The 72,089-nt window shown below is 40.6% G+C and overlaps 2 protein-coding genes across 3 annotated transcripts; one reads left to right on the top strand and one right to left on the bottom strand.

The window, feature by feature from the left end:
• Positions 1-14,617: 14,617 nt before the first annotated feature.
• Positions 14,618-16,307, top strand: LOC311203416 (tubulin polymerization-promoting protein family member 2-like; the record flags this gene model as incomplete). The annotated part of the gene is given in 6 exon segments (XM_084278100.1): positions 14,618-14,658; positions 14,660-14,689; positions 14,691-14,738; positions 15,435-15,611; positions 15,766-15,919; positions 16,053-16,307. Coding segments are annotated over 6 exon segments (639 nt in total). The 3' UTR covers positions 16,242-16,307.
• Positions 16,308-26,001: 9,694 nt separating this feature from the next.
• On the bottom strand, positions 26,002-59,215 carry SYK (spleen associated tyrosine kinase; the record flags this gene model as incomplete). Of its 2 annotated transcripts, XM_084278984.1 has the most annotated exons (13): positions 26,002-26,074; positions 27,727-27,839; positions 28,074-28,214; positions 29,539-29,728; positions 30,170-30,379; positions 31,625-31,802; positions 32,437-32,524; positions 38,835-38,903; positions 42,713-42,762; positions 43,779-43,860; positions 45,288-45,426; positions 57,302-57,462; positions 58,785-59,215. In XM_084278984.1, 13 exons carry the CDS (start codon positions 59,196-59,198, stop codon positions 26,002-26,004), a joined length of 1,908 nt encoding a protein of 635 aa, XP_084135110.1. The 2 variants fall into 2 exon arrangements, with proteins under 2 accessions (XP_084135110.1, XP_084135109.1); XM_084278983.1 differs by lacking the exon at positions 38,835-38,903 and having other exon boundaries at positions 58,785-59,198.
• Positions 59,216-72,089: the final 12,874 nt, after the last annotated feature.

The raw sequence follows: 72,089 nt of genomic DNA, 5'->3' as shown, positions 1-72,089 counted from the left end.
TCACTAAGAAGATGCTTGGAGATCACCTTCCCCAGTATACTATTTGTCAAAGATTACTTGCTTGCCCTATGTTTAAACTCTACTGCACATATTAATGGAATGCATTCTTTATTCTCTCTATGGGTTTATAAATGAATAGTTCTTGTCAGAGCTACATTATGCACACAGACTTACTTGAATTCAAAGTTAATGTGGCTTTCAGCCACCCCTCTACACCTTTGTGAAGATGTATTTCAAAAGCCATTTTCCCACCAGCTGCTGAGTTGGTGATGGATGGGATTTCATTAGTAAGGCAGATAGATACAAGCTGATATCCTGGTTGAATCGGTTATTAGAGCTGGGGGTTACAGAAAATCCTTAGGGATGCGTGTACAGGCCTGTAAAACCACCAAGGAAAGAGAAAGGAAGTCTTTGTCTTTGTTATTGCTTGGAGCTGTCATAATTGTCCCAAAGGTTAGGCTGGCTTTGGAACTGGCTGAATATAGCAGAGAAGCCCTCTTGAGCTAAATACATGCCTTTTATTTTGTTGTATCTCCTTCCTCATAACGCATGCGTTGAACCTTGCATGTTGACATAATAGATGCACAATTACATGTGGCTTGCTACAGCCTGTTGCTAAAAGTGACTAGGAGGCTGGCAGAGCTTCCTAGGGATTTGCCAATACTGGCAAGTCCCACTGAGGTTTTTGGGGTGTTCCCTCCCTGAGCTGCCAAGCCTGGTCTGGGTTCTAGTAGCACAAGATGGGGGGAGCAAAGCCTTCTGGGCATGTGCTGCTCCACACTGTTGAGGCACACATCAAGGCAGTGGGCAGAAGGACTGAGACTCCCCCTGAAGTTGTATGTGTGAGCTTCCAGCTGCCTTGAATGGTCACAGAGGCCCTGTAATGAAAGGAATTAAAAATGAATACGAGATCTTGCCCACGCTGGAGAGGGTTTGCTAGCACTTATTTCCAAGAGACCGCTGTTAAAACAACAGGGGAAATTTTTGTGTATAGTAGCTCCTTTTGTCTGTGTTGGAATTGTGACTTTTATCAAATGGATCTTGCATCTAAAACTTTTGCCATTGTAAGTGTGTCAAGGCAAGGAATGAAAAAGAAATCATAACTGTGCTGACAGTACCTTTCAACGCTGATGAGGAGTGCCTACGATCACACACAGAGATGGGAGATGAGTAAGATACTCAAGGACACGTTCTGCTCCAGCTATGCAGAGATGCTGAAGAACAATGAAGTAGAGCAGTTTGCTTAGGAAAGTCTCTTGGGGCTGTGAGATGTTGGATATGTGCCCCTATTCTTTTGGATAGTAACAGCATTAAGTCATGGAGAAGAGAAAGGAAGGCACATACTATTCTGAAAAATGGCCTATTACATTTCTGTTTTTTCCCCCACTCAGTCCACTGAAAACATTGTGCAATGCAGGTGGTGGATGTGTTGCATTTACAAATCAAAAGATGAAAAGTCAGTTCTTGTAAAACTCAAGCTTAAGATGGGTTGTGTAGGAGAACAGAGCTGTCACTGCACATGATCTGACCACGAATGCTACATTGTGCATGTGCCGCTGTGTTTCTGTGGATCAGAAGTTTGTAGCAGCTTGTGCCCTGCTCCATCAAAAGTTCACATGGTTAGTAGAGCTATGTGGTGTGAGACAATTTCTGACTGGACTCTTTGGCAAACTGAGCACCCAGCTGCTCCAGGCCTTCTAGCATGAGGCTGAATGTTTGTGACTGGCAGAATGCTGATGTACAAATTCTTAAGCGTTCAGGTTTGTGCACAGACTACATGTGCTTAGAGTTTCTCATGCCCTTTCAGAGCAAAATCTGAAAATTCTGATGCTGAAATTCTGCTTGTTATTGCCTTGCTAACACAAATATTTTTGTTTGCTCTCTAACTGCAGAAAAAGCAATTTGTCTTTTCAGAAGAGGCTTAAAAGAATTTACCTGACTTATTTTCATTTAAACCGTGATAATCAGTCTATGTCTGGATCTGGTATTTTTTCCTTCCCCATAATTAGACCAGCTTGCAGTCTTATCTTTATGCCATAGTTTAAATCTTCTGAGTAGAGTCACAATAAAAGATAAATATCATACCTTTTCATAAGCATTATTACTGTTTGTTGGAGTGGCAACGTAAGAAAGTCTGAGAAGGTTTTGCCCACTATGCTATCAAACCAATTTCTGTGGCAAAACTTACGGTATACTGAATATTTACTTGTAATAACTGTCCCACATAAATTCCAGTAATGCTATCTTAAATACAATCAATGAAGAACTACTGTGTTTGTAAAGCATAGGTTTTCTCCATTCAGTTTCTAAAACTGTCTGTTCTGTACCTACTAGCAAGTACTGAAGTGTTTATCATCAAGCTGAAGCCCTGCTTTCACAGCCATAGTATGTTCACAAACACATCCAAAAGGAGCTGAGGTCAGCCTGCATATGAAGGTTTGTCTTTCCCTTTAGTGTGTAGCCAGTGGAGAATATTTCTGTAAACACAGAAGGAAGCCAAATGTGTCTGGGGACAAGGTTCTTAATTTATGGAAATCCCTGCTGCCCAGCAGAAGCCAGTGAAGCTATGACAGCTTGTTCCCTGTGGTGGATCTGCCCTCTGGCTTCTGCAAATGCATATTTGTGTGGGCAATGTGGGACAAGCTGAATGTGGCCATCCACACTAACCTCCTTCCACGGGAACAGGACATTACTCTCAAAAACAACTGTGTGCTGCATAGTAGGAACTGGTTTCTCTCTGGCAATGATGCTGCAGCCTGCACACAGACTTTATGTCTTACTGGTTATTAAAAGCTCTCAAATGACATTGGTGGTAAAACTCTTATTGCTTGAGAGGAACTATCTGGCCAAATCGGGATACTTCTGAAAACTTCAGCATATATTCTTACAGGTAAGAATATCAAATCTGCTCCTACCTTTCTAGGCATCAGGACTGAAGACCCCAGCAGGTCTCCAGATCTTAGTGATTCAGACCTCTAATAAGGATACTATTAAATAGGTTAAGGAGAGATTTCAGTATCCCTGCTGATCTCCACATCCATGCAGGTATTTACCATTACTTGTGAGTTTTCTGCAGCAGTTCGTTTTGCCAGCAGTGTGTGCTTAGAAATGAATTTGGCCTTAAAAAAGTAAAAATAAAAAAATAATCCATAGTTCTAAGCCAGAAATTGAACATGTAAAGAAAAAACATTTGCCATTCCTTCTGCAAAACACAGTATAATTTCTCTAAATCGATTCCTACTTGTTTTCTTGTCTCTGGTTGAAATGATGTGAAGAAGCAGATGCAAAGTAAGGGAAGAAAGATTTAGGCAAGGCATCACAAGCAGAGATAGTGAAGCACTGGGACAGATTGCTGTGGAATCCACATTACTGGTGTATGTGCTAGTTTGATGCTTTCCTTATCTTGTCTAAGATAAGACAAGCATTTGAAAGGAATGACAGAGGTAGTGATTTTGCTGTTAAGAAAAAGAATGGATGGCCGCTTAAAGACTCCTCAGGTTCCTGAGATCTTCCCTCCTCCTTTCTCTGCCATTTATCCTTCCTTGAGGTTTCTGCCGGTCCTCTCTTATTTTCTTCACTGCATATTATGGAGGACTTGCACATAATTGTTGGGTATTTGAATGTAATAAGCTGTTCTTCATTTTCTTTGATTTTCCAAATACATTTTGCTTGTTAAGTATCTGAAATAGTGTATGACCTTGTTAAACCACACTTCAGCAAACCATAGTTGAGAACAAAAAATGCAGTTTTGGATTTGGAATTCAGCACAGAAGAAACCAATCTCATGCTACTGTCCTGCCAAAGAAAGACATAGCACACTTGAGGTGAAGGTCCTTGGAGGGCACTGAGAGGCCAGTGAGCCATCTCCTCAGTCATAAATACATGGGTTGTGTTTTTAATGCCGCAGATCATTTTGCCAACATGGGTTGGATCATAGGGAGGGTATTAACCATAGGATCATCTGGGTGGTCTTCACCCCTCAGCTTGGCTGATTTGCAGACTATGCAAATCCTCACGCAGCAGATGAGAAAGGGAAAAGATGGAAGAGTGCTTCTTTCCATGGTAGGCAAACCACACATTTGACTACACTTCAATCATGTTGCTTGAAGCCAAACTTCTGTTGAGTCACGAAGCCAAAGGAAACCCTGTGTTCCCATGTGATATTAAAAGGTAAGGTTTATTCTCAAAAAAATTGTTTATCTTGAAGACATCAGGATGTCTTTTCCTGAAGAATTTTACAAAACCTCCAGAGAGAGTTTGAGTGTTACACTCTCTTCAATGTGTACATGCCCAAATATATGGGAATATAGCTATGGGTAAGTAAGCCTACGTGCCAGGGCTGGGTGCCACAGCTCTTACAAAAGCAGACCCCTGACTTTGTTTGGAATATTTGCCACAAATATTCAAAGGTAAATAAAAAAGCCTTAGGAGGACTTACAAATGTTGACCACATGCTACCTTCTCATAGCCTCAAACAGCATCCCCTCTGAACACAAAATATCTGTGTATTTTATCTCACTGCAGGCATAAGTGACAACTGCTGCAAGCAGAAGAGTGATTAGACCATGCCAAGGTTTTTCTTCTCTCAGTATAGGTTGAGTGGATCAGTCTAAAAAGCTTTCTACTGTTTGACTGCCCACCCTTTGTGCCTGGAGCACCCATTGATGCTGATGGATACTGCTTTAATGGTATGGGTACCTGGGTTTAGGACAGCAATCCAATCCTAAGCATTGGATTTCATATCACAAATTACCCTTAACAATCAGTTATGGAAATACTACAAGGATTAATGTTAAAAGACCTTGGGGCCATCAAGGTCTATATTTATATCTTGTTGCCATGAAGGAACCAGTGCCTGACATTGGTGGTTGAACGGTTATATTCACTGAGTGAGCTTCAATGCGTGTGAGTGGGGGGAAGGAGGTTCTGCAAATACAGACCAGGACCAGGACTCTCCTATAATTAGAGGTGGCAGGTGGTGAGGTCCTGCCACAACCATGAGTTCACTCTGGCTTCTCACTCAAAAATAGGATTTGGGGAAGCGGGGAGGCGAGTGGGAGGATGTCATAGGTTCTTTTTGCACAAGGTGCACCTAACATGGTAACGCTGAGCATGATTGATATCAGTTTGAAGCAAGCTGTTTTGTTATGGTTTTTTTTTCTCTCTGCCCTTAACCAGACCTGAAAAGCAGTCCCAGGCTGTGGCTTCAGCAACCGGCAGTGTGAGGCCAGCTGAGTTCTGTAGACTCCCACAAAGGGTGTCTTGCTTCCGGCAGATGTCCCAGATACCAAGCTATTCAATCCTACCACAAAAATAGTTGCGTAAAATGTTGTGTGTTGGCTCTGGCCTGACAGCGATGGAACTGTTCCGCTTCACTGGGCGGGTGGAACCATCCTACTGAGGCTATGGTTTGTGTCCAGCAAGCCTTCACCCTCCGTGGGGCAATAAGGTGCTGCTGTGTGAGAATGACAAAGAGAAGGGAGATGGGGGAGCTTTCCCTTCACTTTTACCTTGGTGCTTTTGAAAACCAGCACACGTTTTTCCTAACCAACTGCTGGTGCCTAGCTTTATGGCCAGGAGGGATAGGAGAGGGAACGCAGCAGAGCTTAGGGCTTTTGACACATTTTTTGTCGTGTTGCGGTGCCTTCAGAAAAATAAGGAGCTCCAGCCAAACCCTCAGCTGGTGTAGACTGGCAGAGACAGGTGACTGTGTCACAAGGAAGCTGATTTACACCTGCTGGGGATCTGGCCCCAGAGAAGCAGCATGAAGAAAGCAGTGTTTTGAATGAAACATGAAATGGTGAGGAGCCTGCATGCTCAGGAGTGTTGTCAGTGTCAAGCCTGCTGTCGGTCTTCCTAATGCTGCTTTCTCTTCCCAGTGTCACGTGCTTCCCACCCAGGGCTCTTCCCAGCCTTGTTGGGAACAGAGCTATACTGTTGCAGAATTTGAAGCTGATGACTGCTGCGGACTGCTGCATGCATGTACTTTTCAGAAAATCATACCATAAAATCATGCCACGAATTACCCTGATTCCACAAAGTAGTGGATTGGTCAGTGAACTCATACAAGAATGCTGCTTTTGAAAACAAAATGTTCTTAGCCAGAAGAGGCCTTCTGTTTTGTTCACTGTGTCTCAGACCTGGCTGAAAACTGTTCCTGCCCTCCTTGCCCTTCCTCATAGTTTTATGGCATACATACCATCAATCTGACCTGCGAAAGCAGGGCAGGCACCACACCCAGAGAAGCATTTAGCTGGTACCGTCATCAGCAAAGTGACGTCAGTGCAGCCCAGCAGCCTCAGTACTTCTCCTGGGCCACTGCATGTGAGAAAGCCTGCGCTGCCTGACGTGCAGGTAGAGTGAACTACGCTAATCCCCCTTGGGAAATCCAAACATGCTGCAGCCGCACGTGCTGACCCAAGTCTCTGCCTCCATGGACTTGCACTGCTAGAGTAATGCAGAGCGTGCCAAACAGGTGTCAGCTCTTCTGACGCAGGCTGGAAAATGTCACTGTTGCTTAAGTCATGTGTAAAGTTTTTTACAAGCTGTAATACCGTGGAAAATAAGCAGTTGCACTCTCCTGGCTTTCATGAGCTGTCCTCTCAGATTCTGATATCCAGAACATGGGTAATCCTCTTCAGTGTAGTTGCAAATGTGAGCTGCTTTGGCTCACACCTGCAGCAGCACATGGGTTTTACAACATTCTCAGCCTAAAAGAAGGGGTGTTTTGTGGTGCAATGGCTGTTTGCTTGTTTGTTTGTTTGTTTTAGAAGAATCTCCAACTGCAGCAGATTTTCCCATTTTCTATGAGAACCAATGTAGGTCAAAAGTGGAAGAATGAGAACTGGGAGAAAAACGATGCAGGTTAATGTCTCCCTAGGTTTGGAAAACAAGAAAATGAAATTGTCAGTAGGAAAATAACTACATAGGATCAGAAGAAAAGTTCATCCACTTACATGTTCTTTCTCCAGGATGTGTTTAGACCAAAACAAGCACATGCTCCTAGAGCATCCTCCAGTATAAAACCTAGTGGCTATCAGTCAGGCTGCTCAGACACCTGCCATGCTAGAGTTTATTGCCTCAGGTTGTTGTCAGGTCCTAATTTAGCTGGGGGAGTCCCTGACTGCTAGGAAATCAGTACCACTGATCCATTTTATTGCAGAAATACCTAAAGATCCTAAATTGAAACTGATCTACGCTTTCAAGATGCTGTAAACACGGGGCGCAAAGAAACCAGCTCAGGTCCCAAGAGCTGGCCACTGACATATTTAGCAGGAGGATTCAATCAAGTGTGTACACAAGACTGTAGATAGACTTGATGACATTTTGAGATATGTGAGATGCCTGAGCTGGCACTAGACAGTGCGGGTTTTGGAAATGCCTGTCAGACCATAACCAGAAAAATGAGCAAGCTGGATTGGTTCTTGGCTCCTTATGATGCTCATAAGGACCACCCTCTGCCCTGGAACGGAGAGCAGGACTGTGTCTGACATATCCATGAAATTAATCTCTGCTCTTGATTTGCCTGGAAGGTGTTAGTTCAGTCAAAACTGAAACTCTCTTCTTGTCAACACTAGCTGCTCAGGAGAGCCACGGAAGTACGTATCTCCATGTTAGCCAATGCAGGGCTTCCCTGGGGAGGTGTCTTTGTTCTTTCCCTTCACCAAGGAGGTGTCTTCCCCACTCCCTGTCTTTGCTTTTTGCCTTCACCAAAATGCCTGAAATCTGAACTACTGCCTGACAGTGAAGAAAAAACAGCCTCTTCCTCTGTGAGCAGCAGTGTGTTTTGAAGTAGGTCCATTTTCCTTGGAAGTGATAAAAAAACCTATTTTATTTTTACCATTGATAATCAGAATAGGAACAGGTCTGTAGCTTTAAAATACAGTGTTCTAGGCTACCCTTATATCTGCTCTGGGACGTTACAATCTGCTGTTAACACAACTTCATTTACTAAACAGACGAACTAAGCAATCAAGCAAGAAGCTCTAAAACCTAAGGTAAATCTTCTTCAGTTTTTTAAGTCAGATCGTGCTCAGTGCTTTTAGCTGGGTACACTGTGTAAGCCATTTATTTACTTTTATGGAAGGCAAGGTAAAAGTGTAGTGCAAGGACAGTGCTAAGACTGCAGTTTGTGAAAATAGCTATTGAATTGCTTAGTATCTCACCAAGTAAGGCCATGTATGTGCTTTTAAATATTAGTTAAGCTATGACCTTGATAAAATACGGCACAAAAATAATTCTAGTAATCACTTTTTTTTTTCTTCTTTTGTTTGAAACTCACTGCTTTTACATCAGAAAAGGACAGAAGAGTTGAGCTATCACAAGAAAATGATGGGCCAATATCAGATATAGTATAAATGAGAATATCTCGAGAAGATCATGGAATTTATTCATAAAGGTGCTAAGGTGATGAGGAAGTCTGCTTGCCCTATTTGTACTTGATGTATGCCAGCATTTATGTTTTCTGTTGGACTAAATAACAGCACACAACTGATGGCTTGCAAATACCTTTCTGTAAGGATCTAAGTATCAAAGCAATGAGGAAGCTTAAATTACAGTAGATAGTATGTTTCTCATAAGCATCTAAAATGTGATCTGATTTTTAAAAAAAACCCCACACAATACACTTGTTTTTGTATGAGAGTATAGTAATCCTAAATGCTTTAATATAACCCCCTCCTACAGAATGCTTTGACATGTGGAAGCAGCATGAACTGTATTTGTACATTAAGTACACACAAAGGTTCCATGCCTTTTCAGATTAACATCTAGATCAGGGTTGAAGAGCTAACAAGAGACTTCTGCAGGCTGAAGGCTGTCGTTGGAATAGTGTGCAAATGGCTCAACTTGTTAAAAAAAGCCAAAATAAGATAATTTATTCCTAGATAATTGCATCAAATCAAGTTTGAGATAAATGCAATTTTGCTTGGGGAGGGAGATAACATATTGTAGCTAATATAGAATAGGAAAACAGACTTCAAGATCAAAATTAGATCCTAATATAATTTCAGTGGAATCAGTAGATGTTACACTGGCAATGAATATGACTCGAATTATCCTATAGAAATTATATATATATGTATATATAAATATGACCTTTTCAATATTTATTAAAATTACCTTTTAAATATGTTAGTATACACAATTTTAATAATGCACTTATTAAATGTCGTATCTTGAGCTAGCTAGAGTGTTATAAAAGCATTTATCTAAGACTGTTTTTGTAAGTCTTGCGAGGGGCTCAGCAAAGTGGCACACCTGCTCAGTGCTCCAGCATTTTTGTGCAATACCATGGCCCACACGCTGGTCTCGCTTATGCCAAGAAACACAATATAATAAGAAAGCAGGACTTCTGGACAAACACTTATTTGTCCTAGATGAATTAATTTGAGAGAGGATGGTTATTCTGACAATATTCTTATAGCAACCAATGGCTTCAAATTACACCTGTTTTGTCCCTAAAATTAAGTTTTAGTCTCTGTGCAGAAGACATTGACCAGGCTTAGCACTTGGTTTTCTGCTGTGGTTGACGCCCTTTCCTTTCTCCTTCTCTTCCCTTATCCTTCCTTTTCCTCTTACCCTTCTCTTTCCTCTTCCCCTCCCCCTTCCGCTCCTCTTCCTTTTTCCATTTTTTCCCCTTTTTCCTTTTTTCTTCCCCTTTCCCTTCCCTTCCTTTCCTGTCCCTTCCCAACTGACTAGAGATAATTCTTGAGAAAACCTGCCAACTGTGAGGGAAAAAATGGTCACCAATTTTCATGAAAATAAGCAAAAAACATGTAAAACTGCTCAATCTAAAGTAACAAAGTTCTTCATAGAGATCAAGAACATGGGGTGCATCACACTATCAGAAGATTTCACACTGATTTTACTGTCTAAAGAGAAAAGCAAAGGAATGAGGCATGTGAAAACCAATAATCAAGAGAGAGGGCAGTGCTGGAGGCCTCATGTGGGAATGGGGCTCAGGGAGCAAAACTTCATCTCTCCAGCTAAAGTAAGTTCCAGCCATCACAGTCATCCAAAAGGCAAACAAGGAGAGATGAAAGCTGTGGCTGAAACTTGCTGAGAGAACTGGCTTAATCTTCAATTTGTTTAGGTACTTTTTTTCGGTCCCTGTCCTCCTACACACAAGTTGAGGACACTGATGTTAAACTAGAGGATAGCATTTGTGTAATATAAAGAACTATACAAAGCTCTGAAGGGCAGTGGTGACACAGCTTGTATTTACCATATGTCTATACCAAGTGCTGTACTAAGCACATGATATTGCTTAGTGCCTCCATGAGTGGTCAGAGCTGCAGTATGACTACTAGACAGATGAGTGTGAGCCCTAAGAATAAAAGAAAAATGTTGAAGTACTCAGAATGTGAAGGAAGGGTAGTGAAAATTGGTTATTGTTTCACTTCTGCCTCTAAACATACATAAAGATGGTAGAGTGCATGTGGGGTTTCTCTTAAGGAGATAATAATGGATGTGAAGAAGTGAAAGAAATTAAGTCTGATGTTGCTGTGCACTCACTGTAATCACCCTCCCTCCCTGCACGGCTGCTCCATGGAGACCATCCTTTGGGTTTCATTTCCCTCCTCCTTAGTCTTGTTATGGCCAAAGTGGCCACAGGAACTGCAGAGCATTGCATCCAGGGCAGACAAGAAAGGCAGCGGTCATCAGTGGTAACCTTCCTGGGCACCTTCAGTGTTTGGGTCTTCAGTGCCTGCCCATCATCATCCACTCTGTCACTGACAGGGTAAACGCCAGCTCTTCTCACACCATGCTGAGAGTCTGGCTCGGATGGGGATGGGCATCTCCCATTGCAAAACATTGCTCACTGCAGACAAATTCCCATGAGAAGGACTGGCCCATGGGTGTCCACCAAAAGCACGTTTCCTGGACAGATGCAGATTCAGACAGACCAAAGGTCAAAAAAGAAATTATCAACTCTTCCTGTGTTCAGCCTCTGAAATGCAAGGCAGATGATTCCCATAGAGAGGGAACCTGTGCTTTGGTAATTATATTTACTAAGGGCATATGCTCAGTAAGGTCAGGGGTAAGGGTGAAAAATGTTTTGGTTTATTTCTGTGGGCTCACTGTGGGATCTCACCAGAGACGCCAGGGCAATGCAGAAACACAGTTTTCCACAAGCTAGACTGAGGCATACAGGAGGTTACTTCAGTGCAGGATTATTAAATTTGCCCTAATTTACTCCTTTGAACAACAGTTTGATCTACATGCCCATAAAAGGTTTCCTGATTGTGTATGTGTGTGCGCGTGTCTGACATAAATAATAGGTGCACTGAAGAACTGCAGATATAGAAAAGAAATCCCATAAAATGTTTTTACACAGAACAGCTGCATGTCTGGTCTCTTTAGCTTTAATTTCTGACAAGTAGCTTCAAATTTCTCAGTGCAAGATTCTTGTTCTTTCAGCTTTTCTATAAAACTTCTCTTTTAAGCCCAGGCACCAACATGTTGCTCTTCTTTTCTCCTCTATCCCCACACATCTACAGCAGGAAGATTAAATTCATTCAGCAAGACAGCTAAAGTCATTGCCTTTCAAACTTGTGCTATGCATTACATTTTCCTACTTGGCTGTTATTTTAAATAAAACTTTGCTGTTCAGCTACTTGGAGACCAGGAAAGGAACAATTTGGCTGAGAAAGGACATGCTCTGGGATCAAATGTGGGGGCTTGTGGAACAGGTACAGCTCCACATCTGAGTTTTCACTTCACCTTCATCCTCCATCGTCTGGGGCTTTCTGGGTCTAGCAGTAATCCGAGCAGCTCGTACGGTAATTGGAATCTCACTGCTTTAATGTCTTCATTCAAACAGTTTCTCTGATCATGGCACTGAAAGGGAAGTCTTATGCTATATGTAACTTTATGTGAAAAAAGGAGGTTTATGTGATTATGGTAATAGTTCATAAAATCTAGCAGACACAGAATAATTCAGAATTCATTTATTCATAACAGCAGAAGTTAATATTCTTCTTGTCTACAAAAGAGCTTCAGACATTAATCTTTTCTCCTGGATTTCTGCTATTCTGCAGAGCTAGTTCGGATTGCTTCAGTATTACAGATGCCCTAACTTCTCTTTTTTGCCCTTTTAGACTCTTCAAAATACTGTTTTTCCTTAAATAAATAATGCTGATTCTGTGAAGATGGTATCAAAGCTGTCTTCCAACTTTCCTGCAGATTTATGTAAGTATTTGAACAGAACACTGAATTTGGTCTCGGCTTTACAGCTAAGCATTTTACTGATACAGAGTAAATCACTTCCCTATAACTGAAGATTTAAGAAACTTAGCATATCCTTTAATAATCTGAGAATTTCTTGTTAATGGCACATTTGCTTCAGGAACAGAGGAATAGTGTGTGTGCAAGCCTGTTCATATATTTTCTTTATATTAACTCAGTAGAATATTGCATTTTACTCTTTTTTTTCTTTTCCTTTGTTTTTTTCAGAAGATCCTCTATTTCTTCAGTGTCTGTCATCTCTAAGATGCTTCAAACATCCCTAAATGTAATTTTAAACTGGGCTCATAAAATGCTGGCAACAGCTTCAAATACTTAACTAGTTACTTGGGACCAAATTGTGTACTCCTTTGTCCTGACGTTGTCGACAGCATTACAGTTGAAAGCCAGAAAAATCTGGCCTGGAGCCATGAGAAAATTGAAGAGCAAAGACCATAGGCACAGTGATTCAGATTAATCTCTGTATTAACGTCACTGAAGCAATATGTCTGGAATATATTAGAACAATTTTGCTGTGTGAGCTGTTAGTTATGTGCTATTGTTCTAGACAGTGTCTCTTTAAAGCTGGGTTAAATGGATTCAGTGAGGGTAGACTGACAGGTGCTTTTCCTTAGGGGTGGCTGTGGGGGCAATCCACAGCTTTTGGAGTTTGTACTGGGGAGCTGAAAATACAGGAAGAATTGCTGTAAATAAAATTTGAGGATGGCAACAGAAGCAGAGATCTGCTTAAGAAATCCAAATATAGAGAAGGCAGAAAATTTCAGAAGAACCACAATCTGGCCATTCTTAATAAGGGATGCTGACTAATAAGAATCCCTGCGTGAGAGAGAGAGAGTGTGTGTGAGAGAGAGAGAGAGAAGGAGAGACAGAGACAGAGAGAATATAGAACTCTTTCTTGTTAAACGTTGGTGACCTCTGGTGAGCTTCTTGCATACTCACTCCACCTGCTAAGTGCATAGCTGGAAAGGGGGCTTTGTCCTTTGAGTCAGATAGGGGTTAGATGAGACCATCCAACCACATGGTTTGGGCCATCCAGATCCACAGGTGCGTGTCACACCCTCCCTGCCAATCTGCAGTTTTAGAAACTTGGCTGGTTTATGCTGGATTTGTTTACTGTTTTTATGAGTTTATAGCTGGGAAGCATTGCCCTGAGAGCTTTAAGGAAAGTAACCTTTTGGTTTATTCATTGCCTTCATCATCACGTGCAGACTCTGAAGAGCAGAAACAGATAAGCTGTTGGCTTCAAAGAACTGATCTGAAGTGCTTTTTGTGTTATAGGTCAAAAGAAAAATAAAAAGTGAACTCCTGACTGTAATTGATGGACACTTGGCTACTTACTTGGAGAGTATTCACTTCTTTCTGGGTCCTTCAACGTCACCTAATCACCTAAAGTTAGGTATACATTTTTTAATTAAAAACACCCAAAACAACAGTAATATGCTGTAACTAAAAGGGGGAAAAAAGCTCAGATCCAAACATACACTCTGCCACAGAAAAAGTCACCCTTCCAGAACATAAGAAAAATCCCCAGCAACAAAAATGTGCACATCTGCCCTGCACATTATCATTCCTGTGATTTCTCTCTTGCATGGACCCCAGTTCCCCCATCCCTGCTCTCCAAAGCCTCTCAAGGCTGACATCTGTTCAGTGTCCTTTGCACAAGACATGCCAAGGGGCAAACAAGTTTCTCTGGGTGACAGTGTAATCACTGAAGAATTATGGCCAGTGCAAGAGGAAGACCAAAGGCCACATAGAAGTGGATGGGTGGTAAGCATGCAGGAATATCTGCAAGGTTTTCCTCCTGGAATGGGTAGATCTTGGCCAAGCTCACCCTACCTCTGTGGGTTTGCTGTGATCAACAGCAAGACTGGAAAGTACAGGCCTGTTACTTACTGGTGAGAGTAATTTTTTTCTGAAATAAGGTGTTTTATACATGGTTCCACCTTGCTAGGCAGAGCTTAAGGAAAATAAATAAATCATCCAATGAAGGCACATTAATTTAATCTTACATGGGCCACAAAGACTGGGTTTTTTTAACAGTACACAATCACAGTACCCCTACAAATGTAGTTTGACTGTCAAGGTGCAAGCTGAGCCTTACTTCTGGCTTGAACTTCCCAGATCCAGTTTCCATCTATGTTAAGTTACATTATGAGGGGAAAACTATTTCTGCAGTTTTCTGCAAATTTTTTTTCTGCAGGTGATATGCAGTATTTGGGTCTTTTGTGTCCCAGAGTGCTCTTAAAGTCCAATAACCCCACCAAGGGGTTTGGACCACCACATTTCTAGCAGCACAGGGTTGTTCCCTCTCCTCTCCTCCTTCCACACACCCCTCCCCTCCCCCGACCCTGTGGTGAGCCTTCCACAGACTATGACATACATGGGTGCTGAGGTCACAACTGGCATGAGGGGTGACTCTGGGTGCCCACTGCCTCCAGAACAGCAGAAAGTGCCGGTAGCACTGACATCAAAATCATGGCCAGCTCATGCAGGTGAGTTGGGTCCACACGTCCCAGGAAAGGAGGCCAAAGATCCTGGGAGGGCCCCTACCAAGGACACCCAGAGCCCCCTCACTGCCCCTTTATCCTTGCAGCACACAGTCTCCCTCATACAAGCCTGAGTGATTTTTGATCTAGAGGGGTGCAGACCCACACATGACTTATGTTAAATGGCAGCCTGCAGACACCCTTGAGACCCAGAGCCCCTGGGTGAAGCACAAGGCTGTAGGAGGGGCTAAGTATTTCAAAAGGGTTTGAGGATGTCTCATGTTCTAGGAGTTTTAGGCACTTATCTGGGGTCTGGAAGACAAATTTGGACTCTGTCATCAAATAACAGGCAAAGCATAAATCAGTTTACAAATTCAAGCATTTGCTATTAGGACAGGCTAAATGAAACTTGTATTTCAAAAAGGTTCAGAAGCTTTGAATGCCTTGTTCCTTCACATGCAGCTGTCATCAATTCACTCCTGAGCCCCACCTCCTTCCATTCTTTGTCCTGATTTGGGTCCCAACCCATCTTTGCCCCGATCCCAAGGATTCTGTGTTAAGACCTGTGTGGTCATCATGGCTGTACCATGATGGTGGGTTGGGACACCCATGCTGGACATGAGGTGTGTGGGACATGAGTGTGTATCCAGCAGCTGCAGATGGTTACTCAGCTCCTTCCCTTCCAACGTTTTGTCTCCACAGCAGCAACATGTCAGAAGTAGAAACTGCTTTCCGTAAATTTGCAGTATACGGTGACACATCTGCCAGTGGCAATGACATGACGGGGAAAAACTTCTCCAAGATGTGCAAAGAGTGTGGGGTGATGGATGGGAAAGCTGTGACCAGCACTGACATTGACATCATATTCAACAAAGTCAAGTGAGTGTTGCAGGTGTTGGGGCAGCACAGCAGGGTGGGAGGCAGGATGGCAGGAGGTAGGCAGGCTGTCTTGCTACAAGCAGCCCTGGGGGTGTCTCACCGCATCACCACCCAGTGGAGAGGTAACTTTCCTCTTGGTCTCCCCTCACCACAGGACCAAGGGTGCTCGCACCATCACCTTTGATGAGTTCCAGCAGGCCATGACGGAGCTCTGCCGCAAGCGCTTCAAGGGCAAATCACCAGAGGAAGCACTGCAAGCTGTGTATGACCTCATCAAGGGGAAGGAGCCTGGCAGCGTGGGTGCCACAGTGAGTATGCCACCTTGAGCTGCCATGGGATCATTCATCCCTGCTGTAGGGACATATGTTGTCCCTAGGGAAGAGCTTGTTTGTGAGCTGTTTCCTAATTTTGGCTGCCTCTTGCTTGCCTCCTTTCTTGCAGAAAGCCACCAAGGTTGGTGGAGTCGAGAGGCTCACGGACACCAGCAAATACACTGGCAGCCACAAAGAGCGTTTTGATGAGAGTGGCAAAGGGAAGGGTCTTGCTGGCCGCCAGGACCTGACAGACAACAGTGGCTATGTTGGAGCCTACAAGGGAGCTGGCACCTATGACCAGACACACAAGGACTGAAACTTCTTAACGAAACAAGGACTCTTCCCCTGTGTCATGCAAGTAGAGGCAAATAAACACCTCATGCAACCAGCCTTCTGTGTCTGTGCACCTCAAGTCTGCCAGGGTGGGAATTGATGGTGTGGGCCCTGGATAACTCCAAAGAGTGATGCAAATTCCTCATCCAACCACACTTTGACTGCTATGTGGTAGGATTAAATCCAAGCAAAGTCCATAGGCCAGCTAGTCCACTGCCAACACACTGTTTTTCATTTCCAATCAAGTGAAGAGTAGGTTAGTCTCTGAATAGTCCCTCATTTTTATTCTGCCTTACCAACATGCTACACTTTCTGCTGTGATGACTGGATTGGGAGCAGCACGTGTGCAAGGTTTTGTATAGCCACACAGGGTAACTTTTGAGTTGATGGTTTCTGGTGGCAGACAGCCCATCTGTGGTGTCTGACCACACCTTGAAGAGCACTCTTACAGAGCATAGGCTGCAATATGTACCACACTGTGGAAAGGGAAGGGGTACCAATAACCAATATCCTGGTTTTTACTTTTTTCTTCCCCAGGTTAAAGCCACTCACCTGTTACTAGCACTTGGCATTGTCACTCAGTACTATTTCCCCAGGCTTCAGAATGCTGGCAGCTGCAAAACGTTTGCGAGCCTAAGAAAAGCAAATAAAGACCTGTGGTGAAGGGGGGTCAGGAAGGAGGGAAGGCCTGTGTGAAGCATGGGAGATCCTGTGTGCTGGGGAGGATGGTTTGCTATCTCTGCCTGCACCCAAATCCTTTCCTCAACTCTTTCTCCCTGTGCCTCCCAGCCCTACTGCTGTTTTTACTTACAAGATTGCTTGTGCTGAGAGGACCTAAAATCATATGGGTACTTGTTCTTTCTCCCCCAGAATTTCAGTAGGTTGGTAGGATGAGCATGTCCATGCTTCTGGGTCTGTGGCTATGTGGCCAGTTTTGGGATGTCCAGTGTGTGCACCCACCCAGGACACACTGCTTGGCAGGAGAGGGCCATGGGGAGCTTCCTGGGTGTGTGGCTGGCTCACAGACCACCAGGGCTGTCTTCCCTGAAGAGTGCTGTCAGTCTCCTAGATCTAACTGAGATTTTAGGAATAACTGAAACTGCACCTTTGGAACAGTTTCCCCTGACATTACGGAGAATTACTTAGCTGTGCTACTACAGCACTACAAGCCTGCATCCTGGGCCAAGACATGGGTGTTCAAGGCATAACACTTGCTCAGAGCACATTGCTGTTTACCCGATAGCACTCATGAACTCACGTGCTACCTTAATGCCAGATAACTTAGCAGTTGGGTGGGTCTAGGAACGGACAAGCCTCCCTCCCTCCTTATGCTGTCCTTACATTTTGATGACCTTTTAAGCTCCTTTAAAAAATGACCCATTGTGCCTGTAGGTATCTCATGTGTGGTTCATGACTCTGGGATGTGTGGCAGTATCCTGTTTTCAGCTGGGATACTCTTCCTAGTAGCTGGTATACTGATGTGGTTTGGATTTGGTATGAAAATAATGTTGATAACACACTGATATTTTAGTTGTTGCTGGGCAGTGTTTACAATTAACGAGTTTTCAGCTTCTGAGGCCATGACAGCAAGGAGGCATGAACCTTCTGCAGGAGATACATGAGAAGCTGGGAGGGAACACAGGCAGGACAGCTGACCCAAACTGGCCAAAGGGATATTCCATACCACATGACATCACACTCAGTATATAAGCTGGGGGGGAGAGTTGGCAGGGGAGGGGCACAACTTAGGAACTAGCTGGGCTTTAGCCAGTGGTTGGTGAGAAATTGCTTGTGCAATTAAACATATCATATATAATATACTATATACATTATATAATAAACAATATAATATATTATAGTACACCATGCTATACATTAATAATATAGTAATAAGAATATTAGTATAATCTTCCTTTTCTGCCCAGTTAAACAGCTTTTTATTTCAACCCATGAGGGTTTTTTTCAGTTCTCTCCACCATCCCACTGCAGAGGTCAAAGTGAGCAAATAGCTGTGTGGTTGGGTTAGTTGCTCGCTGGGTTAAACCATGACAAGCAGAAATTCCTACGGAAAATTAAGCAGGTACATCAGGCATAACTGGCAGGTTCTTGATAGCTGGGGACTGCAGGGGTGATTAGGGAGGAAGAGGTCATAGACCACTGTGTACTGGCCCATGTCTAAGCAGGACTGGAGCAAAGAATTATCACTAGCAAGTGCTGGAGCAAAGAAGACCCCTCACAGAAGACAATGGAGGAGGTATGACTTTAGAAGGATTGTGGTCGGTGGAGAAGACCACATCAGAGCAGTGCAGTGAGAAACAAAGACCAGTGAAAGAAAGGAACAACAGTGTCTGACCCACATCTCCTGTGCTGTCCATGACCTCCTTGAAGGCATTGCGGGAATGGGAGACCAGGAAGGGGGCAGGAGAGGTGTCTGGGGGTAGCTGATGTATGTTGTTTAATTGCTTGTCTTTATTTCTTAATACTGGAATTGATAATTGAAAGTTTATTTTAGTCAACAATAAAGTCTGAAATTCAGACTAAAGACTGCTTCTTTGGCCAATACAGTAGGAACAGGAAATGGAAAGAATAGCACTGGAAAGTATGTAAAAATCAAGGGGCCTTAGGCATACTTTTAATTTTTTTTTCTAATTCAGATCTTTGAAACACATACTGAAGGTAGTTGCCCTCAGCAGTGCTGTCTTAGTACATCATGTCCTGTACAGCAATGTAAGCAAAATAACTGTAAATTAAGAGATAACAGGATGTTGTACAAAACAAAGAGAAGCTAGTGTGCTCAATAAAACAATGGTAGAACATTCTCATAGGCTCTGCTTTTGGTGGCATAGGTTTCCTTATTTAAATACTATTAGTGGGTAATTGCAACAAATGTTAAAATGTCAGAGCTATGATTGCTGCTCCTGGCATGTTCCTGGCATGTTCTACTAGTTTCTGAAGTGGCTCTACTCATCCTGTTGCACTTGAGATGCTCCTGCAAAAACACCTCCGAGTACTGAGTACTACCCAGCAGCAAACTACCATGAAATAACGCCATTTTCAAGAAAAAGATGCAGGTACTAGCAGTGCCACAGCTGTATCAGCATCCAGGTTTGGTGTGGCCCCGATACCTCCATTCTTACTACCTGCACTTCAAACACCTTGGGACCTTTTCATTTTGAGGGAAAAGAAGACAAAGACTGCCCTCGATGAAGCAAACCTTGAGTATTTGTGCAGGTTTCATCTACCTTGTAATTAAATGACTCATGAAATTGCTCATGTACAGCTCTGCAAACAAACACAGAAATGTGTTGAATTATTATTTATGTATATATACATACATATACATCTGTGTGCCTGTGTGTGTGTGTAGCTGGCATGGGAAAAGCTGTGGGACCAAACCAGGAACTTTGTACTTGTGCACTGTTAGATCTGGTTTGCATTAACATGGGTACAATGGGACACTGGAGGTTGAATTTCTGAGACATGATTCAGTCTGTTATTTCATCCTGTAATCTGACTTGTGTAGTACTCCAGCACCCACAAGCATCGCTACTTGTGCTGCTTATTCCTTATAAGTAGAAACCACAAAAAGATGAGGAATGCCATGCTCCTAAGGCAGCTACATTGTGGACAGATAAAAAGGAAATTGTGGTTGACTGAAGAATTTAAAAATAGTACCTGATTACTTTATGTCCCTGGGGAAGCTGCAATACCAGTGGACATAAGATTTTAAACCAGCCAAAGACATGCATCTCTCTACAGAGTCAACGATACACTTGTGAAAGAAAAAAAAAAAAAGTTTATGCTCCAGTGCACTGGGAGCCTGCAAAAATTGAGGTGGCTCCTCAGTTCAAGACGCAGGTAGGGTCCTGTTACACCACTGCCACCTGCACACGTATCTGTACCATTTTGCGTTTGGTCTTTCTTAAAGAGGATGTATTATCTAGAAAATCAGCCATGTGGGAAGAAAAGAGGTTAGGTGCATTCCTCTTGGTGGTGACTTGAAGTGTGTCACTTCTCTGCACTAGAAGGAGTGTGAGGGCTTTGGGAGAGGGCTGGCTACTTGTGCCCCTATTGTAACTTATGCAAAGTAGTCAGAAGAACAGGGACTATGGAAGCTGCTAGGAGATAAACATAGCTGCACACATATAAACTGCCCAGTTTAGGAGATTTTCAGCAGTAGAACTATTGCTGAAACAAAATTACATTGGCAATCCAGGTGTTTGTACCCAGCTATGTCTAACATGTCATTACTGTGGAAAAATAGGGAAGCATTGGTGCCAAATTAAACATCTGTTGGAAAAGAAACATTAAACCAAGCCAAATAGTCAATTTACAACTGCTCCAAAATAGAGTCGAAAAAATACCACTGTGTCCTGCTCTTTGGTAAGGTCAGTGAGCTTGCTTCTCTGGTACACCTCTTGATGCATCCCTGCCCCTCAAAAGCCCAGCCATTGCCTTCCGTGCAGTTTCCTTGCCATCTTTGAGAAATACAACCCCAGATCAACATAACAATTCCTCTCCACCTGGTCATTACTTCAGGTTACTGGAGGTGTGGAACCAGATACACCAGCCAGAAAAGAAACAATTTGATAACATTGATGAAATCTGCACACAAATTAGAACAAGATCTGAAGACACAGCTACAGTGGCTGTGTTGTACAGGGCATTATTAAACACAGGTACGAACGAGTGACAAAAAACTACACACACGTGTGTGCATGTGTGTAATGTTTTTAAAGCAAAGTCTTCAAACTATGCAAGAGAGAGCTACAAAAGGCCCCTGCTCAGACGTACAGTTACAGCCTTGGCACTCTTGCTGAGGGCAGCACAATCTCACTTCAGCAAAGCCAGAAGAAGGATGTTGAAGTTGCAGCCACTGGCTGTTGGCAACATGGCAGGACACACCAGTGAGGATCCATACAAAGTAATGCTTATGCTGCAGCCTGGGCTCATGCCTCACACACTATTCTCTGTGGTATTGAACCTTCTGCAACGTGGGTTGTTTTGTTTGAGGTTTTTTTTGTCATTGCTGTTGCAGGTTTCATTTTTAACATGAAAGAGACACCGTGAGCCCAGCACTCAGCTTACTGACCTGCTGTCACGTGGGCCGTGCCAGGTGGGCAGCTGTAGCTGCACCCATGTGGCAGTGAGACTTCTCCACAGGCACTTCGTTACAGCTAGGCAAGGCCTGGACCTAATGAGCTCTTACCCTGACAATTTAAGGCCTTTGTGATCCTAGGCAGATTGTGGGGAGTTAATGATCTGTGCATGTTACATTCAAAGTTATGAATTTTAATGGACAACAGTGTAATGCTTTCCCCAGCTGCCTCGTTTCCTTTGCTTCTCAGGTCAAGAAATGTGTGCATCTCCACTGCCTCAGGGAAGCAGTGGTTACACTCAGTACAGAGTTAATTATATGCCAAAGAACCCAGTGGGTATTCACCTCAATTAACACATATATGACAGAAAAGAAAAAATACCCATTTGGAGATTCATGCACAGTACTCTCGTGGCTTCGGAGAGCTCTGGGCAGTTGGAAGACTCTTGTTTTCAGTCAGGTTTGCACTATATCACTCTGACTGTTGCTCCATAGGAATCCATGGTGTAATACAAGCCTGAAGGTCTTTTTGTTCCAGCATTATTAATCAGTTTAATAGGAGACAGTTTCTTTCCCTATGCATGTTGGCTGATAGCTGCTGTATGCTCCACCGTCGTTCTCCCCCTCCCCCTTTTCCAGTCGCAAACCTCCACAGCTTATCCGCCTGCCCCTGCGAAGGTGTGCGCATCCCAGCCCCCAGCTGCCCATAGTTAAGCAGAAGACTCTTGCGGCCTCTTGAGATGCCTCTTTTCCCACCTGAGCCTGGGATTGCTTTAAGTCCAACACTGGTTTTCCTCACTGCTTTTTGTCTTCACTGTCAGTCATCAGATGGTGTATTTTATTTTAGTCCTTTTTCCTTCTTCTCCCGCGTGACTTTCAGGCTGTCGTCACAAAAATTAGGGCTGGTAATTACAACTGCTGACTTCATGATCCCCTGCACTAATTCAACCCAGATGCCACCCTCACTCCCTCCTATGCACATGGGGGGACATATCCTGCATCTTTCTGACCAACCCCCCCCCCCACCCCCCGCGCCGACCGCAGGTATCACTCTTGTGCCGTTACAAGGGGACACCGAGTCTCAGAACTCTTCGTCAGTCATCCTCAGCTAACTACTCACCGTATGAATCACTGATGGTATTTCTCCTCGCACGGAACTAAGCTTCAGCATCAAGCAGCGAAGTGACGAACGCGTTCCTGAGAACCGGGTTGGGCCGGGCCCGGCGCGTCGGTGTCCGGCCGTGCGCGTACCGCCACCTCCCGGCTGCCGCGCAGACACGGGCCGCAACCGGCCCAGCTCCCGGCAGCTCTTTGTCGAGCCCGCAGCTCTGACGGGGACGATTGTTGGGTGTGAAAATTCTGGGTATTTTTCCTTGTCTGATTAGAGGTCCCCTTTCTGCGTTGTGTTGGCAGCAGGGAGAGGTTGCGCCGGGGTTATTAAGAAGCTTTAGGGAAGAAGGCGCCCTGGAAAAGCTTGATAGATTTGAACCCCTAAATAAAGCTGTAATGCTTTCCTTCATGGGAAAAAAAGCACCCCACAAATGTTTAACATGTTCTCACTTGTCCCTTTTCCTCCGAGTTACTCACACGGGTCTTCCTTCGTCCGCGCTGCAGTTTGCTGCCCTTCGGCTCTGCCTGTGACTGTTTCTTGAGGGCTACACTGACAAATGGAATTTCTAAAGTGAGCCAGGCTAAAAATAAAGGCGACCAAATCCAGGAAACCGAAAGAGAAAAATCCCATCATTATCAGTTGATGGTGCAGTCCCACAAGCGCAGAGATAAAAGAAAGAGCCCAGATTTGCTGCGCAGGAAAAAAGACCAGAACAGCACACAGTAAGCCAGCTGGTCACTGATGGATAATCCCAAAAGCTAAGCAAGCACCTGCTTGAAGATTTGTCCACTTTTTGGCCTTTGCTGTGAATTATTCAGATTATTCAGATTCACACTCAATCCCATCAGCTTTTGCTTTCCTGAGGACTCAAGCTTTATTGCAAAAGCTAAATGAAAGTCTTAAGATGTGTCTGCTGTTATTTCAGAATGTCTGGAACAGCTGCCTGCACCTTTTGAGGGTGGTTCCACCTGGAATAATGTCACTTAAATCCAGCATAGCCGATACCTGTCTGTAATGCAGAAATCCTTGGATAGCCAATATGCTGCACCAACATCTGACACCTCTAACCTTCCCAGCACAGTGTTGTTGAAAAGCAGTATCTCCGAAAGACTTGGGTGTAATAACAACAGGCATATTTTGGGACATTTTCTCACTAGTCCTGAATAGCTCCAAAAAGCAGCCCCGGCTTCAGTGGGCTCATTTGTCATGTCTTTCAGTGTCAGTGTCAGTAGGGAAACTTCAATCTTCCACAACAATGCCAGAAATACAGACGCGCTGCACAGCATCAGCATGTTTTTTTAGATAACACTTGAAGGATTGTTGTTGAAACAACTGTCTTTAATTTCAATTTTAAAACCTAATCCATTTATTTCACAATACTTTATATTCTCATTGTAAACTTTTATTACATAATACAGAAGCTAAAAATAATCAAGTAACACCAGGAAGTGACATTCACTCAGAAGAGAAGGGAAGAAATACTCCCTCGGTTTTGTTGTATCAGATAATACTTTTTAAGAGACACATATGTGTGTGTGTGTGTGTGTGTGTGTGTGTATCTATCTATCTCAGAGAAATTGAGTACTGTCACTTGCTGGCTAGTAGGCATTTGTGCAATTCGTTTATAACTAATATCCCCATGAATGTACTAATTGCACATGTAGAGCTAACATTTTTTCTGCAGCACGATTAAAGAGACAAAACACCTACATATAACTATGGCTAAGTTCTACACATGCTGTTCTCAAAGAAAGCTGTTTCTTAAAAAACAAAACAAAAAATAAATCATCTTCAATATAAGTCACATGTGGTCACATTTGAAACATGGTCTATTGTACTCAGTGTCTTTCAGTAGTATGTGCTTTAAACTACCAAAACACATCTGACATTTTTTTAAAAAATAGACCATAAACTTAGTAAAAAGGAAAAAAAAAGACTCCTACATTTGCTATAGTCATCTCTCTTATGTAAATTATTTCACACTTTCTCACTGCAATTGCCCACACAGTTTCTTTGCTAGAGGAAAAAATATCACTGCATCTCTAAGAATACCCTGTTCACACAACAATTAAATGTGTATGTTCTAACCAGCCATATGCAATAAATATATCTAATTCTAAATTCTACTCTATATATTCTTCTAAAGTCTGCTTGTCTAGTAGATGTAATGTATCCTGAGATATATGTAAATGCCAGTAAAGTAGCTGCTTGTGAGAAATAAGTGATAGAAACTCTGATATCTATAATATTTAAAATGACATTGGGCAAAGCATAAGGGTAAAACCAGAAACAGAAGTTTTTACATTGTTTGTTATTACCATGGCTATACTTGCACACTAATGGAGATCATAGAATCATAGAATCATAGAATGGTCTGCACAGTGTATTACAAAAGTGGTATGACAAATACCTTTTCCTGAGTTGTTCACAGGGATTAGCAACGGGACAAATACTAACATTTACTAATGGACAAAAGTAAACTTGATGTCCATCTACCTGCTTTAACATGCTTGAGCTAGGGGTGAAATTTAGATTTAAAGGCCATAAGGTATGGTGAATTTTCACAAATGCTTTTCAAGTTAAGTTTTGTAAAAAGGGTATAAATGATTGCTGCTCAAAACACAACACAAGGAGCTTTGGTACGCCCAAGGAGATACATGTCTGGAGAAGGCTGAAACATAACAGAGGAAGAAAGGTGCTGCTATATCACTTTTCACTGTACAGTTGTCTTTTCAGGAACGCAATGATGAAATTTATGTTAAAACCCAGAAATCATCAACTTAAGAGCTGAGCTGATACATTTTGTTGCATGAGGAGAGAAAGCCCCTGAGTTCCCAGGTTTCACCAGGAAAAAAACAGCTCCACAAGGGACAGCCAGGCATCCACATGAAATGAGGAATGAAAGAAGTTGGTCACATTTAAAGGAGATGCTGATGATAGAAATTCACATCTGCCAGTACACCTCTGTCTGCATTACCATTTAGAAGAAATTTTTTTTTTAAAGGAACATGGAGGTAAAATAAAAAATGCTGTCAGTCAAAGCAAGTCACACACTTTCACAGTGAATTTCCTTCACAGTGAGAAATGTTTATGCTGTTCCTTTTCAGGGAAGGCTGGAACAACTCTTAATGCATTTTAGAGCTAGGAATACTAATAACAAGAATTTAAATTCCAATATGCATTCAAATACAAGAAAGGAAGAGGGATGAAAGACATTAATTAGGTTTTACATAACTACAAAAAGTGATGCAAATAAAGCTGAAAATAAAATTAAATGGAATGTAGCGAAAGTTCGAGCATCTGCTCTGATGTCCTTGCTATTCACCCTGGGGCCTCTCCTCCTGCAGCACTCTATTTTGGGGCTGGATATTGCGCAGAATGCAAGAAGAGGCAACCTTACAGACACAGGGCTGAGCCCTGAGCTTTTCAGGGTGAAAGTGGCAGTACAAAAATCAACATCACTTGGTTTCAGAAACTGAACTGCTCCTCAGAGGGTGCTGGCTGGAGGCAAGGAAGCTGCTGTTCTTCATGCTGCTAGTGGGAAATGTCGTAATAGTAGTTACGTAATCTCAGCTCCACCGCAACAAATCCTGGTCGGTCATCAACACTGTGGAAAGATGACAACTGTCACAGCAGAGAAAGGAGAAAGCTGTAATGCTGTGTGGGGACGTGTACTGCCTGGGACTCGGGACCTCAGTGATAGTTCATTTTAAGCTGCTGACCATATTTTAAGGCTACAAAAATGATGATACAACATGAATACCTAGAGGCGAATGTCACTACAGAGCATGCAGTCAGTGGATGTACTACCATGGCTGTTACTTTCTGGCTGATGAAGGTACTACAAGAATGAAATGGTAAATCAGCACCATTTTATTTTTACTTCATTTAATTCAGTAATAATCTGGGGGAAATAATATTCACAGCGTAATTATCTGTCTTACAATGGGCACTGCAGTCATACAGAGTGGCTTGGCACCACTGAGAGGAGCCTATGCACACACTGTAACGCTGTGCTGCGTGTCCTTCCTCTGCAACTGCAACTCTATTGATTTGGGAGACCACAACTAAACCGACAAGAAGCCCATACCATAATACATTGCATACTGAGATAGTTACACTGCCTGACTCAAGCCTTTTTTAAAAAATGTTTTTCATTTTCCCCAATGTTAAAGGTATTTGAGTACACAATGAAATAAAAAGCAACATGCCTATGCTTATTAATCAGAACAAAGAAAGGATCCCTTTCACTCTAGAAACATTACAGCATTCTTTGAGTCAACTCAAAAGGCAGAAATTACTTTATGGATCCTCATTCTTTCTAGAGTACTAGGTGTAATAAAACTAATGAAGAAGTGAAGTACCACAGCTTCTTAAGTGGAACCCAGAGACCTTTTTTGGATATACATATTCTCCAGGTGGTGAACTGGAAGAATAAGTGACATTATAGTAGACTTTGGGGCTTTACGGAGACATTCCTGCAGCTTAAAGTAACTTCAAAATAGCTGAAAATGATATATCATAAAAATTTTAATACATTTTTTTAAAATTCTAATATCAGGTAGTATTTATTTTTTCTCTATATTTCATAATTCTAACTTCTGAATTGTTATGGACCAGCAAAAAAGTTTCTGACATATTAGGTATGATCTGAAAAGATTCTTTGCCTCTCACTAATAGGAAGTCAATGTGGAATTCAATCTGAGTATATTCGAAAATGAGAGAAGAGGAAAACGGTTCCAAACAATTAATTATTGAGGATAGAAATGAATGATATGGTTTAGCATAGGATGGGAATGGTTGGACTTGATGATCTTAAAGGTCTTTTACAACCTTGTGATTCTGTGATTCTGTGATTTGGCAAGATGACTTTAAAATTTCAGTAAAGAAAATATCCTGGAAATTAAAATGAAACAAAATACAATTCAAAATGAAACAAAATTATTTGCTTAATTTCAAACTTTCATTTCAAACTATATCAGACTGATCTTTTTGTGGAATTACTTTGTTTTTGTGTTATGTATTTCTTGTATGTAACTGTTCCGCAGCAAAATTAACTATGTGAAATCAGCTTCTTTCAGTACACTTGATAACTCAAATAATTGCCACTTTCAAGTGCACCTGACTTCAGGAGGTTTTCTATAAGCTAAACACCAGCTGAAATGATGTATTTTGAAATATTCTCCCCCACCCCCCCAACTATTAACTAGGTAGACTAAAATACACTTCTATTAAAAAAGACAATCACATCACACTCACTTGTATGTCCAACACAATTTCATTAGATCGTAGACTTCTGTTGGACAGACTTCAGGACGTTCCATTCGTTCGCCTCTCTCAATCATCTGTGAAACTTCACCACCTTTCATTCCCTGGAACACGGTGACCAGAACAGTATGAGTTGTGAATGATTAGAGCACATATGCTACTATAAAACAAATAGAGGCCTGGAGTTGATTTTTGAACTATCCTTTGACTCATTTGTTGCAACAGATGGGGTGCTAATGCATCCTTTGGTCTGCAATAACCCTTTCTAGGTAGGAAAAGGTTCAAATTTGTTCTGAAATATTTACAGAAAAAACAAATTGCCAGGTAGAAGTACTCACCTTATATGGTTTCTGCCCATAAGAGAAAGCTTCCCACATTAAAACCCCAAAGCTCCAGACATCACTTTTGCTAGAAAATTTGTAGAAATTCATGCATTCTGGAGCATACCACTTGACTGGCCATTTTCCATGACTTTGGGCCTAAAATGAGTCACAGCAGAAAGGTAAAAAAGCATGCTAGAGACTGAGGTAAATAGTAAGCATCAGAATTCACATAACACATGTTAACTTAGATCTGCACACACTTGTACTACGCATCACAACATTTCTGATTCGGTTGGCATTAAAAACAATGGGAGGCAAATTCTTCAAAAGTATTACAAAATTGTTCCTAATCTTCCACTTGGAAAATAATGCACTGAGATGAAATTGGTAGTAAAGCAAAGCTTGGCAAAATGACCTGGAGTCATGTTTTCAGTAGTATTTCATTTCCAGGTCTTTAAAAGTAAGACTTTTCATCTAGGCTCTCCATAGAGGGTAAGAGAGGCACACCCAGCTACACTGAATCTCATTACTAGCTGAAGTTGATGTGACTGCCTTGTGGCAAACTGCAGTTTGATTAAATTATGCCATAACACTGTGTTATGACAAAGCAAGTGTCGAACTGTTCCACACAGTGAAAGATCCTGTGTCAAGTTGTAGAGGGACTGGGCCTTTGATACCAATTCTCAAACCTCTGACAAACAGCTCTGGCTAGGCTAGTGGAAGCAATTTAAGATGTTACTGCCTTTTCTGCCAGCAGTTACTATTCCCATAGGAATGTCATCAGAAGCGAGCATGTGCTTGCTCCTCCTCTGCAGCATTTCATGGTCTGGCTTATTAAACAGCTGATGAAAGGGAATAGTCAGAAGGAAGGAATAATTTGAACTGGAAGAGCAATATATCAGAAAAAAAAGATGAAGACATGATTAGAGCCTTTGTCTCCCACGTGTGTTTTTACCTTATTAAATGTGGCAGTTGTTTCAGTCCCTTAAGCTGTACAGAGTGAATTTGAAACCAAGCTAAGCAAATTTTGCTCAGATCAAAGGATTATTTATCAATGGTATTCTTTCAAAAATCCCCAAAATTCATATCTGTTAGTGAATAGTACAGTGTTTTAGCCTAAATTTTCCTAAGATATGGTGAAATCTATAAGTGCTCCAAAGTTTGTATCTACGACAAAGAATTTTTCCCCCTTTTATATAATGAGGTATCACATTTCCACCATATATTTCAACCCTCTAATGACAAGTTTACCTAAAGTAAATGAAATAAGTGAGTGAATAAAAGAAGCTTCTTCCTCCCTATACATCTCTTAATGTTGATCACACATTTTGAAAATCTGTGATCTACCACCAGGCTATAAAATAAGGGATGATACATTATATTTGTAATTTTCAATTTTTAAAACCAACTGCATTTTGACTAAAAATAACCTTGTTAAGCTATGCAACTACACTGCTTTTATGTCTTGTGCAACCCTTACCTTGTAATAATTTTCATCAGCACTAAGCGCTTTAGAAAGTCCGAAGTCACTAATTTTGGCATAATGTTGGGTGACTAACAGCACGTTCCTTGCAGCCAGATCCCTATGAACAAAGTTATTCTCCTCCAGGTATTTCATCCCCATGGAAACCTGATGTACCAGCTCTGTTATATTCTTCTCCGTGACATGTCTGAAAATGATAATTGAATTTTTAAGAGGTCAGGAGTTCATTTTCATGACTTTTCATAGAGTTCAAATAGAAATCTTTACTGTGAACTTCCCCACATCATACTAGGAACCTAGTCCACTTATGTTCAGCTAACCTTTAATTAGAATAGGCAGCATAAGAACGTCCTGAGCAAGATGATGTGGATCATATCAATAAATGAACAGCTGCAGGACATGTGAAAATTCTTTCATTTTTTCAAAATGCACTATTTTACCAGAAATATTTGACAATTAGGAGACATCTGCAAGATAATAATGTCCCAGTAAAGAATAACTACAATTATTAATTATTATACTAGCAACATGCCAGTGTAAAATTGCCCTCAAAGAAAAAAAACAAAACCCTTGCATTTTTTTTTCCACTTTGGATAAGTCCCATGAAATGGAATCAAAACCCATGTACCTGTTTTTTTGCAAAAATTTGTTCAGTGGCCCAAGTTCAGCCATTTCCATTACTAACATCCAGGCCTCAGCTTCACATATGCCTATCATCCGGACAATATAGGGGTTATCCAGTTGCTGCATTACATTTGCTTCTCTCAGCAATTCGTCCTTTATGGCTGGATCATTACTCTCATTCTTGAGAATTTTTACAGCCACTGGTTTGGCACCTCTGCAAAAAAGAATCCAGTTCTGGGATTAGCTGCTGAAAAATCAGTGTGCCAGTGCACACAATCTTCATCTGATGTTGCCTGCACACAGTACACACTGTGACAAAAGACAGAATTTACATTCAGAGGCAAAAAACCCTCACTGCTACAGGAACATCTCTCTATGAAATGATCAGAAAACAGCTAAGCAAAGAAGAGAGAATGGACAGAACCTGAGAAAATTATAAATAGTCATAAAATGCCTTTACAAGCCTACAAACAAATGTACTTGGCAAAACTTTCTTGGCCATTCAAGGCAAGAGTGCCATAAAGCTTTTCTGGCAAGAAAATTTATAAAGGCCTTTCTAAGCACTGAGATATTTTAGGGGTGAGACAAGGACAGGCAGCACTGCAGGGCCCAAGGCAGTGCTGAGAAATTAAGCCTACTTCTGCAACCATCAGCTCATATGACTAAGTGAAAGAGTGAGTGATGAGATCGACAGGGCTCATGTGTGAAACAAGATTGGGAAATCCACAGGCTGGGACCTGAGCCCTTCAAATCCCCTCAGACTGTACTGGAAACCAAAAAACCTTCCTGGCTTTGAAAACCTTGGTTAAAGTCATGCCTCTAGATTCAACTGGCAAAAGTGTATACATAATCACCACATGCACTTAAAGAACATACTAGTAACATTTTCCTATGAAAATGCATGGTCAGGTGCTTCCTCTTCTGCCAGTATAAAGAGGGTCTGTTCCTACTGTAATTACATGATAAAAGAGGTCAAAACATGTTCTGTCTTCTTGAAAATCAACATTCCATCTTCATGGAACAGGCATTTATCATACTTCATGTGAAAATTGCCTTGCTACTGGTAAGCTGTCCATGGCACTTTGTTTCTCAAAGTGAGGTTGTGCAGATGGGGAATGACTGAGTAGCATGACTGCCCATAGAAACTAGGGAGGAAGGCAGCAGACTTTCCACTGTACTATCCCTGATAGGAAAGAAAATAGTCACAGACAAAAATCATGGTAGGGAGGTGATTATGCTGGAGGCAAAGAGGTGCCAGCAAACAGATGGAAAGAAAATGAGTGTATAGAAAATGGATGTGTGAGTCTATGTACAAAGAGAGAAACCATTGAATGTTAGCTCAGGTTGCCTAGGTAGAGTCTGTGACCCCAGATGACATGCAAAAATTATTGCTTCTCTGAAAAATGAAGGCTACAGCTTTTCCATACTAGACTCCATGGAAATAGAAGGAAACACTTACTTTTTCATCTTATAGAACCCTTTCTTTACTGTACCAAAGTTGCCAGAGCCAAGTTCTCCTTCCTCCAAGGTTAACAATTTTCTGTCAAGAGTGACATTTTTTGGTTTTATTTCATCTGGATCAGCATATGGACTTTCATAGACCTCAGTATCCATGGGTAATGCCTCTCTGTGATCACCTGCAGTTCAAAAAATTAGACATTATATGAGAAATTTTTGCTGCTACAGCTACTGTATTCAACCCTTTCTATGTTCAGGATCATCAGTGTGTTTGAGTTATGAGTGTGTTATTAAGAAATCACATGGATCCCAGGTACAGGCACTTTGGAACACCTGAAAAGAGCGTGACCTCCACCTGGTGACATGTTCTAACTATTACGCATCTTTATAACATGAAACTAGGTGGTTGCTTGATAGCAGGAGGCTTAAAGATGGGCCCTTCTCCTTAGTACTTCCCATTAATTACCTCAGACAAGCCTTCATTAAGATTTCTGCCTTACACTAGTTCCTTCTAAGGCACCCATCTTTAATTTTGTTTTACAGGAAGCCTGAGCACCAACTTGGGACAGTGAATGTAACTGGGCACAATTCTTTTTATGAAGTGCAAGGATTCAGCTTTTAGAGTCAAGGAAGTAATAATCTTTTTTATCACAAATAGTGACATCTGGCAGTTTCAACTACCAGTCTTGATAGCAGCTATACCAATACACAACATGGTGTGAAATATATGCAAGAGAAAAGAAATATGGGTTGAGGAGAGAACTCTGGTGTAAAGAAAGAAATCATATGAATGGCATAAATTACTCTGCCTACCTGTTTCTGCTACTGTAAGACCTCTCTTCCTTTGCAGCACATATGGATTAAAAGGTGCTTCATCAGGTAGGTGGCCAATCGGCTGAAACTGTAGCACACAAACAGTTTTTACATTTAGCAATGGATAAGCAAGTTAAAAGCATTTTTCCCCCCAGGGTTATGGCATAATGATTGCAAGAGGCACATAGGTGAGTATTAGAAAGTAAGAAAGGGATCCAAAGTTTATTTCATTCTGGAGGTTATTGCTTGAGTAAATATGCAGGCCAAATGAAACATACACTGCTAAAGCATAAAAAGTTATTGCAAATACTTCAGAGAATTTGATCTGAAAGAATTAATAGGTCATGCACAAATCTTATTCTGCAGATGTTAAATTGATATGCCCTTTTTAAATGTACTTTGTAACACAAGTAGTCATAATGACTTGTTTTTAATCTGTCCTTCCTCCCTCTCTGATTTATTTCTCTCCGTATCTAGGACATAGAGAAATTCCTAGTACAAATGAAAACAAAAGATGCTTCCCTGCTTCTCTTGTAGATGTTACAGAGTGACTCAACTTGTAAGAAACTGGGGTAAAAAGTAATTATTTGGATAGGCTTGTGTAACATCACAGACAAACATCATGTACCAGATACTAGGCCAGTCTGCTCCGAGGAGGAAGAAAATTACCTAATTCTTACTGTATGTGAACATCTGTTTCAAATACAATCCCTCTGTTTTTGTCAGAGGAAAACTATGGAGCACATGAACCATGGCAGCAGAAACATGGTGTGTTCTAGAGTTCCTTGGCTGAAGGATGAGTCTGGCACAATAAAGTATAGATGAGAGAAACTTATATTCGCCTCTTTTCTGCCTGTGAACTGTCAGGATCAGGGAATTATAGAACTTATTTTTGAAGTTTAGTTCCTTTTGGCAGGGGGGTTAGACCCGATGATCTCTCAAGGTCCCTTCCAACCCCTATGATTCTATGATTCTATTCTATGATTTTATGATTTACTTTCTCAGTGTACAATTTTTACTCTACTCATGAGTGACTCCACCCTCCTAAGAGAGTGCTTTAAAACCAAAAATTCAAACATTAGGGTTTTTTTCAGCTTGAATGGGAAACAAAGGTATATGATTGCAAATATTTGAGTATATAATTCTTTTAGAAATTGAAGCTTTCAGTGGCATAAGCTCCTGTCTGAAACACCTGTGGTTTTCAAATGAAGAGAAACAGAGTTTGAGAAGGTATAGGAGTGAATTATTTGATGCAATGTAAGTTTTATCACTTGGAAACTGCATTTTGTAGGGTCGATGCCTGACCTGGGTGGTACAGACCTTTAAATCATAATGAAATGCTTGGCACAGTTGGGTGAAGTGGAAAAGGTTTCACTACATAGATTTTACAGCAAACCCCAAGTAGGAGGCCAACATCCGGTAAAATTCCAGCCTAATGTGATGAGCACAGTGGCATCAGCGATCGTAAGGATAATGTTTCTGACTTGCATCACTCAGTGTTGTGCAACAGTGTTGAAAAGACATTTGTTGTCAGGGCCAGCTGCAAGAGTCTGAGATGGTTCTGAGATAGGTCAGGAACAAGAACAAGGAGGCAAATGAATGGTATAAAACAAGACTCAGCTGTAGTTCTGTTTTTCTAGATTGGTACACCTTGCCAGAACTGTAAGTTAAGAGCTGTATTTCCAAGACCTGTATTACTATTTCACACACAGGCCGGTCACTAACACCCACTAGCCTGCAAAGACTGTAACTCAATCCTAAACCTCTCAAGTGATGGGCTGACCAGTTTCACTGTGGACACTCAAGCCAGTCTTTCCCTACACTATGTCAGGATGGATAGGGAAATGTTTGCATTTGGTCAAAAATATTAATAATCTTTTGCAAAGAAAAGTAAAATCAGATTAAATTATAGAGACCACAGTGATTTTTTCATATATCCTGTATTGCTTTGTTACTATGACCCATTCGGTATTACTACTAAGAAGTTATTATAGTTCCACTGGAGAGCTTCCTGGATGTACTCTTGCTTCCTATGTAAACTATAGTTTGCATTCCAAAAGGAAGATGGACTGACATCAATATCTATTGCTAGACAGATACAAATATAAAGGAAGCAGGTGGAAATTGCCACATTGCATGGATTTTATGGAAGCTTCTGATTAATACTTGTTGGCCAGGAGGTCCAAAAGTACACTGGGAAAAAAAAAAAGGATAAAAAAAGTGATTACCTAAGAAAAGGACTGAGATGCTGAGCCTTCAGTGGCAGTTTCCAGGATAGCAGAAGTTCTGATATACTTACAAGTGGTAGCCCTATAATAATGCAAAGTGCTCAGAAAATGTCACACAGAAGAAACTCTGGGACTCCTCTGATTTCTGAAAGACTTGATAGGGCTATCAATTGTCCTCTGTTCACTGAGGAGTATCTCAGGTGTGGACCAAACAGAATGGTAGGAATACCTGAACCTAAGCCTTGAAGTGTCTCACAGTACATCCCAAGCTTACAACACTGAAACCTTTTCTCTAGACACAATTAGGTAAGGTCTCATGGATAGAGCTGTAACTCCAGGCTAACCAATGAAGCATGGCGGCTCTATTTTCTTTCTTCCCACAAGCAAACAAGTGCTGGATAGAGTTTATGTAGTCATTGTTACATAAAGAAGATTGTAAATTATAAGATCAAGAATTAAAATGGACTTGAACTCATTGTTTGAAAAAATGATGCTTTTTTTGATGGCCATATAACCCTGCAGTCTGAATCAGAATGCTGGAAATCAGCAATTCCGTTGCAACATCTTGTATAGGTCTCATAAGTAAGCATCATCTGATTGTTGCTGAACAGGGCAGAAACACTGAAGTATCCAGCCAGTACTGCATAACCCCATAAATTTTAAAACACTTGGAAGGCATAAGTCTCATGTAATTAGTATTAGTTGCAGACTTCAGAGGTAGTTACATATCCCTGATCATTGATCTCAGTACACTTTGGACTGGCCAAACAAAATTCATGTACACCAGATTCATACACCTCAAGAATCCATTCACCAGTGCAGAACAGCTGGTAAAAACATACCTCTGGACATGAATGAGCTGAGTTCTCAAATAGGATGTATAGGGATGTTTATGCTCTTTGCAATTCAAGAAGAAAATAAAAGAAGGATTGGATACTCTTGTTCAGGAATTGCACTAAAAATTCCAAATAGAGTGCATCACTCCTGAGCTTGTGAATAAAACTGCAGCTTGTGAATAAAACTGTAGCTATGAATTGACACAGTGACACCAAATCTAACAAAGTAGGTTGTCCTGAGAGCTACTCATGTTTAAGATGAGCAATAATGTTTTACATATTACTGCTGTTAGTTTAGTTAACTGATATATATACATATATGTATGTATGTGTGTATGTATGTGTGGAATGATCTTTCCCATTGTTGCAGTTTGATGAAACAGCTTAAGAATGGCTTCTTCATTAATATTTCTGGTTTAACTGCAATTTGATGTTTCACAGGCACCTTTTTAGCTCATATTAGTAACTCAGAAAAACTCAAATATTTTCCTTTAGTGTTCCCAGTTATGTATTGTGGCATGTAACACCCCGTATCCCTTTGAATAGGAATTCCTAGAGAAAGGTTGGAATTTTTCTCTTGAAGTCAGGCAAGGCTGACTAGAAATGGTGCAGGAGGTACGAATCATTGCATGTACAGTGGTCTGGGTAATAGTACAATAAAATTTCCTTTTCGTTTAACTGTAATTTACATTCAGAGTCCTTTTCTGCCCTATACTTTAAAACCAGCAAATTTAATTCTGCAGATTGTTTTCTGGCAAAGGGAGATTTGTCTTTATGCAACCAAGGTATAAGGTAGGAAATTACTCCTTGTATTCTTACAAGAAACAGATAATGGGAAAAATGACTGTGGTTTTGCTCATCCAGTAAAAAGGAGCACAAGAAAATGCTACATTAGAAGGATCCTTTTCAAAATGGCACACACACTATTTCACACCTTGTGGTACATGTGCTTGTGAACTATGGGGCAGGCTGTCATTTTATACCCTTGTTCTAGAAGGCTGATGTGAGCCTGTTGAGTTTTCACATCAACATGTGTGTTTTTTTCTTACACTAGGGTATAACTTTCACTGATTAAACTTCTCAGGTACCCATAAGTAAGCTAATATAAGCTTACTAATGTTCCCCTTATAAGGACTGGCTATACCAGTATACCAGTATGGCACTTCTACAGTAATATAGCCACGTCCACAATGTGAGCAAAGCAGGAGGAAGAGAGTTTGCATTGATTCAAAGATATCATTCTAGTAAAAGGAATACCATTTTGTGCACACAGGTAAGGCCTTAGAAGGGTAACCCCTAAGCAGGTTTGATAGCATCCTGTTGATGCAATGACAACATGACCCACTTACTGCTTGCTTTAAAATATATATGAAGCAACTCTAACTACTCTAAATCTGATTTTCATAGTAGTGATTATAACTTTATATTAAAGAATATACTTATGAAGGCAATCAGCACAACAAGTGCGTCTTCTTTTCAGGTTAATATATCTGATTTGCAAAACCACAAGTATATGCAGGGCTACAAAGTCGTCTTATTTCGCTAAATCAAGCTGAACAGCAGAATACTGCATGACAAAGACCTCCTTAGGCAAATCCTCAATAAGCTTTGGGTGACACATCTTTGTTGCCACTAGGTGGCACGAGTTCGTTTAAATTGTGGTCTGAATCGCCAAATTTACATGAGAGTAAAAGAGCTTGAAAAATTTTGATCTGAGTGCCAAAACCATATAAATAAACAAGTGCTAAAATTACATAAACAAACAGTTTATGAAACAACCGCCCCACCACAAACGTAACTTCCATGATGGACTAGATATAAAAGTATAAATTTTCCATTTATTGTCCAAATGTTTTTGACCTAAGAGAAGTAACTGTCTAATTAACTAGGTCTAGTAAACTCTGCATGTTGGGGTTAATGGATGCTAAATTTTGGAAATGTCTAGAATAGGACTTTTGGTGAGTGTCTAAAATTTGGCGGCATGATGAAATTGGTGGGTTTGAGCATTCAGGGTTAAGTACACGTAAATTGTGATTGCATCCGATTTCTGAAATCACTTCCTTCAATGATTCGTCCTTCTCTGCCACTATGCTTCAGTCTGTACCCTGTGTAAGTTCCACAGAAGGCAAGAAATAGGCATTTGGCTGCAGAAAGCAACCAGGTAGAAGCCCAGGTGAGCAGGTTTTACCAGGTGACCACACAGCAGGGTGACCAACGATACTTCTAGAGAATTCAGACCCCATACTCACTTTTCTGAACAAAACCAAAACATTTCTCTTGTCTTGTATGTAAGGCAATTTTTTTTCAGATGGCTTTAGAACATGTCCTGACACTGTTTATATGTTTGTGCAATATGTCAGCACATTAAAATTGAGGTGTGGGTCCTGTACAGATGACAACAGCTACCGGTGCTTCAGTATAAAAATGAACTGAAGTTACAAAGAAAGGAAAAAAAATGTCATTTACCAGGATTATCAAATACAATATATGTCAAACAGTTTTTCACTCTGAACAGCAGCATGGGCTTTTTATGCCTGCTCATTTTTGTTGAAGAGCAACTGGAAATAAACAAACAAACAAACAAACAAACAAAAAGAGACACTTGTGTGTGGAACAAGGACACTCATGTTATTCTCAGCATGCAAACAAAGCTTATAACTACATGCTTCACAACTACATTGCTCACTGGACAGCACAATTTTCTGGCCAGATAGTAGTATTTTAATTAGTATAGGGCTGGGTTCCCCTTGACTCACAGGCATCTTACCACCTTTCCCATTCTACTTGGTCTTGGGGCATCTTACACTTGCCCAAATGCAATTAATGTCAATGCATAACAAGATTTGTGCACACAGGTTCTATAGGAATATATTTTGTGGTTGCTATTAACAAATTGGTCCCTAAATGTGCTCAGTAATAGCATTGTGTAAGCAAGCCAATTTTCAGAGTAGGAATGATAGTTCAGACTAGAACTATCATTTTGTTCTGCTGTAAATCACTGTTTTTTGAAAAGCATTTTATCACATCATGTTTGCAGACATGTTGAGGTCTGCACTAATATTTTGGGATGCAAGAAATTACTTTAAAATAAAATAGTCCCTCAGTTTTTAAAACTTTTAAACCATTGCTTTAGTTATAAAATCAAGGCCATAATTATGCAGATGATTAGGAAAGAAGCAGAAAGCTTACAAAACCTTCACAATCTGATTGTTAGTAGGCAAGACACACAGTTAGTAATAGCAGGCCAAAAGAGGTGGGGGGAAGGAAAAGTGAAATTAGTCAAGTATAAGTGCATTTAAATCAGTCAAAAACCTAAAGAGACTATACAAGGCACCTTTTTGCTGCCAGCCTTTGGAAAGGTGTACGATTTGAGTCTTGAGATAATTCCACCTCCTGCCCAACTCTAGAAACCACAAGGTCAAAGAGGAACAGTAAACGTATCAAGAAAATAGCTACAGGTATTTTACAAAACAGACATAGTATACAAGAACAAAACACTCCCAACTTGCCCCTTTCATGTGCCTGCCAGTGAACATACAATACATCAAACAAACATCGTAAAGGAAATTTAGCAGCAAATTTTCGTTCAACTATATTACTCTCAAACCATTTTGATGATACATATAAAGGTATTTTAAAATTAAACCACACTGTTCAATTCCCAGGTCTTTTACACAGTATATTTCTTCTGACTGTTATTGAACTTTAGCAATATTTAGCAATGTAAATGAGTTGCTAACTTTACTGTCTTGAAGTATGACTAAGGTATCAACCAAGATCTGAAGAACACCTTGGTCTTACAACAAGGTTGTTACTGACGCAAAAAGCACATAAACTGATATTAATTCCAAACAAAAATGAACAGGCTTTAGATTTCAGATATGCACTCATGTTCTGCATACAGATGCTTTCAAATGACATGCAAATACATTTTACAATAATGCATTGAGATTAATTAATATTTCTATGGGTCTCTGAGAGATCTACCTGCCTAATTAAAGCTGCAAAGCAGTACTTATTGACCAACCATATTTTCTGATGCTGAGGTTGAAATAACAAACTGAGCCATATTCTTAGTCACTTCAAACAGCCTTTGAACTGACTCACTTAGATGTCCTGAACTTTCAAATAACCCATTTGGATTATTTGATTTTTCCTGAATAGATAGGTTTTCTAAAGGATAGGATTGGTAATTTTCCTAGCTTTCTTTAAAAAATATAAAAAATGAAAAAAGTTTGATTTCATATAATCCAGGTATGTTTTGTTTCAAAACACCAAGGATAGCCATTCGGTCCCTATTGCTGCTGGAAGAGCAGAAACATTTTTGATGTTTGACAGTCACTATACATAAAAATTCAGTTACAGTGTACTGAACAAGCTTACTGAATCCATTATTTTTTTTTACCTCACAAAATTCTCTTTCAATATAGGGAATAAATTAATCCTAAAGTGCTAGAGTTTCGCAACAGATAAATTCTCTAAGTGTTAAACCTTAAAGTGCTCTTTTCCCTATGGTGACCATGGTCCATTATAGTTTTCTGACAAGAATCGCTCCCAGCACTTGACCAAGCAGCCACCTGTATTGCCTTGATGGTAACACTGCTTAATTCAAATGTTTGTATTAGACATACAAATGCATGCCAGTAAGGAATACTTAATCAGGGACAGCAACAGCACTAGTCTAAAATTATGCTGAACTCATAAGGTTTAGGTCTATTATTACCAGCTGATAAACTGTGGCTAAACAAATAAAATACTGAAAAGGTTACATGGATAATTTGGGAACTGGCCAGAGGTTAGCAGCTTCACTGTAATGTCAACAACTGATTTTAGGCTCATATCAAAAGCTCTCCTGTAGGTTTAAATACATATTTGGATGATGTGCAGGTATAAAAAGTAATTTATGAAGTCAAAGGGGATTAAAATCGCCTTAAATCTAGTTATGGTGCCTCTGGTGAAAGGCAAGAAAAGTCCTAGTTCGTACATGTGCCAAGAAAAGTAAGAAGACTTTCAAAAGCCCTTCCTTTTGCAAAGAAAGCATATTAGTATCACTAAAAAGGAGATGTACGTATTACAGAAAAGGGAACAAGTTGGGGAGGAACTGTTTTTTAAGGGCATATAGCAATATGACAAAGGGCAATGGCTTTAGACTAGAGAGGGCAGGTTTAGGTTGGACATTAGGAAGTTCTTCACTATCTGGAGGGTGTAACACTGGAACAGGCTGCCCAGAGAGGTGGTGGAGGCCCCATCCCTGGAGATTCAAGGTCAGGCTTGATGGGGCTCTGAGCAACCTGATCTAGTTAAAGGTGTCCCTGTTTACTGCAGGGGGGTTGCCCCTTAAAGGTCCCTTTCAACCTAACACCTTCTATGATTATATTATTCCTGGAGCATTAGCAAATACTACAGAAATCCCTTCCCTAATGTTGTGAATTTTACTCCAAGCCCTAATATACAAACAGTTTGCAGTTAAATTAGTGGACAACCTGTCTTCCATATCCATGCAGTAGATCTTTCTATAGTGATTATACACTCTCTTGGCTTCAAAGCAACTACAGATTTGGGCGTGCGCTCCAGTAAGGCCTTGGAATCTCAACAGTGTATTTCAGGCATTAATATATATACACACCAAAAAAAAAAAATTGGTCTGGATGGTCTGGATGGGAACACCAATATTAGATTGTCCCTCAGAACAGGACAACCTTCAGCTTTTAATCATGTTCTGTTCCTCTACTCTCAATCTTTTTCTTCTTTATTCTAACCAATCTTTTCTTATGAGTCAATTTCAAGGGTGGAATTAATGTCACCTAACTATGGCTACCTGAAAGCAAAGCTCTTGACTAACCACTTAGGGCCCTTTTAAGCAGAAAGACCTCTCGCTTCAGAGTTCCTCAAAAGTGAGCCTTTGTGATTAGCTGAATGACTGGCTATCCACTTGAATTCATTAATGTTAAGGAAGATTAATCATAACCTGTTAGTGTGACTCAGTCGTTCACCTATAAAGCACCATGAACACCTGGGGCAGTATTACTGCATACAGTGATGAGAAGAGAAGATATTGACCTATTTACTTTCATTGCACAGCCCTAAACATCACTCAGTCAGAAACACTTTTTATTTTTTGGTTACTACTTATTTGAAAGGTTAAATACCTAAAGTAAAATTTCTTCATACTTTCATTCATGCTTAAAATGCAATATTTTCTGTGGATTATCTAAAATGCACATAATATTCCCACACTGAATGTGCTTGTTCTATCACTATAACTCCATTTATACCATATGATATACATGTATTCTCTTGTGCTTAAACTTCATGGCTGTCCTTGTAAATGGCATAGATCCAAACCACAGGACAACATTTAAAAAAAATAGGCACAGATTTTGGTTGTGTTATATCTGATGATTTAAAAGGGCAACTGATTTTCAGAAAGTGGTGGTATGAAAATGGCTGTTCATGGACCCACAAGGACTCAACAGTACTGAAGTAAATGTAATTGCCTATTTGAACAAAAATATTTTTTCTGTCATGTGGGAATGCATTAAGATAATGACATAGATGATTAGGCTCTCCAGGGAGTGGTGAAACAAATAAATTAAACTCCCTATTTCAGATGAGATCATCTATGGCTGAATAAAGATGGTGTTACATATCACGCCTCATGTGGCTCCTCTAATCAATGGACTCCAAGAACGTAGGCAATTATAATTACTGATGGGTTTGCTCACTCTTCATGGAGTTGATGAAAGAATATCCCCTAATTTCACTGCATGAGGAATCAAACCTTTGTGCAAAGTCTGATGTTTACTGCACGCATCAAATATAAAAATAAGTTGAATATCTATTCCTGCTTCAGTCAGCGGATTCTCAAAATGGACAATGTAAAGAAAGCAGTACCTCTCCTCCAAGTGTTGATGCAGTCACTATAGAACCTGACCATCAATGCAGCATTTTGCATATGAAAAATACTGATTTTCACATACATTCTATATATAGAATTTCACAAAATTAAATGATTAATAGTTCAAGCAAAACACTGCTGAAAGTAATAACCATGCTTAGCATATTAAAATTATTCTTTTCAGCTTGCTGCTTGTATCTCTAGAAAAACAAATTCACTGTTGCAAAAATATCTAAGCATTAGGATTCCTAGAGCAGTATGTGACTGAAGCCTCCTCAGATGAATGCTACTGCTATATCACCACCTACTCTTACCTTTGACGGGGTTCCAGGAAGAGGAGGACGAGTGTTAAAGACAACATTATCTGAAAAGGAATCAAATGTAGAAGGATATTGAACAAGGTGAGAAAAGTACTGTAAGAACACAAAATTTTACATAAAGGACCAACTTTCTAGTTTTTAAATGGCATTACAGTGTTTCTCCAGGATCACTGCATTTGCCTTTGTTTCTACTGTGTATCAGGCTCTGGTGCTTGCTGCTAGTTATGTGCAGTCCCTAAATGATTCAAAGGAGTGGAAAAAGTATGGGCATATCCTCTCACAATGGCACTGATATTCACTCAGAATGATGGAAGGTGGTCTTAGAGAGAGAACACCACTTCTGGAATAGAATTAGTTAGACAAGGATTAGGCAGAAAAATCTTTTTCCCTTGGCAATCAGGGCAAGAGGGAGGAGGACAGGGTCTCAGCAATATTTAACGTGACATTACAGAGGAAATGGGCTAAAGAGCAGACTGGACTTCAGGACACTGCCCCTATCCCTTCCCCTCCTACCCCCAAAATTACCAAGGAATGCCTCACTGACCCTGTATTTCAGCATCAGATACAGGCAATCCCTTGTTCTGCTTTCACCAACGTGAGAAGTAACTCCTCTTCTACCAGCAGTACACCCACAGGGTGCACCTCTCACGGCACACAGCCTGAATGCCCACAGCAGCACTGCTGACAAGCCGACCCGAGCTTGGAGTCGGGACCTTTGGGAGAAGTACTGGGACGACCAGCTTCTTGGTGTCTGTGGGCCAAGTAACACACTACTTTGGGCAGCAAAGCACAATTTGGATCTGACCTTAATTTAGAGGCATCAGTAAATGGAGTTGGTATCATCCCTTAAGCTACAGGATCTATCTCCATCCTGCATAGTCTGGAAGATCTTATTTCATTTAAAAAGTTGGAAATTTAACATTTAATTTTTTCTTTATCCAACTTTAATATAGTGTAATCTGCACCCACCTAACCTACATGACAAGTGGAAAAAGTGCACACATTTTAATCATCATTAACATGGCTATTTATACATATCAAAGTAATAGGAACAACTCACCATTTTCTGAGCCAAGTTGTGGACAAGGAATGGTAAGAACCCTTAATAATCCATCTGGTTTGTACGAATAATGCTCAACTAACTACCAGAATGAGAGGAAAAAAAAAAGAAAAAAAAGGAAGAGGGAAGGGAAAAAAAAGATATGAAAAGGTAAGGAAGGTATAGTTAAATACATTGTCTCTTTATAATGTGTGCATATGTATCATAATTGGTATGTATTATGGCATATGAACTGGGCATACACAAGATCCTTACTGCATGTGTTCTTACCTCATCTTTACTTCTCTTTAGCAGGGTTGAATATTTCTGAAGTAACCTTGTGGATGAATCTGGAACTTGATACAGGAACTCTTTTTGTAAGACCTAGCATTCCACACCTGGTTCTACTACTATCTATATTTGTAACTCTGAGCAAATCACTTCTTTTTATACCTCTGAGTTTACATCCTTTTTTTCTTTTTCTTCCCTCTCCACAAGATGGATATAACTACACTGCAGGAAATGTCCCAGTATGCAATGCTTTCTTTGGACCTTAAAGTTGCAATGGGATGTAAGCAGGTAATAAATGTACAACACCAATAGTTGTGGCCCTTTGTGCTAATGGATTGTGCTCTCCATGCCATGTTATTACAGGTTTGTTACTGCTATTTTGGCTTTGGTTCATTTGGTTAGAAAGGAGGGCGTCTGTGAATGATGATTAAAAAAATCTTCAAGATAGCATAGGTGCTTTTAAATTTCCAGTGACTCCAGCAAAGAAATATGCAGGATATTTACTAGGAAAGACTAAGAAATTATATAGGCAAGTAAAGACTCATATTACAGATTTGTGGCTAACTTTACTCGATTTAATATAATTCTAAGAAAGAAGATGTAAGCGATTTCTTCAGGCGTTTCAATCCCCTTGGCATTTTCAGTTTATGCATTCCTTTCTGCAGTATTCAGTTTTATTATTGCCTGTGGCATAGACAGCTATGCTTTCCTTAACTGCTTAATCTTTATCGGGGTTCAGACACATTTTGTTGGTAACCCGCAGCAAACTATTCTTTTTAACCCATGGAGGTGGAGAATTTCAAAGCCAAAGAACATGGTATGTGTACAGCATCCTGAACCACTCCTTTTATGCCTCCTAGAATTCTGTTTATTACTGGCATAAGGATGTTAGTAAAAGACTGTACCTAGCATAGGTATTACTGAGTGTGGTCACTTGCAAATGGTCTTCCATTGTAGAGCTAACTGGATAATATTTACAGCAATTTTGAACTCAGCCAAGCTGCAGCATCAAGTTTGAAAATCATGAAACTCTCTACACTTAAATGATTTTCTGCATTAACATGTATTTTCTTCAGGTATAGAAACCACACAAAGTTGGAAACTTGTGACAAATAACCTGCCACAGCATGTTGCTGTTTAGCTAAAGACTGCTGTCGCACAGAAAAATAAAACAAGCTGCCTTAGTCAGTTAAATGGAAACATGATGACAGATACCCAAGTGATTCAAATTTAACAGACCTGCCAGAGGGTGTCAAATCTTTTTCCATCCGGTATGGAGAGCTTTCCTGTCTTATCTCTGTCAATACGGTAATGCAGTACTTTTCCATCATTCAGCAGACACAGGGCATAGGAACCATTGCTGTCCCTTTCTCGGATACTGTAGGAATAAGAGATATTTTCAGGGTTCCACTTTACCAGGAACAAGCATCTGGGTTGAAATTCTTTTTTAAATCACCCTTTCCTTTAAGCTTTTGAATTAAAACCAGAACAAAAACAGCACTACAACTTCTGAAGACATTTTGTTAAGCCTTTCATTTACTATTTAGTATCATTTCTTTTCAGAGAATTCCCTAAAGTTCCTTTTTTTTTTTAATTCACCCACTACCCAAATGACAACAGATGATAACAGAAAATCCACAACGTGGAGCTGTTTGCTAGGCAGCTGCAGAACACTGTGCAGTGCAGAAAGCTCTCTCTGAGCAAGGTAGTATTTGAAGTCTTGTGCACTGCAGACCTACAAAGCCCATGAAAGTCTAGGGCCAGGATCCAAAATGCACAAGCAGTTACACTTCAATATCCTCTACAGCTGACCTAAAATTAAAAACAACAGATGAGTGCCTTCATTAAAGCAAGATTTCTTACCTGTATCTTTTGTTTTGACATGAGATGATAGAGCAAAAGATAAAATACTAAAGAATATAATGTGAAATATAAAGGGAAAATCTTTGTGCCTTGAAACAGCTATTTGTTTCTCTAGGAGTGTAAATCATACATTTCTACAACCATCAGTTCTTCATAATTTCTGTAAAGACATGAATCCTTTGTTGCAGACTGTACATAAAATTCACATGAAATTTCAGACAGTATTGAGGTAAATAGCTGGTCTAAACTGTACCAGGGACAGATCACAGAATGTCATACAAAAAACATTGTCTAAAATTCATAGGTAGCCAGGATGAGCTTCTTCCAGGAAAACAACATCTGAGATCACAGACTCACAGAATCACAGGGGTTGAAGGGACCTCAAGAGATCATCGGGTCCAACCCCCCTGCCAAAGCAGCTCCCTAGCTCATATTGCACAGATAGGCATCCAGACAGGTCTTGAATATCTCCAGAGAAGGAGACTCCACCACCTCCCTGGGCAGCCTGTCCCAGGGCTCTGTCACCCTCACTGGGAAAAAGTTCTTCTGCATGTTGGTGCGGAACTTCCTGTGCTCCAACTTGCAGCCATTGCCCCTTGTCCTGTCCCCACAGACCACTGAAAAGGGGCTGGCCGTTTCCCCCTGCATTCCATACTTAAGATATTTATAAACATTAATAAGGTTTCCCCCTTAGTCTTCTTTTCTCAAGGCTGAACAGTCCCAGCTCGCTCAGCCTTTCCTCACAGGGGAGATGCTCCAGGCCCTTAATCATCTTCGTGGCCCTTCTTTGGACTCTCTCCAGGAGATCCCTGTCTGTTTTATACCAGGGAGCCTAGAACTGGACACAGTTTGCAGATGTCTGTAAAGTGTTGCAGACTTGTTTTATGTGTACTCAAGCTAGCTCACACTAAGGCCAGCATCTTCTGGCAACTGTATGGAAAGAGGAATTTGCTGCTACCTCCATCATGGCATAGCATTTCTGGGTTTAGAGAGCAGGCTTTTTCTTTTTATTTGAGCTGTCTGTGATCGTTTGCTGATAGCAGTGATACAGCAATACAGCTAGATGAAAATTTCCTTGAATAATGGAGTTTTCTTAAGTTTTCAGCAACACTGAATCACTTATTGTTCCAGTGTGTACAGAAGTCCACTCACTCTCCCTTTAACTCTTCAACACCCTTGAAAAGAAATATAGAAGGATATACTCACTAAGGTGTTGGGAAGCTTCAATGGTGCAATACTAGTACCTGCTGTTACATCTCAGTGGCAAGCATTTAATTCGGCTCCTCAACTGACTCACTCAAGGCTGAATTAAATTGTGCTTTGTCTGAACTATTATTTCAAGCAGAGTGATTCTTGTTGCCCAAGATGCGAACAGGACACTGGCTAAGGAAAAGGGAAGTAGGGTCAGGTTTTTTCTGCTGAAACAAAAGTAATTTGCCTAGTATCTCTAAAGCAACTTGAAACACATTGTGGTTTTTCATGACATGCAGGTATTTTCTCAGCATGCTGATTTCCTGTGCTGACTGCCCAGTGGAGAACAACAGATTCTGCTAAAATTAAGAATGACTTTTACTTTGTCTTCCTTTGACTTGCTCTTAGCAAAAAAGGCTTAGAAAAATATTTTCAGAACAGGTGGCACAAATGAATTGCATTTCATTGCACTTATTGCATTAGGCGAAGTTCAGGTATATAAGGCTGTAGCTTCGTTTCTGAGCTCTTCCTTCCCCCAACCCAACAGCGATGCAACTCTGAAGACATCTGCAGTTGACAGTCATGGCAACTTTTATCAGACAGCTATATCACTGCACATGCAAAAAAATCACCAGTCTAACACTTCTGATTAAGCAGGGTCCAGAGGGAGCCTCTTCTCTTGGGTGGTCCAGGTGTGGGATTTTTTTAACTGTAGCCATTCAACTTCAGCCCCATTTTGATCCCTACAAAACAGAACAGGAGGTACTGCTACCTTGCAAGACATGCCTGAACAGCAGAAGTACCAAAGGCATTGAAGCAACAGCCTTAAGTCTCAGTTTTGGCAACCTTACTGGTTCAAAAAGTGCTCTCACTGAACTTACCATCACATCTCAGACCAAAAACTCTTACTGCCTCTGGTGACAAGAACTGTCATAAAACATTTTTCAGAATTTCATTTTGGTTTTATAGACTCTGATAATCACTGTCTAGGTTAGGCTAAGCCTCCAGAACTCCATCTGGGTACACAGTATCCAGCACCCTACAGTTACTGTGAAAAACAGAGTCAAAGAAAAACACTGCTTAGACAGAAGGGTTATAAACTGAAACCTCTTCAAATAGAAAGCAAGATTTTGACATCTTCTTGAAGGTACTGCCTGTACTACTCAGGGTCACAACATCAGAAAAAAATCCAAAATTCCTGATTTAATGTGCTCTGAAATTACTCACAGTCTTTACTGTTCTTCAATACAAAATGATAACCAAAAAAATCTACATTTTAAAAAGCTGCAATTTTTCAAAAACATTTTGGCAATGGAGGAAGCCAGCAATGAAATATCACGTGGTCTTCCATTTCATGCCATTGCAATGAATTACAGATGTACAGAAAAAAACCCATAAAGATAATAAGCACCTGAAAATAAATAATACTGTCCTTTCATCCACTGAGATAAATCAAAAGCACAAACAACCTCACTGAGGGCAAAACTTAATTCATATTCAGAAGCATCTTAGAGAAGCACCAAGATATCTAGATTTTCTGTTGCATACTTTTTAAAAGTGCAATTTCAGAAGGAACTGAGAAACTCAAATTGCTACAGGATGTAATGCAAAGAATGTTTAATTATTGATTTTGATTTTCATGCAATCTATTGTTGATAATTTTTAATGTTTTAGTGACTGTAATACAAACAGCAACCAATAACTGTTTCAAGTATCATTACAGACTGTTAAATGACTATGCACACTTTCCTCTGGTAAAGTCTCTATTTTTATTTGAAAGCAAAAAGAAGAATGTCCTAATTTTTTCTCCAAGTGAAAAAACCAAATGATCCCCTCTCTTTCTAAAGGAAAAAAATCCTTGAGGGTATAAAAAAAATTGCTATTAAAACAGGTATCATTGACTGTGTAGAAAAAAGAAGTCATAGCATTCTATAGTGGAGAAAAATGAAGAAAATAAACTAGCAAAATGTTTGCTTTAGGAATGGTGTGAAATTATTCTCACTCCTGAATCCAAAGATGTGTTTAAGTTTATTCTTGGCCTTAATTTGCCTTCTCAGTGTTAACAGCTTCCTTGATGCCAAAGATACTGCCATCCCTCACTGCTCATGAAGATCATGCCTCTTCCTACTTGTCTGCCCATATGAGCGCCTTTCTCATAACGCTCTTAACAGCATGGCTACTCATTATCACTGCAAAAATCTGCAGCACATTCCAAGTTTGGGGGCAATAAGGAATGAACCACTTTCAGGTGGTGCCACGTGAAATAGGAAAAAATGGATTGACTGCAGTCTCTTCACTTACGTAATTTATTCTCCCCTGTTTGATAAGATATTCTAAGCTGTTTCAGAACAGCACACTACAGACTTTAGGAGCTAGCTCATAAATCTACAATGGAACCTAAAATTTACCTCCTGATAAGGCTATTGTGGTGTGTACACCGCGACATTACACTTTTGCAAGAGGGGTTGTATCACTCTCAAAGACAAAAGTCCACCAAAACTCTAAAAATAGCTTTGCTGTAGAACTGCATCTGCAACAGGGTATCTTCTCAGCAAAGCTATCTCAGTCAGGGATCACATCTGTTTTTCACACCTCTGACCAACCCTGCTGCTTAAGCACAGAGTGTAGAGGTAGCCTTGAGAAGCCACAGTCCTGCTGCAAGGACCTGCAAGTGGCATCTAGCCATGTACCTATCTGAAGCTCAGTAAAGAACTCTCCCAAAGTGCTGTGGGCATCATCCAGGCTCCTGTGGAGGCAGAATACAGCACCTCCAGAAACTTGCTTCACTGTTGACGTTTTATCATCTATCTTGGAAAATTTTTACTGTCATATAAGCAGCTTGACATTTTGAAGAGGAACTCCACCATTAATATCTCTGAATTAAGGTCATGCTTAGTAAAATTGTTTTCACCTTTTCCGATATCAACAATGTCCAGTACCATTTATGGTTACAAACATAACACTGACAGATTTATTTAAAGAATACTCCACCAGGCTAGAAAAATCACCTAACTCAGTCAGCATGCACTGGGGTAGTGGCAAATTCCCTAGGGGACGACTGTAGATTGATGTAAATACTGACTGCTACACGTATCTGAAACATCTGAGTTTTGCTTAGGTAAAAGACAAGAAAACTTTTACAGACTTCAAGATTTGTTATTTTGAAATGCTTTTACTAGTATTAACTATTGTGACATATAAGAGACTGTTTAGTCTCTAGAGGTCATGAGATGCCATGATGAGTATTGCTGTGAGTCATTCTAACAATCTAAACTAGTTTTGTCCTCTTTAGTATAACCTATTACATATTCAAGGCATCGTTCTTATGATATTGAAATTATTTTTAACTTTTCTTTTACACAACTATTCACATTTTATGTGATCTATGTATGTCTAAGAACCCATATAAAGGATTCATAGTGACTAAACTGCTAATTATACAACAATTTCCTTACTGTTGATTTTTAAAAAGTTTAACAGTATTTCTGAATATTGCTTGTCTCCCTTCAGCTTTAGAATTTCTGATTTTTAACACGTATGCGAGATCACAGGTTCATGTAACTGAGGTGGTCACTACAAATAACAGACCAAGATGTGCCAATCACTGCTACATGCTTACCACAGTTGCTTCCTATACTGAAGTGCAGAAAACTAACATTTATTACACTGATTGTCTGTCACTGTTAGCAAATTTTTCATTTAGTTTTTAACTGGTCCACACATTAATGCCCTCACAAAGATAATATTAAGAATGTTATACATAATGTATATATACTATATATATTATTGCTTATCAATAAAGGTATTATTATCTATGATCATCTAGACAATACAGATCATCATATGCTACAATTATGCCCACATCAGACAGAGCCTAAAGGGAACCTGATACTTAGCAGAGCTTTGGCAAGAACCAGAGGCCTATACAGCATGAAAAGTAGTGGTAATAAAGCTAGCAGGGACTTAAGAGTTAAATCAAGTTCCCTATTTTCAGCTGTTCTTCAGATCATTTTAGAGATAACAATATTTTCCTTCTGTTCTGCTGCTACAGCTTTTTTCCCTAATTTTCTGTCTAGAGTAGCTATATTTCATGAGTGTTCTTCCCAGAAGAGACGGGCACAGCTTCCTATTTCACCTAATTTGATGATTTTTTTTCTATATTTGGCTTTGAAACAAACTCCATAGCACACTATACTTATCTACATTTATTTCACTGACTTTTCAGTTGTCACAAAAACTTTAAAAAGGCCTTTTAAAATTCCCTAGTAAAACACACAGTTAGCTCAGAACTTTTCTAGCAGCTTGGATGAGTTGCAGTGTTAGATTTATAATGCTATTTGTGATATTTTGAACTATAGCCAGTCACCTTTTCAACTATATATGTATTTATCATCAATAAACCCCTCACAAAATAAACCCAGATTTAATACTCTTGCCGTGCTGCAAAACACCACTAAAGAAATCTGAGCATTAGGTGTGTTCTCACAGACACCACTGTTCTGGATTTTGTTTCAAGGTAGAAAGCTCAGGCAGCTAGCAGATTTCTGCTGTAATGAAGTTTTAGAGACTCATACAGAAATATTCTAGCCCTCTAAAATTTATTATATTTTCCAATAATAAACAAGGTGATTTTTGTCATATAGCAGCACCTCCCTGTGGGCTTCTTGAATATCCTCAGAGTACCCTATCTCATTGAAAATCTCATGTCCATGTTCCCAGCCTCCAATTCCTTCTCAACAAGCTAACTTATCTTCAACATTGAAAGTTTCTTTCACCTTTCAGTCATCTACCAGGCTTGAGTATCTCAAGCAATGTGAGAAAAACAGCTCCTGGGCAACTACATTCACAAGCACAAATTCACAGTCTTCAGTTCACAAACGTATACAAGATTCTGGCACGTGATGCTGCTGGGTAAGGAAAAAGTATGTGATGCCAGTAAAACAATGCACCTCTCCAGCACTCAACAATTTTTCTGGTACTGTTTCAGTTAGTTAACAAATGAGTGGTTTATTTCACAACACCTGCTGAGCAAGCCCATGTTAAGCAAACCACTGCAGAAACCAAAAAACCCCTCTGAATTAAACAGTTCTTTTATTTGCTATGAGCCTCTAGGTCTACAGATCTGAGAGCTGTAAGAGCTCTGGCAGGAAAAATAAACAGGTTTGGACAAAAATAAACAGCACATTCTTTCTTTTGCTGCTCTGGCCGCTGAATTATGGGGCAGATGAAGATTTCACCCTGCTTCCTCCTCGGGAGCATAAGAGTAAACGGCAGGTAAACGGTTACTGAGCTCTAAACCTGCCAGATTGGCAGTCTGTGCAAGAGCAATTAATGCATTGGAAAGCACCCTACAGAGGCAGAAGTAAACAGTATTGTCTAATAAAAGGAACGTAAACTCAACATACTATCAGTTATATTTTTGTGTAATTTAAGCTCCAGTGGCACTTCTCATGCCTTAAACAGAGACTTTAAGTTAGCATTTTCCCCTCTATGGGTTTAGGGACCTGATGTGAAAGCAACCACCTGAGTTCCAGCAGAACTGTACAAGTTAGGCACCCACTGACACAATCAGTCCCACAGGAGAAGGTCTGACCCCTCCCTCCGCAGCACATCAGCACGTTACTGAAACAGCACTAGAAATGCCTCCTAGGCCATCTCTAAGGGAAAGAGGAAAGTGCTGGGGAAGCACTTCTGTTTAGAGCTATAGGAATGCTTGTAACATTAAATAGATACCAGGGTCTATAATAAAGACTGAGAATGACAAGTCTGCTAAAAAATTACATTCACTACAAAGCCCATTCCTGTTCTTAAGAATTGTCCAATTTGAAGAAAAATTAACTTCCTTTTTTTCCCCCAAAGAGAACCATTTTGATCCACATAGAAACCAATGCATTTAAGATGTAAACTGGAAAAGCTGCAAACTTTAATAAAACATCTACAGTATGGTATAACATTGATTTGGCAAGATGTTAATACAGTTGTGGGGGGTTTTTTTATAAAATATACATCATTAAAACAAAGAGTTGCTGCTTTGTTTCAGATTACTGATCCACCTGCCCCAGCACATAAAGAACCCATACCAAAATCACAGGTAAGGTGTCAGGATAATGTTGTGCTGGTAATCAGGAGAGACCATGTTCATCAAATTGATCAAACTTCTGCCATGCTGTAGAAAGCACAGTCCAAAGAAGGTCCACCTGTGCTATAGTGAATCTTTGGCCCCACAAAGTTTTCTAACACTTTTCTTTTGTTAAAAATGTAACAAAATTTGCAGCTTGTTACAAAGGGCAACAAAAGCAAGCAGGTATATGAGCCTTTGGATGTGATCCATAGCAACAAGGAGCCTAGGCTGACAATGAGAAGACACATGGTGACTCAATAAGGGTGACTGTGAAACAGACAAAGCAAAAAGAACTGAGGGAAGGAAGCAGATTTTGAGAAATTAGATGTCAGTGCACTCAAAGCATTCATAGGTAAGTCCTGATAGGAATTTACTGGAAATAAAGATTCAGAGGAGTTACCAGTTCCTGACAATTACAATTAAACCATTGAAATATATGAAGGTTGCATAGAATCATAGAATGGTCTGGGTTGGAAGGGACCCCAAGGATCATAGAGCTCCAACCCCCCTGCCACTGGCAGGGACACCAACCTCCAGGCCTGGATCTACGCAACGTTGCCCAGGGCCCCATCCAACCTGGCCTTGAACACCTCCAGGGACGGGGAATCCACTACCTCTCTGGGCAGCCTGTTCCAGCACCTCACCGCTCTCTCCATAGAAAAAAACTTCCCCCTAATATCTAATCTAAACCTTCCCTCCTTTAGCCTCAATCCATTCCCCTTTGTCCTGCCAGTGTCTGCCCTTTTAAAAAGTTGATTCCCCTCCTGTTTGTATGTTCCCTTCAGATACTGGAAAGCTGCAATGAGGTCCCCCTGCAGCCTTCTCTTCTCCAGGCTGAACAAGCCCAGCTCCCTCAGCCTCTCTTCGTAGGGGAGGTGCTCCAGCCCTCTAATCATCTTCATGGGCCTCCTCTGAATCCTCTCCAATAGTTCCACATCTTTCTTGAATCGGGGCCCCCAGATCTGGACACAGGACTCCAGATGGGGCCTCACAAGGGCAGAGCAGAGAGGGACAATCACCTCCCTGTCCCTGCTGGCCACTCCTCTTCTGATGGAGCCCAGGATACCATTGGCCTTGCGAGCTGCAAGAGCACACTGCTGGCTCAGGTTAAGTTTCTCATCCACCAGAATCCCCAAGTCCTTCTCAACAGGGCTACTCTCACGAAGCTCTTCTTCCACTCTGTATCTGTGTCTGGGATTCTTCCAGCCCAAGTGCAACACCTTACACTTGGCAGTGTTGAACCTCATTAGGTTCACCCGGGCCCACCTTTCCAGCCTGTCAAGATCCCTCTGGATGACTTCTTTTCCCTCTGGGGTGTCGACCACACCACTCAGCTTGGTGTCATCCGCAAACTTGCTGAGGGTGCACTCAATTCCATCATCGATGTCATTGATGAAGATGTTAAAGAGCACCGGTCCCAAGACAGACCCCTGGGGGACACCGCTTGTCACCGGCCTCCACCTGGACATAGACCCATTGACCACCACCCTTTGTCTACGTTCTGTCAAGCAGCTTCTTATCCACTGGATGTTCCACCCATCAAATCCACATCTCTCCAATTTAGAGATAAGGATGTGGTGGGGAACTGTGTCAAAGGCCTTGCACAAGTCCAGGTAGATGACATTGGTTGCCTTCCTTTTACCTACCAATGCTGTCACTCCATCATAGAAGGTCACCAGATTGGTGAGGCACGACCTTCCCTTGGTGAAGCTGTGCTGGCTGTGCCGGATCACCTGCACATCCCTCATGTGCTCCAACATGTCATCCAGGAGGATCTGTTCCATGATCTTCCCAGGCACAGAGGTGAGGCTCACCAGCCTGTAAATCCCTTGGTCTTCCTTGCTCCCTTTCTTATAAATGGGAGTGACATGACCCTTTTTCCAGTTCCAGGGACCTCGCCCGACAGCCACGACTTTTCAAATATGATGGAGAGCGGCTCAGTAAGCATCTATGTAAGCACATGGTGTAGTACAATTGTGGCAAATCAGTAAAGTAAAAGAGTCGGTACTGAAGAAGCATGTCTGTCCCATACTCAGTCCTGGGGTTTTACTTTGGACTAGCTTTAAAACAGTCAGAGAGAGTTAAGTGCTGAAGGAGACAACTTAGGTAGACAATGAAATTTCTCTCAGGAATGACACAGTTCTAAGTAATTTTTCCTTGGCCAGACAGTGTCAGACACAGAATGGCATTATCAAGGTAAAAGGTAACATTTTGTCTGTTACTTAACTGTAAAACAAAGCACCAACACTGTCCCTGGGAACACCGCTAGTTGTGGATCCCAAAAGTTGTCAACACAGGCAGTCTGTGTTTTTACCAATTTGGTAAGTCAGTGTATTTGGTGCACATAGCTAGGCTTTGGCAGTGGGGCTGCAGGGGATCCATGAGGAGGCCAGGGGGGCTGCCCTGGGAGGCTCACAGATGGTTCCAGCTGGCCCCAGTGGACACCCCTGCAGGCATCTCAGTCATGCATATGGCACCTCTGTGAAAAGATCCTTAAGAAATGACAGAAAAATGCCTGCCAGGTGGTGACAGAGAGAAAAAACAAACCAAACATGAAACAGAAACAGCAATGCCAACACCAAGGGCAGAGGAGGAGGTGGGGCAGAGGTACTCCAGGCACCAGACCACCAAGCACGGTAAAACAAGCTGCAGCCTTGCAGCCCTCCAAGCAGGTGGATATATTCTGAAAGGATGTTTCCTATGGAGAGCCTACATTGTAGCAGGGAAAAGTGAGAGGATAAAGAAGCAGGAGAGAGAAGCTGTTACAGACTCACTGCAGCCCCTCTCCCCTACCCATCCTCCCCTATGCAGCTTGGTGGGGACAGAAGTTAGTAGCAATGAGTGAAGTAAAGCCTATAAAAATTGGGGGTGTGGGGGTGTGAGGATGAGGTGTTTTTTTTCATGTTTTTGTCTTTGTTCCTTACTGTCCAACTCAATTTTAATTGGTAATAAACTACACCAAATTGTGTGGGCATGTCAATCTGCTGGAAGACAGGAAGGTTCTGCAGAGGGACCTGGACAGGCTGGACTGATGATGGCCAGAGGCCAACTTTATGGGGTTCAACACGGCCGAGTGCCGGGTCCTGCACTTTGGTCACAATAACCCCAGTCAACGCTACAGGTTTGTGCCTCTCACTACGAGAAGGATGTTGACATATTGAAGTGTCTCCAGAGAAGAGCAACAAACCTGGTGAGGAGTCTGGAGCACAAGTCCTAGAGAAGTGTCTGAAGAAGCTGGGGCTTTTTAGTATTAAGAAAAGGAGGCAGAGGGGAGACCTTATCACTCTACAACTACCTGCAAGGAGGGTGTAGAGAGTTGGGAGTCCATCTCTTCTCTCAGGTAACAAGCAATAGGACGAGAGAAAATGATTTCAAATTGCACCAGGGGAGATTTAGGTTAGGTATCAGGAAGGATTTCTTTACTGAAAGAGTAGTCAAGTACTGGAACAGGCTGCCCAGGGAAATGGGGGAGTCACCATCCCTGGAGATATTCAAAAGGTGTGTAGATGTTATGCTTCGGGACATGGTCCAGAGGTGGACTAGGCAGGGTTAGGCTCTGGTTGGACTTGATGATCTTGAAGGTCTTTTCCAACCCAAGCGATTCTATGAATCTTTTTTCCCAAGTAGAATCTGTTTTGCCCATGAGGGTTAGTGGTACCTGATCTGACTCACAAGTATTTACTGTCTGGTTTATCCCAGTTATGCTGAGGAGGGATTGTGTGACAGCGGCTTGGTGGGCCAAGGTTAACCTACCACAGTCATTTAATACTGTTTATGTTACAAAACCAAGTTTGATGAATTCTTCTAGGGATTGAGTTTCTCTGATGGTCCCTTGAGAATCAATCCTAGTATTGATTAAAAAACAATGACCCACATTTTTTCTATAGTTTGCCACTTTCAGTTAAGTGAAAACCTAATCTTGGAGACACTTCCTTAGTACAGGAATGGTTAGGTAACCTATATCAGTCTCATTGTGAATAAGCAAGCTTTTAGGGCACACTCTCATTTGAGATTCAGTCAAGGGAATTGTGCATTAACATTTGTGATAAACAGCAATACCACAGAAAAAAGTACTCACAGAAATTTTCCATTGCTTCTTGGCCCAATGAGGATACGATGTTCTGACTCTTCTCGAGAGATTCTCCCATGGAACCACGGCATCTTCTCATGGGCTGTAGTGGCAATCAGCTTCTCCAGCTGAGGCTTTTGACTAATGATAGCTTGTTCAAGAGCCTGCCCCTAGAGAGTGGTAAAAATGGAGAGGAACAGTCGAACTGTCTTGTGCAATCAAACCATGACAGGTACACTCCCAATACTGGATTGTTTTTGGGATATTCAAAATCTACACACGTCTGTTATATGTGAAGAAAAGATCTTGTCACTATAAAGATATTAAAATGGAAACTAACATGGTAATCTAAAAATCACAAAGCTGTGATTCTTACTTTACCCTTGAGGCAGAATGAAAATAACCAGTAAATTAAGCCCTTAATAAATATATCAGTACTTCAATTGAAAATTATTTATGCCAATGAGACATAACTAAATATACTTAGTGTCTACTCTGCGATGTCATAACTTATGTCCATACTACATATCCTATGGCAGGTTAGAGAAATAAGCTGAACATGGCTTTGCATGTTGCAACATGTCTGCATTGAAGACACCAATGTAAACTTCCCAAAAGCATACAGGGCAGTCCAAAGTTTAGAGTGAACTATGTTAATATTTTAGGTGTAACCTAGACACTTCCAAATCCATCTACAATCTATCACTTTTAAATTTGGCCCTGAACCTGAGGGCAAAACCCCTAGCTTAATCAGTTTTTAGCTTGAGTTCATCAACTTCCTTCTAGATTGGGCTCAGACTCATCAGAAAAAAACTGTAAGCCTCAGCACGTGTAGCGAATACAGTATGACTTTCAGGCTTTTCCAGTGAGGGCACTGCTCCAAATGTTTTACAGAACAGAACTCACAGGGCTACTTGCTAATACCAAAAGAGATGAAAAACCTAGCGTAGCTACACAAGTTCGTAATGGGAACTCATGGCACCCCAGGGTGAAATACTAATCGTTTTGCAGGCTCTCATGAGACAAGCAGTACCAAAGATGTATAGGCAGTGTTTTGCAGTTAAGAATCCAATTTCTTTTTGGGACATAATCTAAATAAGCACCCACAGAAACAACTCCAACTAAGAGCAAAAAATATGCAAAACAAGTTACCACGTCTCCATGCCTGCCTGCATATCAATACATAAAAATTCAGAATAAAAAGCAATCAAACAAACCACTCCTGCAGCTTGTTCAGTACATCTATTAATGTTTGGTGCATGTGGAAATCTGATGACAGGTTAGTACCATGGTCAATAAGGCCACGCTAGCTCAAGACATCATAAAAATCAAAGTTTTCAGGGAAACTACACTTATGGCCAAATTACTGGGGGAAAAGACCTCCACTGTTCAAAACTTCTATGATTTCATTATGAAAAAGTCGTACACAACAGCTGGAAACAAGCACTGCTAAGTCAAAGACCACTTCATAGCAAAATCAGCCTGGATTTACCTGCAAATTCCAAGTTTGTTTCACATATTCTCTGATGAGGTTCTCTTTTAAATCTTCAAAGGGTCCAGTTTTGGGTTCAATGCCTGGTGGTCGGTTGAAAGGTCTTCTCAGTAGACAGACAAGGCCATCTGCTTCCTCTGAGTGATAGTTAATGAGTTCAGCGGGACTGGCATGTGACTTGCCTCCTGCAATAGCGTATGAGCCACTCAGCTCCTTTTCAATGGTGTAATGATGAACTTTCCTTCCATGGGCCAAGGATAAGGCAAAGCCCCCCAGGTAATTCCGGCTTTGACGGAGCAAGTATAGTCCATCACTCACTCCTCCTTGCATGAGATACTCCTCAGCTTCTTCACGTGTAATATTGCCAAAGAAGTATGGCAAATGGTTAGCAGGGTTTGCTGTGCTGGAAGCCATGATTTTTCTATTCCAAGTAGCAAACTTATTATCCTATATCTGAAAAGCAATGGCAGAGACATGAGTATCAGCTGGAAAAAGAAGGACAGACCATCATTTTGTACTGGCCATGAGGTGCTTCCCAATGAAGGGAAATAATTAGGTCAGAAGGATTCACTGAGAAGAGTTTTTCATTCCATTTTTGTGCCATTATGATTTTGTTTATAAGAGTAGCTATGATGACTGACTGTGGCCTGTGTAGGGACAAAAGACCTATATTAAAGTTGTAAACATTCTTCTCCAAATAGATTAACCATTTTTTTAAAATGGTAAACAAAAGTAAAAAATCTTCTGATTTTTATCAAAAGATATCAAAGAATCATCTTTTTGAGTGGTTTTCAAACAGGCCGTATTGATATACCATGAAGGCACACTACCGGCAGAACCACAGAAGAGAATCAAGTTCAGCACCTCTGAAGAATAATAATGAATGTAACATAAACAGCTTTGATTCTTTTATTCTTAATTTAACAATAATCTCTTATGCATATAATTTATTATACTACTACATTATCTTTTTAAAAAATATATGCACAAGGACTACATAAAACTCTAGCTACAGGAATGCTACTCTTCTTTTATTCTTCTTGTGTCTTGTCTTCCCTGAGTTATGCCAGCCTCTAAACAACATTGTTAGCAGATAAATTTATTTTCTCTAAGCCCCATGGCAGTTACACCACCTGGACAGCTACATATTGTGCTGGAATTGCTTTTGTCTCTTTCAAGTTATTGAAGATGAGCTATTAGAACCCAAATGCTGAATTTGGTTTATCATTCATACTAGTGACATTTAAATTACTAGCTAATGAATGATGGGAAAAATAACCCAGCTACCTGCTGATAACATCTAAGTTGATAGGAAGTGAACATATTGACACTGACGAGACCCGTATTCATGCAAGAGTATTTCAAACTCTTTTTTGTCAGGTTAAGTAGTCCACAACTTAACCATAATTACTTATGTAATCACAAGTTCAGCAGTTGAGTCATTAATTGTTTCCTGCAACATTGAGAGGTTTTCATATATAATTTTTTCTTCCAAATGCTTCCCCAATTCAATCAATGTTTCATAGACAGGCAACAGACTGTTGTATCTACAGTTTATGGGTCAAAAGAAGTAAAGAACTCCATTTAGGAACAGTTTGACATCTTCCTTCAGTCTAGATAGAAAAAGAAAAAAGTCCTGCTAAGTATTATTGCCTGTGCATCTGTAAAATGACTTCATATTCTGAAAAAATTCTTTTAGACAACACATGAGATGTTGAATAAAACAGTAGAAGTTTATGAGTGTATTTTATGTGTCAGACTAAACTTTTCCTTAGGAAATATCTCACAACTACATTGCCAAAATTTTTATTTCCTTGTAAATTCAGTTGTGACAACCTGATACTGAAATACTCTCAAATATACAAAGTGACAGCCTCTGATATCAGTAGTATATTATGAAGATTTGAGGCAAATTAGGCAACACTGCAAGTATATAAAAGGACAACCACTGTCAATTCTTTGTATTTTCAAGATCACTACACATTTTGCATTCTTTTTTTCCAATGTATGTACACTAAATAAAATGTATATATATTGAATATGAAAATCGTGGACATTAACCTATAAAACAGTTACATGTTTTATTCAGATTGCATGTTTTATTCCACTGCTGTGCAGGATATAGCAGTAAAACAACACACCCTTGATGGTTAAATGAAAGGCATGATTTTAGGTAAGCCACACAGCAGTCTGAGGAATCAGCAGTAAATAATTCAAGATGTATGTGAACAAGATTAGTAAACCTCTTGGCTTGCAGCTGGTCAAAGTGTGCAAGTGAGTTACATGAGTGTAGGTGGAAAGGACTTTTTGGAGCCGTGGAAGAATGGAGGGTCCACAGTGCAAAGCTGCAACTGAGGTATGGGGGTCTTGATGCTGCTTGGCATACAGTGCTTCAGGCTGACACCAGCTCTGGCAGCTCTGCAGCAGGCAGGGCTGTGTGTACCTACTGCTTGCTCAGTGCAGATATGTCCCATCAGCAGACTATAGCCGATCTGCTGTCTCTTGTGCCTGGGTCAAGAAACAGTAGAGAAATACCCGAGCTGCTCTGTGAATATGTGAAGAAGCTGGGGGAGAGGGGGGGTGGCGGGGACAGGAAGACCACACAGGTCAAAGCAACAAGGCTCACACAGTACAGAAAACCAGACAGAGTCAGGACAAATTATGTGTGCAGATGTTTGGTCTTCTCCCACCTTCCCAAAGAAGAGAGACATCAAAGCTGCAGCCCACTGCAGCTCTACAAGAGAGAGAGAGCTGTGTGCAGCATGTTATTTATTACTCTTGTGGTTTGCAACCAAAGGTGAATGGCTTAAGACCACATGCTGTGCTCAAATTAATCTGGCATTTTTGTTGACAAAATTTCCTATTTAAATGTTCTAAGAATTCATGTGCACTGGGCACACACAACTGGTATTTTACTAATATTTAAGCGATAGGAGATGCAGTCCTGAGAAAGTCACCACCAAATATTGATTCTGCATAAATACTGTGCAAAATGACAATTTTGATTGCACCAGATGCAGAAAAAGACAGCTTTCCTTAAAACAAAAGTGTTATTTCATTAACAACACAGGGCCAGAGGATTGAAATCGATCAACGAAATAGGAAGTAGTGGCTGAAACGCCCTAAGGTTGTGATGCCATTCAAAGGTATATGGAAAAGCTCAGGAATTGGGCTGAGAGGAGTTCAATGAAGACCAACAAGAGGAAGCATCCTGTAGAGCAGGTTTTCACCCTTTGGGGCATCTGCCTTCCTGGCTGGGCAGCAGTGAGGAGTCAGTCCCTGACATCCCTGTAATGTTGCTGGGGACCACTTGGAACAGGCTGTGACTTCACTTCTCCTCAGCAGCTGCAGCCTCTGTGCCTGGACTGCTGCAGGCACACACAGAAGCCATGCAGGCTCCAGCAAAACCTTTGGCTTGCTCGACCAGCCTTAGCATGGAGGAGAGCAGCAGGTTTGGGTCCTGTACAAAGGCACCCCCTGTCAGTGCTCTTCTCCCCTTTGCTCAGCTGTGTGGTGCTGTGGGGCCCATGAGAGCCCATGCTGGGACCCGGGGTGCAAGGAGGGTGCCAGGGACATCAGCAGTGGTGAAGAATCCCAGCAAGTTCTTCCATCTTCCCTGAGTGCATCCTGCAGGGACCCCGTGCTCAGCTGGTGGTGTCTGGGGAAGCGCACGAGAGCTTGAGGACCTCAGGTGCAACAGCTCTTCTCCCAGGACCACCCTCCCAAGATGCTCAGGCATCTCACCCAAGAAGCCTTGAGCTGTGGGGAGGTGCAAAGGAGATCAGGCTTTCCCCTCCTGCTCTCCATCCATCCCTCCCTGCCTGAAGCTCACCTCCAAGGTCTTTTCCTATCCTCTCTCACAACTCTCTGGGGCCAGCTTGGCTTTTCACTTCTCATGCCAGGCAAGTTCCAGCACTTCGCACATCTCTTGCTCAGGAACTCGGGTGTCATGCACAGGGGAAGGTATGGGGGAGAGCAGCTCTGCTGCAAGGGACAGCAGCACAAGCCAGTCACCCCAGGCAGGGCCAGTGCCAGTGTCTGCCTAAAAGTAGTATAATGAGAGGCAATATCAACTATTTGTACTAGTTGTACTAGGGGAGGTTTAGATTGGGTATCAGGAAATAATTCTTCACCAAAAGGGTTAAGAAGTATTGGAATGGGATGCCCAGGGAAGTGGTTGGCTCACCACACCTGGAGGATTTAGAAGACCTGCAGAGATGGAACCCAGGGACACAGTTTCATGGTGGACTACGTTGTGTCAGGTTTATGGTTGGACTCAAGGATCTTCGGGGTCTTTTTGAACCTAAATAATTTTATGAATCTATTCAACCACAAGTCCATACAAATACAGAGGTTTTGAATGTTCTAGTTCCCACTTCCTTCATTCCTGATTGCTTGTTTCCCTCAGACACCCTCACATCACCATGTCATTCTTCTTTATTCCGTTCTGCACCACAGATATAGATAGGAGATGACCATACATCACCCACCTCTGGCTAAGTGCTCCTTGAAGACAGGCTCCAAGTCTTTGTTCCCACTTTCAGGAAGGGTGGAAGAAAACAGTTGCTGCTAGGTTTTTGGTAAGCAAGGAGCTTAAATCATGTCCGATGACAGTTAAAACCACAGAACAATTACTATAGTCTCTACTCAATGTGAATCTTTGTGGTCCTACAAAGGGCACATGCCAAATGTTAATCCTGAGACTGCAGGAGGTTTCTATTAGCATATTGGTACAAAGGTTAGCATGATCAGATGCAAACATATGAATGATCCACACTGTCTCTTCACCAGCACTGAACAGCTGATTTGGAGAAAAGACCAAAATAATCCCATAAAATTCCCATGCCAAGAATGACACTACACTGCAGCACCTCTTCAAAACCCCTCAGCAATGTTGTGGTGAACAAAATTCAAACAGAAAAATGTCACCACACTCTTCATCTGTGGAAATTCATTTTCATGGAAGCATTTAATGGAAGTTCCTTTTCTTCCTATCCTTAGTTTCAGACTTAAAAAAAAGGAAGTTAGGACTTACATGGTGACAAGAAGGATAAAGAACTTTAGAATGAAATGAAGAGCTAGTAAAATAAAAGGCAAAGAGGTTAAAACTCACATTCTTTGTCTACAAAAGATTCTGATGCAATAGCTACAGAAATTAAAATTCACTTTAACTTCTTTATGTTTCAGATAAGGCTAATCCTCAGACTGTTGTTTAGTCTCAGATGAGACTCAAGATTTACCATACACGTTTCAGGATGAGTTGCCCAGACACAAGTTCTCTTTGTTGGTCTGCATTTTGTGTAATCTGTGATGACGTGTTCTTCCAGTGCTGACAACATACTTATGAGTATTAAAATTAATGTTGAAAAAAACCTCACATCTATTGATTGAGAAGTCACAGCAAACACACACAAACTAGAAAGTGATAAGTATGCAACACAACAGGACCAACAGCTTTTAAGTAAAATTGCTCTACTCTTTCTAAAAGGTGTTCCAAACCACTCTCCACAGGTGGCAGCATGTATAGGCATACCAAATTAAACTGAACTACTCAGACACAGAAAGCAGAGAAGGATATACATCAGGACACTCAGTGGGTTTTAAATGTTAACCTGGAAATCTGGCTGAATGCTCAAAAAAATAGAGAGTGCTGAGCTTTGTGCTGCTGTTCTGGCAGTGCTGTTGTTACCAAACTATTAGATTTGAAAATAGTTCAACTGTAATTACAAAGGTGCAGCCACATCTTTGGGGTCACCTGTGGATAGATGGCAGTAAGGTTGAATCTGGGATCTGCCCAGTCAGAACTGAGATACAGCATATACCTGCACACTCAACATTCAGATTCAAACTGGTCCTTGTTACTTCTTGCTGGAGCTTGAATTTTAGTGACTTTTAACTGCCTGACCTGCTGACACAACATGGTGTTGGCCTGAAGTCTCTTACTATCCACTAGCTGCAATTCTACACATGGTTCTTCACTTTCCTTTAAAGTTCACTATGATGAACTTTATGCTAGAAGGAACTAGTCTGTTATCCTGAACAGTCAGATTCAACCCTGCAAGTGAAAAAGCATTTATTTTGACAAAGTCAATATTTATATGTTCCTTTCTTCTAAAAGAGTTATGAATATTATGTCTCAATTCAATAGCTAGCTTTATTAATGCAATTAGAATTTACGGATTTGAGTCAGAAATTCAGAAATTCATTCAACTGCAAGATGACAATCAGAAATGCCACTGTTGTACACAGGTATAGCATTATATGAATTTAACTGCTGCTGAAGATTTTTCTTGTAAGGGTTTTTTGCTGGTTATTAGCAATCTAGTTTTCTTTTGTTTGATTTTAAAGTTTTAAAGAATAGAAATAAAAGATTTTTTTTTAAAGGATATGATTAAAATTCCCCAAGATATTGGCTGCTGTGTGAAACGAAGCCTGTATAGTTATTTAAAGGCATAACTGGAGTTCTATTCATGTTCTTTGTCATAAACCCAAACTCCATCATGAAAAAGCAACAGCCCTGTTGGCAAATGGGCAAAGCCCAGAGAGGCAGTACCAGAAAAGGTTAGAGATGCTGGGCAACCATTCTTCGCTGTGACGCTGGACCCATTTTTAGAAGCAGACACTGTCTAGAAGCTTGTAAAAAAAGTAAAAAATATTTTTCCTTTCAATCCTTTTTTCATGTTTCACTCCAAGTAATGAAAGGCATGCAAACCTCTCCTTGAAACAGCAACTGCTCCATGAGCAAGGCCTGGCTTCCTATGCATTCATGCACTGCAGCCTTCCAGCAGTAAGCCAGGCTCCTGTATTAGACTGACTTGCACCCATTCCAAAATTCTCAAAAGCATCAACTCAAGCACCCTCCATTAGCTACGAATAGCAGGGAAATACAGGCTGCTATGCATTTACTGTTTGCAGGCTTAGAAAAATGGGCACATACTGAGCTCATGTGTTTTATGCAGTGGAGTTACCCTGTTGGCTTGTTCTCCTCCTAGACACATTTATTTATTCCCAATATGATTGATCAGATTGTCTGTAAGATGGTGTCCTCTAAGAAGTTAGGCGAAAAGTAAGGAGCCATCAGCGTGAGCTTCACAGGATAGTGACAGCATGAACAATTTTCTTTAGAAAACCAGGCAAAAATAGTCAAAATGTGATCTAGAAGTTCACAGCAAATTTAGAATTATCTTACTGTACAAGAAATGCAACAAAAGCTAAGTAGACTACAGCCCCCAGCAGGACAATGGCACAAATGGACTGAAAAAACCCATTTTGAAAAAATGGTAGATACAGTGGAATCTTGAGTAGTAAAAAATAAATGTCTGTGATGAGTCTGCATTTGCACATATTGGATTTCATTCTAGCAGTAGTTATGGGTGATACACTCCACAATCTCCAGTTTGTGAAGAGACTTCACTCCAGCAGATGACTTGGCTGTAGCAGCTTGCATAGTTGCAGGGCCAAACTGCCAATGATATCCCAGAATATTTGCTCAAGAAGTCATCATTCTTTGGTAAATTTCAGTCACAACAAAACATTAAAATGCTTAGCCACTTTACGGTGCTGGATGCTCTGAGATAAGGGTATAATAAAGACAATAGATAAATACGGGGCAATTTTGGCACAACAAACATTTCCTGACAGAAACTTTGACCAACACATTGAATGAAAAAGCAGTAAAAAGAGCTGTTCAGGTGCAAGATTGACTTTGCTTATCATACCAACAAACTGACCTCCCAGAAGACAAGAAGTACAGTCACCCCAGCTCCTGAAAGCCTATGAACATGTTCTATATGTTTCTCAAATGGGCCAAAACATGAGAGAAAAAGGAAGACTTTCTATGTTTAATCATGCTACCTATGCCTTAAATTACATTTATTCACATCTTGTCATAATAAGAACAACGTAAGTGCCATCTTGGGATTCCTTCCTTCTCCACCAAAGAGGACAAAAACTCTTTCTTAAGCATGTTGCATTCCTATATTCCAAGACCTAGGGTACCAGAAAAAGTTTTATTGTCCTAGAAAAAAAAATCAGAAGCTTTTCCGGGATTTGTTTTAATGATGATCTTGATATGCAGCATCCACTACAAAAGTGCTTTATTTCACAGGCATTGAAGACTTATTTGGAGTTTGATTTAATACAGAACAGAAAGTCCATGAATGTCTGCCAGCTCATATGCAGGTGTCGTAATCCTTCCAGACCTTACAAAAGTTAAACCAAACCACATAGCCCACCACAGAGAGTAAATATTCACAGACAACACTGAACAGGCAACAATATCTACAAAACATCAATTTTGTTCCTGAGTATTATCACTTCTCACAAAAAGTCAAGGCTACAGTTCATCAGTAACCTGCTTGATGAAAACAATGTCATTCTAAAGGTTATCCTTTATATAAAATCACCATATGCTACTCCAGTTAAATACAAACTAAAAGTTTGTAATTGAATGATTAAAAATATCAAGACAATATTTTGGAGGAGAATACTTAAAACTTCCACTGCAAACGCTCAACACTGGCCTACTCTAGCTGAGTAAGTACTGCATGGTTTCATCTGCTGACAGTTCTCACTCTGCTACTCCAACTTAGAAGTTATGTGCAACAGGAAAAATCAGTTGTTTGAATTTATGAAAATTTACTTCTACAGAAATCCTGCATTTCACAGATGAGTCACTGGGTATTTATTTCTCATAAGTCTATTAGTCTTTAGTCATGATGTTAAAAGTCAGTGAAAAAGTATTTTCTTCACTTTCTAAAAAGGATGTTTCTACACTACACCGAATGCCTTCCCATGATACGTACATTTAAAATTGTTGTTCCGTTTTACTAGTTTATAGTCCCTAAAACAGATTAAAAATATCCACTGGTTGCAATTTAGATGAAATGGCAGTAGCAGTCTCAAGGGACTACCTCTTAATTCTTCAGAATGCAAAATGGAGAAGTTCAAAGCTCAAATAAACAAAAAGTTTGCTATAAACAAAACAATAAATATGGACAAGATTCCTCAATTATCACATTCCTCAATTATCACTGAAAGAACATCAGCAGGATCCTTATCTCTTAGATTTCACAAGTCATTTATATAACTTACAACTGTTCAGATAAAAGAAGTCTGGTTTACTTTTGCAAAACAGGTTAATGTTGGAATTTCAGACAAGGTTGCTCTGCCATGTCCAAAATACGAAGAATATTCAGTGCGCAGCAACATTAGGAAATGTTTGGATGGAAGAAGCATCCCATGGATATACAAATATATACAGAAAACATTAGGCAGTGGTAAAAAACTCTCTCATCTACTTCGGTAAACTTTCTGGATTTGAGGTGGCTGTTCTTTTTGACTGGCATCTCAAAAATCTTGCCTTTCCCTTCTAGGATCAGTAACAGAGTAGAAGAAAATTTATTTGGATTCACACTCCTTTAAATTCCTCCAGAGGACAAATAAGGCTGAAGTTGCCATGTCAGCATAGTTGCAAACGCGGGGCTGGAAAACGCAGACTGAGTCCCAGAAAGGCTGAACGTAAGGCTTTACCCCTGAGACGGCTGAGGGACCTGCAGCTTGTTGCCTGAGAGATGCACTGGAGCAGAACGGTAAAAGGGGGTCGAAAGGGCAACTCTCCCCACAGCCATAAAATTTGACTTCTAAAGAAGCTACAAATGCAACCAAATATCATGGTTATCTTGCACGAAAAAAAATAATATGCAAATACATAGGAAAGTTAGGAAGCCACTTTCCGCAGGTTGCTTCCTCATCAGCGTTGCTGACAGCGCTTCAGTCGTAATGCAGGAATGCATTATCTTGCACACTCCTTGCCTGGAGGGAAGCTGAAAATTCTCACAAAACGGAGCAGGAAAATTTAGGAAAATTCACCTAGAAAGTGTTTGAAAGAATCAGCGCTGACCATACTGCTGCCCCCAGCTTGTTTCTCTTTCATCCCTTATATTTAGCCAAGTTGTTTAATTGAGAGGTCTGCATAGCAGTGAGCAGCATGGTGTTACTGAGGCACGGGTTTCCACCCTAACACACACACACACACACACACACACACACACACACACACACACACTATATATATATATATAAATAAGTGTAAGAATATTTCCCCAAAGACAAATCAGGATTGTGGAAGGAGACTTGGGGACAGCTGATTCATTAGTGCACTTGTCCAACTTTTTACTGAGTAAAAAAACTGAAAGGGGAACAAAAGATCAAAAGCCATGTAGCATTCCAAATAAATTCTTTATTTGAACGGAGTTATTTTTTCCCTTCCTTTAGTTTTCAAAGTATTATTCTGTGAGCAATGTATGAAAGTAAAGAAGTTTAAAGAAAGTGTCTTTTGCATGCAAAAGACATATGAAAAGCTCACTAGGCAGTGCAGAATGATGAAAATAACTGAAACAATTTGTTCTAGGACAGGGTGATATTTTAACCACCCTTGTAATTTCAATAATTCTCTGGTCATACACAGGGAAAAATGAATAATATTAGAACAATGTGAATAAGCATTTTTTTTTGTAAAATTCTTATTAAACTGGGATTCTCGGAATCAAGTTGTGTGACTCTCTGAACAGCAGTAAAATTTATAATTCCAAGATTCTTCATTCCAGGTTTCTTAATTTTTTATTCCAAGATTCTTCCTAAAAGCTGAAAGCAATTAACCAGAAATACACATTTGATGGCAACTTCCCATAGTACATTAAGTATTTTAGTACTTTAAGAATTTAGTACAATCTTAATGGTGTACTCCAAACTGATCTAAATTCTGACGTAATTACCATAAAGGCATTACAAATCCATTATTGTTGCCTCACAATTAAAATAGATATTTACATTTTTATAGTATTTTAACAAATAAAATATATTAAAACCATTGTTCATTTCTCAGTTCTTCACCAGTCTGTCTAAGCAGCAGAACAGTGGTCTTAATTTGCTTCATCAGATAACCTTTAAAAGTTTTCTTTACCTTCATATGTAAACATACAGATTTTATTTCTATCCAGGCCTTAGGAGAGGACTTTTTATGAGAAAATTATGCAGAAATAAAGGAAGAACACAGTAAATGTTTAAAAATAAGTAATTAGGGAAGCAAATGAAGCAGAATAGTATTTTCTCAAGTAATTCAAACACACTATAGAAACTAGGGTGAATTTTCTAGCTTACTGAAAAAAATCTGAAACCTTATTTAATTTAGCTGGTAACATCACTGAGTTTTAGAACTTCTGCAGACAGTGACATCTCCAAATAATGTCCTGCTTATCATACTGAAAAAGGTATGCATAATACTATTGCGAAGGGAAAAGCAACATACATGGGGTAACAGACACAGAATCACAAAATGCATTCGGTTGGAAGGGACCTTTAAGGGCCACCTGTCCAAACCCCCCTGCAATAAGCAGGGACATCCCAGAGAAGTAGTGGATGCCCCGTCCCTGGAAGTGTTCAAGGCCAGGTTGGATGGGGCCCTGGGCAACCTTGTGTAGATCCAGGCCTGGAGGTTGGTGTCCCTGCCTGTGGCAGGGGGGTTGGAGCTCTATGATCCTTGGGGTCCCTTGCAACCCAGACCAGTCTATGATTCTATGATCCTCACTAGATCAAGTTACTCAGAGCCCCATCAAACCTGACCTTGAAAGTCTGCAGGGATGAGGCCTCCACCACTTCTCTAGGCAACCTGTTCCAGTGTCTCACCCCCCTCACAGTGAAAAGCTTCTACATAATGTCTAATCTGAATTACTCTGCTCGAGTTCAAAGCCACCGCCCACCATCCTATCGCTACTACCTTTACAAACATGTTGCTTCCTCCTTAGGAAAATGCCCTGCCTGTGATTCGATCTCAGCCTCCACCTACTGTATCTCTAATCAGCTTAGAGCCTACAGCAGCCTTTCCATCACTCGTGCTTGGGCATCCTTCTCCTTGAGAAGAAAACTCATGAGTTTTCTCCATGTGTTTTCTCCAATTTCTGCATGAGAAGTTTTCTTCATGCAATCAACTGTCTGTCTCTGATTTCTGCATTCTTTTATTGCCTAAGCATTATGCTGCACTGTTTTTTCCCTTCGCTTCAGACTCTAAAACATGCCTGCCTTCTTCTACAAAGGTTTTCCTGCTGTTCCACACACACACTTCTGGGCAATGTTGACAGATGCACAAAGTATATCTGTTAGTTTTTAAGCAAATTTCACTTTTACTATTCCTTCAACCATGGTCTCTCTTGTAGAGAGACACACCTGTCTTGGGTGCCCAGTTCCGTATTTTACTTTGTGGCAGTTCAGTTTCAGCAGCCTTTTCTTTCCTTCTGTCTTTCTTTCCTTCCCATGTTTCTGATTTCTTGAAGTGCTTCTGGATAACTAAATTGCTTCTCCTAGGGTTTTTAAACATCGAGATACATTCTTTAACAGAACTGTAGCTTAGTTAAAGCTTGTCTGGGAAGAAATAGGGAATATTGTAGCTTTGGGTTCAGAAGATTTTTCAGTTCACAGCCTGGATCCAATAACACCACCAGCAACCTGTGGCATTGTCCAATCTGTGGCACGTCGTGTTCTTATGATTCTGAAAGCTAGTGGCCTTGCTAGCACCTGTCTCAGCTTAAGAGTAAACGTTTTCCCTTGTTTATGAAAATCCTGAGTGGTTTGGCCACATTAGGCCAAAAATCTTACTTCTGAACAGATGGTATTGCTGTTTCATTTACTGGGTTTACAGAAAAGACCATTTATCTCCCCTCTTGTAACAAAAAAAAGGGGGGGGGGGAGGGGGGGAGGGAGAATAACCTGCTAAAACACTTAATATTATTCTTACCTTAAAAATATTTTTCTTTGGATTTTCCTTCCAGAGTGATTTTTATCTATGCTGAAGACAGTTAGATAGATGTTTTTATCTCCACTCAAACATGCCAGAAATGATTTCATTTATTCTAAATTGCATCTGACATTCTAATATCAGACGACTCCAGGCACTCTAGCTATTGAAATATTTCCTGAGGAAATACTATTTGACTTGGCAACACTATTACTGCCCTAGTATAAGGCAAGCATATGCTTTGAAGAAGCACCACAGCATTCATACGTTATTCAGTGTTTTCCCATTTGGGCTTCTGTACTGAGGTCATGGAGGGGCACTGATCACTAAAACCCCATTCTACACTAATGCTAAGAACATATTGCTGCTCTTCCATCTACCTTCCCTTTTGTGATTCTCCTGTCTTTGGTAACCTTTTCATGTGTCATAGTTTTCCTCTGAAAAGGTTTGTCTGCTTTGAACTTTAAAAGAAGTTCAGAATGCTACTGCTACTATTCTTTCCCTGGCAGTAGAAA

Source organism: Gallinula chloropus (genome assembly GCF_964237585.1).
Source record: "Gallinula chloropus genome assembly, chromosome: Z".
Lineage (NCBI taxonomy): Eukaryota > Metazoa > Chordata > Aves > Gruiformes > Rallidae > Gallinula > Gallinula chloropus.
This window is presented reverse-complemented; position numbering and strand designations above follow the sequence as displayed.